Genomic DNA, 72089 nt, shown 5'->3' on the forward strand with positions numbered 1-72089 from the left:
TTTCCCAATCCACAGTTTTTACATCAAGAGAATGTTTATATATTGACTTAGATGTGACAGTTCTCTCAGGTGAATCCAAATTTTTAGAATCATCTGGTAATTTCTGAACTGATACGTTATCAGAGATAGACTCGTCCATAATCAGATCGTTACAAACAAAGACTTTTGAGGTCTTAAACGTGTTTTCCTGCTCTCTGATACCAATTGAAAAAGCGGGGGTCTAACAACACCACCCAATATTTCGCTTAGCAATCTGTATGGACAAACTCGAATATACTTTTAAGAGAATCAACAAGACTCAATCAATTAAAAGTATATCAACGAGTTTATATCTCTCTTCTTGATTTGATTTACTCAAGCAAGAACTGCGAGTTCTAATCAAATACAAGGAATAACTTGGATGGTACCAAAGACCAATATCCAAGGATCAATCAATGACAATCAACAACCAAAGGTTGGATTACTCTAATTGATGATCTAAAGCACAACCTGTATTATTTCAATCATAAAGATAAACAATAAAATGCGGAAATAGAAATAACACATACACCAGAAATTTTGTTAACGAGGAAACCACAAATGCATAAAAACCCCGGGACCTGGTCCAGATTGAACACACATTGTATTAAGCCGCTACAGACACTAGCCTACTCCAAGCTAACTTCGAACTGGATTGTAGTTGAACCCCAATCAGTCTCCCACTGATCCAAGGTACAGTTATACTCCCTACGCCTATGATCCCAGAAGGATACTGCGCACTTGATTCCCTTAGATGATCATCTCACCCACAACTAAGAGTTGTTACGACCCAAAGTCGAAGACTTGACAATAAAAAAATATGTCTTACATAGACAAGTCTATCAAAGGATTAATTTGTCTCCCACAGATAAACCCTAAAAGGTTTTGTTTCGTCTTTTGATAATAATCACGGTGAACAGGAACCAATTGATAATTCAGTCTTATATTCCCAAAGTACAGCCTAAAGTTATCAATCACCTCACAACGATCTTAATTGTATGGTAGCGAAACAAGATGTTGCAGAATCATAAACAATGAGACGAAGATGTTTGTGATTAGTTTTTATATCTTACCTATCGGAGATATCAATCTCAAGCCAATCAATCTGATTGTACTCGTACAATAGAAGATGCGAGATCAGATCACACAACTACGATAAAAGTAGTATCGCTCTGGCTTCACAATCCCAATGAAGTCTTTAAGTCGTTAACCTAGTTTTAGAAGAAGAAAACCAAAGGTTAAAGGAGAACCGACTCTAGTATGAAAACTAGCATCACACGTAAGGTGTGGGGATTAATTTTGCATAGATACTAGAGTTCCCCTTATATAGTCTTTCAATCGGGGTTTGCAATTAAGTTATCTTGGTAACAAAGCAATCAATATCCACCATTAGATAAAAACCTGATTTAGATTCAAGCTAATATTTCTCAACCATTAGATCGAAAACTTAGCTTGTTACACACACTTGACAATGCACGCTTATAAGTTTGTTAACCGTACCCAAACGTATGCACTTGTTGGTTCAACAATAGTTAACAAAATGGTTAGCCATATGAGCATTCCATATCAACCACGTTCTTCTTCACCATAACTAGTTCAAATGATTTCAAATGAACTAGTTAGAGGGTTGTTCAGTTGCAAGGAAATCTCATGTACTACACAAGACACAATTGAAGCAAAGATGATTTGATTCACTTGAATCGGTTCATGAGCTTTTATAGCCATGGTTTGCAAACTGCATTCCTAAGTCTTTTTAAGTTTAAGTTCAGAAATCATCTTCAGATATATAACCTTCTCAAGTTCGCAGACTAGGTTCGCGGACTTAAGTTACTGGGTAGAGTTTACAAACTCCAGCAGAAATTCTCGGGTATGAGAACTACGCCTGTTCGCGGACTTAGTTTCACGCAAGTAGTTTGTCAACTCCAGCAGAAATTCTGGGGCTTGAGAACTTCGACAGTTGTCGGACTGAGTTCTCGGACTTGGCTGACGCCATTCTTCCGGTTCTCTTGATCAACAAAGTTCACAAATTTTGGTTCAAGGAATAGGACTTATACATAAATGTGTTTCCACAACAATGCTTATGTCCACAATTGGTTATGTAATCTAAACTCTCATTTCAATCATTGAAACATTCTTAGAGGACGTTATATAGTTGTTACACCATTTATCGTCAAAGCAATTTTCAAGATGATTGAAACATATCATGACTTTCGTTACATGGTAAAGATAAACTTGGTTAAAGCGGAAAGCTTACCAACTCATATTTCGAGATATAGATAGGAAAGGTATACTCGGCTCGAAATACCAAATGTGTATAATCAAAGTCTATATATAGCATACGACTTCTTGTCTCAAAGAGTATGAGATTGAGTAGATAGACTTTTGAGTGATAGATAAGTTCAAGTCTTCACATTCCTTTTTGTCGAGAAGTTCCACCGGTTCCTTGAGTAGTTCTTCTACTTGTATGATGAATCGCCATGAAGTCCTTGAGCTCAACTACACTTTTTATCCTAGTCCGAGACTTATCTATAATAGACTAGAAATCAAGACTTATAGTTTTGATCACTAACATTGACAAACATGCTTAAGATAGCAACGCATGCGAGTTCGACCGAGCAATGCTTTAACATCAGACTCTTGTGATTTCGTATTAACCTTTTTCGTAACTCAGTTGGGTTATTGTGAGGTGATTGATATTTCTAAAATGCTCTTTGGGAGTCACCTTGATTTATCAAAAGACAAAACAATAACCGAATAAAGAATAAACATATATGTGGGAGACAAAATTGTTTATAAGTCTTCGAATTTGGGTCGTAGCAACTCTTAGTTGCGGGTGAGATCAGCTAAGGGAATCAAGTGCGCAGAATCTGTCATTGTTCTAGAGGCGTAAGGAACGCGATTGTACCTTAATCGGCTTGAGACTTGGTTATGGATCAACTAAATTTCAGTCCGAAGTTAACTTGTAGTAGGCTAGTGTCTTTAGTGGCTTAATACAGTGTGGTGTTCAAAGATGGACAAGGTCCCGGATTTTTTCTGCATTTGCGATTTCCTCGTTAAAAAAATTTTCGGTGTCTGTGTTATTTTGTTTTCCGCATTATATTTGTTTATATAATTGAAATATCACAGGTTGTGCGTAGTTCAATCAGTTGTTAAATCCTACCTTGTTTGTTGGATATAACTTGATGGACACTTGGGCATTGGTCTTTGGCACCGTCCAAGTTATTTCTTATATCAATCAGGGTCACGGATTTCTATCTGTTCGGTTTGATGATTGTGTTGAGAAATAGAGATAAAGCTCTTTGATATATTTCTTGATTGAGTCTCACTTTTAAGTTGATGCTATTGAAATTATATTGGAGTTTAGTCCATACAGTTTGCGGACGGATTATTGGGTGTGGTTGTTATACCCCCGCTTTTTCAGACATACCAACGCTTGGTGGGTTTAACCGAGCAGTGCTCTAACATTTACCATATCTCAATGGTTCAATTCGATTAAAGCTACAAACAGTGTGGTGCAGTGCGGTCCAATTTCACCAGACTTTTGGTACAACCCCAATTAAAAATACTAGTATTTCATAGCCCTTGTTCTAAAGTTTTATTCATAGAATATATAATTTGATAACTCATTTGTTGTTGTTTTTAAAAATAAAAAACAATCATGTTCTTGTTTCTCTTGAATAAACTAGAAAAATATTATGTCTTACATAAATTTTGGTACCTAAAAAGCTGGTACATGTTAGGCGGTTCCTATGTATATGGCATATCGAGAGGTTTGATACTTTTGCACCCACTACGGGTATGGCAAAGTGGAAAATATACACTTATGCACACGTGATGGAGACTTCATCGCTCGATGGTCAGTATATCACCAACGATAGCCTTTATGTTGCTCAAGGCTTTGATCATGGCTCAGTGGTACATCATCTAACAGTGAGGAATCCACTTCATATAAATACTCAACCCTATAATCCAAACTCATTTCAACTCACACCTCTTCCATACTTTACATAAATTTTCTAATTTTTAAAAAAAAAAAAAAAAACTCTTCTAATTTTTCAGAATATGAACATGGATGAGTTCATAAAAATACCAACGTGCCAACTAAAATCAAAGAGGTGTTTACTGAGCCAATGTGCAAAAATACAAATAAGAAGGAATGAATACAAATTTTACTATTGTGGAAGATGAATGTATTTGCAGGAATTATTTTTTTTTTTACCCAACAACCTATAATTTATCCATTCTGAAAAAGACAGAGTACCAAGTACACCACCAACTTTTTTGTTTCGCAACTTGTATGGAAAAAAACTTAATACAACTTCAAGTAGACTAACTTAATGATCCTTGAACAATATGTATATATTGAGTTTATATCTCTACCTCTTCACAATCAGAAATTCAAGACAACAAAATTAGTGAACCTGATTGTATAGATGAGTACTTTGACGCTCTCAAAAATAAATATCCCAAGATCAATCTAGTCGTATCCAAATAATTGAATCTGAATTATGCCAAGTATGAAACTTGTTATTTATCTTTCAAGATACAAGATCTAAAAGAATGATCCTCATAATCGATCACAATTAGACAGGCTTACATACTAGAATTGATAACATACTACTTGTGATATTCCTATTATAAAGTTAAAACAATATAATTGATGACATACTATTTGTCAACGAGGAAAAATGCACTTGCAGAAAAACCTCGGGACCTCGTATATATTTGAATATCAAATTGTATGAAGCCACTACAAACACTAGCATACTATCAGACTTCAGACAGGAATTTAATTATGAACGAATTCACCCTCTAAGCTATTCAGTTGCATTCGTTCTTCGTACGTCTCTTGAACCTCGCAAGGCTCTACGCAATTGATTCCATTAATTGACGTCCTTTACAACTTAAGGGTTGCTTCAACCTCAGTGAATATCTACCTCCAACACATAAGCCTATTTTACTTTCCTTTAAATCGATCAAATTAAGGCTTGGAAATCTGTTTGCAATAGACAAAGCTAGCAAACCTCACAAATCCGGAGCACTTACATTCAGTTAGATGAGAAGCCTAGATTATTAACCACCTCTCAATAACAAACTCAAACCGATCAACAAATAAGAGTTTTAGATATGTATCTTGAGGAATTACAAAGTCTGAGATGAAGAGAACTTTGTGATTTATTTTTATCTCGTTCTTGAATGAGATTATTAAAACCTCTATAATAGAATGAACAAGATTAGGATACACGAACTATCAAGGAAAAGATAATCGTACCTGGCTTTACGATTCCTTAAGTGAAGTCTTTAAGTCGTAAACCTAATTATGTTTCTCAGAGGAAACCTAGTTCATAGAGGATGACTCTAGCAAACAGCTAGGACATGGAAGTGTCAGGGATTAAATTTCCCAGTTGATTTAGTTTCTCTATTTATAGATTTTCAAGACTAAGATTACTTAGAATTCAAGATAAGATAACTTGAGATTCAAGTAAACACCCTCTGTGTTTAGATGAAACTCTTGTAAGGAGTCCATGTAAGCATGTGAGAAATATGTCTTGAAATTACATAAAAGAATATACACTATGGTCCAGGTACAAGAACCGTGTATAATGATAGTTCTCTGCAAATATGCCTTTGAACTTATAACGAATATCGTGTTCATTTAAACACTTAAGATATGAGCCATGATGCACAACACAAAGCGATGTAGTTATCAACGATGTCTTAGAGGTGTTTATGATATTTTTAGCAATGCTAAACATATTTAGAAAAATAGTGTATGTATGAGCATCAACATAATTCGTACTGGGTAAGTATGCGAAACGGTACGCATACCTATGACTAGTGTGTGAATTCACGGACCAACAATATACATATTAGGTATGTATATAGCTTGGTTGCTCTCGAACTCGGATCAATACAACACACTTACTAGGTACGTGTATTATCTTCGTGAATTCATAACCCTTAAGGTACGCGTACTAGGTATGTGTACCTACCTATTCTGGAACTTCAGCTATGGTATGCATACTAAGTACATGTACCTTCATGGGTCCAAATTTCAGTAACTTTTTGAACTCTCTTTTGATGTTCTGAAATATTCCCAAAGGCCAAGGATATAAAATATCATTATTTGGACAATATTTAAATGATCCACATGACACAAACATAGTTCTTAAATAATAAACTATTTCGAACTAATTAATCGTATTTCGAGATGTTTAACAAGACAAGCTTGACTTGAAATTTCTTATTTACAACATTAAATCTACTAAAAGTCATACAACATAGTCTCATGTGGATAGAATGGTAAAACTTGTGAGTAAATAGAATGGTTCAGTCTTCACATACCTCTTTGTTGATGAAGTTCTCCAAATGTCTTCGTTTGATCTCCAGTCTTCAATCTACGAGGGTTATTCAGTGATGCCTAATACTCAACTACCATACTCTAACCTAGTCCGAGACTTGACTTTAGTATACTAGAAATCAAGCTATAGTTTGTGCTACTAACATTGAAAACAAGCTTGAGATATCAAAACTTGTGAGTTCGAAAGAGCAGTGTTTTAACACACCAAGTCAGGTCATTTTGGAAAAACATATTTGTGAAATTTTAAGAAGAAACAATGATCTCAACAATTGTGATGCGAATTCGTTGAGTAGCCGCTTCAATGTAATCATCAATAAGTTAATTTTTATGTTGCTTTGGTAATGCAAGAGGGTCGAAACATAAGGAATAATGCACCATGATGGACCTTAGAAAAAGGTTCGGGCGGAGTGGCTACACATTAACGGAAATGACTTCCAATATGAAAGTTGTTATGAGATCCTAAGAGTGATTCCCAAATATAATCCAATTTTTCTGTTTTAATTTTTTTAGTTATTAACTTAAGCCTAAATGTAAGCTTTAACATTTTTCTTAATTTATTAGTTTAATTAAAATTAAAATGTAAGTCTGAATTAAGAATATAAGCTTAATTTTCAACAATACCTCTTGATTAATTTATAAGTCAGATTTTTGAATTCATTAACAGATGTCGTTTGAAAGATTTTGATGATTGATAAAAAGAGAAATAAAGAAAAAAATTTGAGTAAAAATTTAGTTTGACTCACCTATTAATAGCCGACAAAAACATATCCGATGACGTTAGACTTTTCACCGATTGATATTAACTATAACACCAGGTATAAAGTGTTTAGCATCTGGGAAGGTGAAGTACTGAGAAGGAGGCAATGGTGAATCACTGGATGAAGTTTGAGAATCAGGGCGCGGTAAATAAGATATCTAACACATCCGATCAAGTGGAGGGCACGTGGAGAGTGATAAAACAATTAACGACTCAATTCAAAATTAGGCGACAAGGCATTAATTGTTTCTGACGAAGCATGCACGATAGCAGAAGGGTCAGATCAGGTGGGCCCGATGTTAGAAGACCAACATGGTATACATATTGGATCAGTACCTCTATCATCAACAGGCGAAAAATCATTGGAACACATATATCTCGAGTGGGCGCAACAACAAGCATCTGGAGGACCCAGTTGTGACCGCTCGACAGGAACAACAAAATGGATATGATAGTCTAACATTTTAGTTTTGATGTATCGTAACTGGTAGATTATTTTTTCCCAGGGACTTCAAAAGTTGTGGGTAGTAGTCTTCGGTCTGGTATTCTAAAGTCTCAAAAGTTTGTCAAAGAGAACACAATTTTGACTCTCAAGAACGGAAAGAGTATTGATTTCTGGACTGATAAATGGATTGGCCATGATACATTAAAGAACAAATTTCCTAGAATCTATAAAATTTCCAAAATGAAGAAATCTAAAGTAAGGGATATGATGAATGAAGATGGTGCATGGAACTTCAACTTTAGGAGGTGTTACATGAGCAGTAAATGAGAGATATTGCTGAGTTGTTACAAGTGTTAGGTATAGTTACAACTCTCTCTGAAGAGATTATTGAAGATTGCAGGAAATGGCAGTTTGGTCCGGAGTTTTCAGTGAAAAACTGTTATGCTTTTCTAGACGTAGATGGCTTGCTGGTCTTCCCACATAAACAGGTATCGAACCCAAGTGTACCTTTAAAATAGTTTTTTTAGTCTGGACAATGTGTTACGATGATATATCTATTCTTGAAGTCTTGCATAAAGCTGGCACAGTTCAATCTAGTTTATGTCTTTTGTGTGGTGTTGAACAAGAATCACAAAATCATCATTTTCTTCGTTGCTCTGAAACAAGCAAACTCTGGCACTATTTCCCGGTCAGCTTTAACATGTTATAAGTACTCTGTGACACGGTTAAGAATAATGTTTGTGAATTGAGAAGAAGAAAAAAGATTAAAAGATTCATGTATCAATTGTGGAGTTTTACCCTTGTCATCTGGTAGGTTATTTGGAAGGGAAAGAACCGCGGGTTTTACAAAGATTTCAGAAAAACTTTGATCAATTAATAATCTCTATCAAGTGTATTTTATATAGCTAATCTGTTAGCATCAGTTTATTTCATAATTTTTCTTTTAATACACCGATATATAACTGTGATGCCCTAGCTACCAACGAGTAACTTAGCTCTCTTCATATTCCACTATCTTTCATCATTTTGACGAAATTTAGTTCTTTATAAATTTAGCTATTCATATTCCACTATCTTTGCTCTCAAAAGATAGTGGAATATCAAGAATGGGCCCTAGCTCAGCTGGTCATCCCCATTTTCCAAAAATTTAATGCGTTTTAGGAAGTCCCAGGTTCGAGTCCTCGATGACATAAAATTACAGAATTTAACATGGAAGATAGAGTTAGCTTGCCCCTCACGGTATAATCGAAATGTTCATTAGCTATGAAAAGAAATAATTTAAAAGTTAACGCTCAATATCAGGATTATGCTTTTAATTTATTTATTTATTGACTTTTCCCGTTAAATAGGGACGACCATAAGCATAGTACCAAGAATTGCAGTACCTCGTGGTTCACTCAATTTGTCATCGACACGTATAGCTCAGCACAGTTGCTAGTACCAGTAATATAGTACTAAACCATAATTGTGGCTCTTCAAAACTTTCAACGTGAGTTGGTAGCGGCATTTACGTGGCAAAATCTTTGAACGTAGGCGTATCCCGTAGAAGGAAAATCTAATAATTTGACTCATTATCATTGTCGTACCCCAATCAACCTTTACTTTAACAGCCGTTTGATTCATTTTTCTTGAATTTAACTACCCTTCTTATAAACAAACACTACTTTGACATTTCGAAGTAGAAGCAGAAAGCAGGAGAACTCAGTCTCAGCAACTCACAAGAGAAATAACGAAAGAGAGATGGAGTCTTTAGATTGGTGTTTGAATCTACCAAAGATTGAACTACATGCTCATCTTAATGGATCAGTTAGAGATTCTACATTGCTGTAAGTTCTTTCTCTTGTTGCTTTGGTATCTCAAACAATTGCTAAAACCCACATAAGAACTCAACTCTGATTTTTATGCAACAGAGAACTTGCTAGAGTTCTTGGAGAAAGGGGTGTCATAGATTTTAATGATGTGGAGAGTGTAATTTCAAAAGGTAAGTTTTGTTTTCTACACCTTAGTTTTTGATTTCTGTAAAACCCTAGCCTAGGGAAGAAATGGTTAGTGTTCTAATTTTCCGAGAATTTCAATTTGACAATTCTGTTTATGCAAGGTAGATGATCGTTCTCTAGTCGAGTGCTTCAGATTGTTCGATTTGATTCATGCACTCACTACTGATCATGCGACCGTAACCAGAATAACAAAAGAAGTAATTTCCTCAGACTGATTTTTGAGATTTGCAGTTCATATGTTATGCAATTTGGCTTATTAGTGTACATTTTGAAACAGGTTATTGAAGATTTCGCTTTAGAAAATATTGTCTATGTAGAGTTACGAACTACACCAAAGGTAATTCATATTCATGAGAATTTGGGGCTAATTTTTCAGTATCCTTCTTTTGGTTATATTGATGGTAAGAATTAGAATTAAAAAGGGTATTTGGGTTTTCAATTTTACAGAAGAATGCAGGTATTGGAATGACAAAACGGTCTTACATGGAGGCGGTGATAAACGGTTTAAAATCCATTGACTCAGTTGATGTTGATTATATTCCCTCTGGAATGGCCCAACAGAATTGTAATACAACTCTGACTGGTGATGGTATGAGCAATGGCACTGTGAGAAAAAAGATTTATGTTCGTCTTCTTCTTAGTATTGATCGTCGTGAAACAACGGAAGCAGCAATGGAAACTGTACGTGAGGGGAAAATGGCAGTCTGTAAGGCTGTTTCCTGTTCAAGTTTATAATCAACATTTCCATTCTCTGCATTAGTGATTCAATTTCATGTGTGTGAGAGTGTTTGTATGTTCTGTTTCTGTTTTTTTGGTTAGGTTCAACTGGCATTGGAAATGAGAGACGTGGGAGTAGTTGGTATTGACCTTTCTGGCAATCCTGTTATTGGAGAATGGTATACTTCTTCATCCCTAAGTTCATGGTCTACAATATGAAGTTAGTTCTTTGGACTAGCTTGACTGTTTATTTCAACAGTTAATGAATTGAAACATTGAAATTGTTTTAATTTGTCTTGGTTTATATTACTGTATGGTTTAGTACTGTTCATTTGCAGTTTCTGAATGTCTTAAAGTTTCGCTGTTTGCACACTTCATCCATGCCGTATTACAATGCTTTAGTTTCCTCTCTACCATGATGGTGTATGGTTAAAAAAATAAATTCTATCCTGTTGGCAGGGCTACGTTCTTGCCTGCTTTGAAATTCGCTAAGGAGCAAGGTCTTGCTGTTACTCTGCACTGTGGAGAGGTACATATACATGTGCTGTTCCAAGTTCCAAGTGATTGCTGCCTCATGTAACTATGTACTGACTTAAACTATGGTGATTGTAGGTGCCTGATCGAAAGGAAGAAGTCAGTGCAATGCTAGACTTTCTGCCCCAGAGGATTGGCCATGCTTGTTTTATTAAAGGCGAAGAAAGGATAAAACTGAAGTCCTCTAAGATACCGGTTTGTTGTTGATAACAATCTTTTATCCAACTGGACAACTTTAGTTTTAGATAGGATTATTATTAGAAGCTGTCTTCACATAGGAAATCTAAGTCCAAAATTGTCTCAATGATATGATTCGTGGCATCTGATCTGTGATATGTTGCATATCCAGTCACTGGTTTGACATAGAACTTTCCAATCTTATGGCACTGTTTTCCCGTTTAAGAATCATCTACAGAGAACCTGTCTCGATTATCTGTCATTCTTAAGTAGAAGCTATTAGGAGATTTTCCATCTACATTTTAGCTTAAAGAGCAAACAAATGAATATGTAGCTCAATCATCAGGTATCATATATAATATGCTGATTCATGACTATTGCTTTGCAGGTTGAGATTTGTTTGACGTCCAACATCCGAACCGAACGCTTCCCTTCCTTAGAGTACCATCATTTCAGTTAGATTTTTAACCTTTAAGCTAAATCTGAATATTCTTTACCTAATTACAGTCGCAAGAGGAAATCAAAGCGAATAAGTCGGTTCATTACTGTCGTGTGCAAGTTTTTTAGTATGTTTTGTTTTTACACCATGCGGTGCTATTTTCTTTTGCACAACTCTTCTAATGATATTTTATTCTATTCAAGCAACATTAACAAGTATACTCACTAATGCAGTTGATCTTTACAAATCAAAGCATCCCATGGTTTTGTGTACTGACGATACAGGGGTTTTCTCTACTACTCTTTCTCGCGAATACAGCCTTGCTGCCTCTGCGTTTGGTATGTTCTATTTCTGTTGCATTAAAAACCCGTACATATATCAGTTCAACTCATTTTGCCGAGAATTTATCTTTGAACCTTAAATTTCAAGATCTTGGAAGAAAGGAAATGTTCGAGCTGACCAGGAGTGCGACTGAGTTTGTTTTTGCTGACGATGGAGTGAAGATTAGCCTAAGAGAGATATTTGATGCTGCTGCGAAGAATTTCATGTTATGAGAATATCTGTAGTGTCATATAGTTGCAGATAATCATTCATCCAATTTATCAATATATATGTACTAGACTAGTATAGTCTATTTTCAAGGGAGTCCATTTTCTAGTACAGGTGCTTAAAGCTCATGTTCTTATATATTTTAAGCCTGAATTCTTACACTATTTTATGGTAATTTGGGCTGTTTGTCATACTCTTCTTGTTGTGGGTGAAGTTACTTTCAGAAAAATGGCATTATTCTCAACCCTTTGACCTAGCTATCATATCCACTTTAGCAACAGTTTTTCCAGGCAATCTGGTTATTACTGTGGCTGAAAGAAAAATGTAAATCCAGAAACATGTGGAAAATTACTTTGGAGAGCTAAACATTTGAATAATGATCACATTGTGTTGAGAAAGAGTGCCTCTACAGATGTAAACGGGATACATAAGAAACAACAAAATTTATATAGAGAGGCTGTCTAGTGCGCCTGGCCTTCATTTAACTTGGGAACCTTCTTGTACTCATAGTTGTTTATGTCAACTTTCTCTTGCATAGCCTGACACACAAACAGAAACAATCAATCAGTAAAACTTGAATGTCTGGAAAAAGAAGAAGAACAGTTCAGTTTACTGTCTGTTGACCAAGTTAGTTTGAAATATGTTGAAAATAAATCACCACCTTGAGCTCCTCCTCCAGTGAAATTTTCTTCGGCTTGTATGCATCAACGGGTCCAGTTCTAGATAGAGCTTTCTTAGCCTCGATTATCTCCCACTCATGCTCGTCTTTCACTTTTGCCACGTCTTTACTGTAAAAACAAGTCCAGTGACCATTTAGAAAAATAATCTAGAGGTTGGTGTGGATTTCCAAAAATATATTCAGCCCGAGTCCAACACAAACACATACATCAGTCATACATTATTTAAGGACGGAACTTCAAAAACCAAACATGTCAGACTTCCCCTGAACAAACATGCATTAACATATCAAAACGATGATGCACATAATGTGACAGGGAAGCCAGTTGAGACAGATGTAGACAAAACCCATAATGACAGGACCACAGGTAAGAAGGAACAATTTTCCGAGAATCAAGTTTTGTAAAGCACTTCCAAGACCCATAGTGCAAAACCAGCATAATCGATTGCAACAATAAGTAGTGCATGAATATACTAGAAAGAAAACTTCCAGAAAAATCAAGTTTTGTAAAGCACTTCCAAGGCTCAATACTGCGAAACCAGCAAACTTGTTCTAGCGAGAACACAACACACTGTCCAATAATATACCAAAAATATAGTTCTGAACCAACTGTATGCAAATCAACGATTCAATCATTTCTGCATCTGACATAATACAGTGCATAGAAAATCTAAGGTTACCAATTTCTCAGAGAGAAAAACAAACTTATAAAGTTCTTGTACTCCGTTTAACAAACATGTTATGTGCATGTCATCATTGTTTCCAGTTATTCTGTAGGATCATGGATTCCTAAATTTTTCTTCTTCAGTTTATCTAAACAAATAACAAGCAGTAGAAATTAGAAAAGCATTTGAGTACCACACGTACCTGCCTTGTAAGAGATTACCCAGTCCAAGAGCTCCAAAAACAGTAAGTGAAATGAGAGGAAGTCCATATCTGAGAAATGGAGATTTTCTTCCCCACCTTTTAAACTCATTAGCCGATCGCCCTATCTTCCTGGTAGTAGTTTCCTTTATAATCACCTTCGTATTGAGTTGACTCATTGTGGCTTCAGTCATCATTACCAAAAAAAAAAAAAAACTAAAACCCCAAAAGATGAGTCAGGAATCAGGAAATTATAGTCTCAAAGTGCCATTTTTATGTCGCCCTAATTTTCAGAAATCCCCTTAAAGAAAAGTACAGAGAGAAAAAGAGAAAAATACCTTTTCAATATCAAAATTTCTGAAGCATGTATTCCAATGAGATGCGTCGATGTTAGGTTATTGGAAAATTCTAAAAATATATTAGAGGGGATTGGAAGAAAAAACAAGAATGAGAAAAAAGAAATAGTAAAGAATCGGACGAGCTGGTAGGAGGAGATAGACCAGGAGGAGCAGCGGAAGAAATAAGGGAAAAATACGGTATAGTCCAAAATTCCATCCAAATGTACCGGTTAGTTAGCGTCCATTCAACTAGGTATAATTTAGTCCAAAAATTATTTAAAATATAGATAATACACAAATAATCTTCATGATTTACAATTTAGTCCAAAGTGACTCATGACGATCAACAACTTTAAATAATATAAAATTAATTAAAAAACTATTTTATCTTTTGAACCGCTCGTCCAAAATTTATGAACTTTATATATTCGGAAAGCTCTTTCCGAAAGCTACAAAAAGAGTACCCTTATGACTATGTAATTTTCAGTTTTTAATTTTTTAAATTTACACTGGTGTACATCTATGTACACATCTGCAAAAATCCAGAAAATCCAACATCCTTGGTAGCCAACAGACACTCTAGTCTACACAGATTGACAAAACTATCAACCACGCCAAGCTCTAGTTCATTAATAGCCGGATTTGCAGTGGTTGGTTTAGCAGTTAACCTGCATCAAGGACAAAACGATAAAATATAAGTTAATAGCCGGATTTGTCAAGGACAAAACGATAAAATATAAGTTAACCTGCATCAAGGACAAAACGATAAAACATAAGAATTCGCATCTTGAAAAAAGTGATTAAACTTTCACCAACAATCACATAAGAAACAAAGAAAGAAAATGATTAAAGTAAAAAGTTGTTGACGTAAAGAGACACAATCCCTGTGAGCCTAACTGCATAAACTTAATATGGCTTCAAAACATCCTAGTGCAGTGATTTATTAAAGAATTATAATTCCAATACTTAAACAAAATAAGCAATATATACATGAGACGGGACAATAATGTACAACTATGTATACATTTATAAAACCCTAAAACATCCAACATCCATACTATAGAACATGCCATATATTAGTGAAACAAGACAATGGTATATAACTATGTACACATCTACAAAAACCTAGAAATTCCAATATCCATACCCATATGTCGTATATCAGTGAGACATGATAATGGTGTACAAATATGTACATCTTTACAAAAAGCTAGAAAATCCAATATTCATTCCCATAAAACATGTCATATATCAAAGAGACATGAAAATGGTGTATAACTAGTACACATCTACCAAAACCTAGCAAATCTAACATTTTTACTTACAAAACATTTAATATATCCGGGAGACGGACAATGGTGTACACATCTACAAAATTATGAAAATACAACATATATACCCAGAAAACAGGCCATTCATGAGAAAAGACAAGGTCACCAGTTTGTACACACATATAACTTGAATGGTCTATAAAAACTCCAATAAAGCTACCCATATTGAATAAACAAAACATAGAAACTCAAATGTATTTGAATCATCAACCTCTTCAAACCTTGTGATTCTACCTTTTTGAGCTTATGGGTCCCTAAATTTAATACATATAAAACCAAACTATTGACATATCATCAACCCGAATATCATCCACATCACTACCAAGGTCAACTATACTCCAAATAAAGTTTAGAGTTCAATTACAAAGGTTTTTCTTGTAAAGCTCACTTGAATGCCAAATAATTTGTCTCAACTGAATTCCCTAATAAAAATCAAATAATAAAGATACTAAACTTAAAGATAAAGAAACTTACGCTAGTGATATCCATAAATAGATTAATCAAAAGGTAATCATCTTTATGTCATATCCATGTTGAACAGTCTTCATTAACTGCGACCAAGTGATTCATGCATATGTTACCAAGAAAAGGATTGATGTTAAAGGTGTATCAAGGATTAATACGGTTTGTACCGTTAAAAATCAATAGGTGTACAACTATGTACACATTAATAATCAGTATGTGCACTTTAACAATTAACATGTGTACAACTTTGTACACCCAATACATGTGTACAAACATGATCACACCTATAAGTTTGAACATGTGTACCATTATATGCACATTACTAATCATGTGTGCCACTGTGTGCACGTTAACAATTCAAAATCAAAATCTGCATAAACTGGCAAGGCAAGTGTTTAGAGTATCACATCGTATTCCAGAATCATAAATTCTAAAAGAAATTTTGAATATAAATTAGGTTGTCCATGTCAAATTATTGTGGTAAAACCATTTAAAGGTTCACCATCCAAGTAAAAAGAATAAGAAATGAAATGAAAATACTAAGGTTAATACATGCTTTAATTGTCTTATCAAATGCTCATACCTTTACCCATGATATAGACTCATCGAGACTAGCTCCAGAATCACTCCTGTCAAACTCTTAAACCGTATTTATGTATACCGCATAATCATCACATATTTTCATTTCAAGTGTGATGTAATTGAATTAATTTTCATTGAAGTTTGTCCAAATAATGAATCTGGAATATAATAATGCAACAACATATAATATTCATGAACAAGAAAACCTTTATCCAAGTTACCCTGCCCTTAGACCAATAAGGAGATTGAGTAATATCTTTCAAACATGGAAGTTTCAAAAATTCAGCATATGGTTCAACTATATACACATTAAAATCAATAAGTGTACATTTATGTGCACATTAACAATATCAGGTGTGCATTTATGTACACGCAAACAATAACAGGTGTACAAATGGACTGTAAACCAACAAATTAATATTATCTTATCGAACTAAGATGCAAAAATGTAAATCTGGATTACTTACAGGTGCACCAACATGTACACTTGCATTACGTACATGTACACCAATATGCACAACCACTAACATCTCTAGTTCATTGTTACCAAGCAGAGCAACCACAATCATATATAGAATAATAAAACAATTGTAACAAAATTATCATGTACTCAAGTATATATGAAATGGAAACTAAACTCATGAAATGAACCCAGCAGACTCACCTCAAGTACATCAATTCTTGAAATGCCCATTTGAACAAATCTCTTCATGATATCATCTGCAAATATAAGCTATATAGTCTGATCATTATTAGATTAAGGTAAAAAGGATATCTGACAAAGACTACCAACCTTCATATTAAGGTAATCACTGGTTGCATCCGGTATAAATTGAATTCCATATTTGTGTAGTTCAGGAAGCATTGTTACTTCGGTGTATAAATAATCTGCACAAAGGTTGGATACAAAGAATCTATATAAGTCGAAACAAATGGACACCAAGGAAGTAGGAAATCAATCATTAACAGGATGTGGATAAGTACTCTTTCGCAGCAGACATACTTTTTTTTTCCTACTATTATTATTACGTAATAACAACATAAAAGCTCACATCAAGGTTTACAGGTTATGTCAATTGACTAGCATTAAGTAATTCTCAAAATCTACAAGGGAACGAAAATCAACCATGCGCTACTAAGGCTATCGCCTAATTGATTTGTATATCCAAGAGAACCAGGATCCCCCTTGGCGCGTAAGAATATCATTTTAAATTGTATTACTATAAACAATATTTAAACATTTGCAATAAAAAAAATCTAATTGATATATCAATTTTCCTACTAAAATGACAGTGGAATAGTGTTTTAAATGGCTTACCTAGGCTGTTACCAACAGTATATGTATTCCCACTAACCCATGAATCGTAATTAACATTCATTGTCCAACCTTCAGCGTCACCAAAAATATACTCCTTGGCCAAATTTGGCACTGATGCAATACAAAACACCATCAAAAATGCAAATAAAACTTGCCCAATAATTCCACTTGCAGATTTCAGCAAAACAAAAAATCAAAAAAATAGACAATAGATTTGCAGAGAGAAAGAGATAGATCATAGGAAGAAAGAATGTGATATTTTTAACAATGTCAATAAAATGCTTATACAGTACTCCCATGATTCGTAAGGACTAGATTAAAGGGAATCTGTTTTGCTGAAGTGAGTAATAGTTAGTGCACATAATTTAATTCACTTAATCCTACATGCTACAATAACAAAAAAGAAAAGATTGATAACATTTTAAGGTAAAGTAAAGGAACATATGGAATGATAGGACTGGTTTGTTTAATTTATAAAGTAAAGAAGTGAGTGCTCTACTTTTTGTTCTTCAATTTTATTCATTTTACGAGGGTGGTTATCTCTTACTAGTTCTTTATATCTCCTACTCATTTGTTAGTTTCCTTTGAAATCAACTATGCGCTACTAAGGCTATCGCCTAATTGATTTGTATATCCAATAAAAATAGGATCCTTCTCGGCGCGCAAGAATATTATAAACATTATATTAATTGTGCTTAGTACAATACCTAGACAATACAAGAGCAAAATCTGTTTGAACTTTCAATGGCTAGTGAAAATTACTTAATGAAAAATTTAGAGATCCATAAATCATACTGCATTAAAACATAGACAACCATGTAGAAGAAAGCGGTAGGTATCAAAATTAGCTAGGTCTGCCACCCGTACATGTATAAAAAAACAGTAGTAATACTAGATTTAAGGTCTTGTGATTTTTTTTATAAGATTCTTGCATCAGAAACGATAAGATGATCTAGTAATTACGATTCCCATCTATGATTTCAAATCGGACCTTTAGAGTTAAGGTTTTTGAAACCCTAAAAGGCTTTCTCTAAAGTTCAATTTCGAAATTAATCAACTAATAGCACTTAATCGAATTAAAATGATGCATGAGAAGAGATAACCTTATCTTTTAAATCGATTTTGATGATGAAATCTCCAGATTAATTGGAAGAAATTGAATCTCATCAAGTTTTCTTCTCAATTGAGAATTAATCTTCAAGAATATGTATCGATGATAACCATTTGTTTGATTCTCAGATTAAGGTTTGTAGCTTGAAATTGCAGACTAGAGAAATTAAATTCTCCCTCTTAGGATTTTTTCGTTCTGGAAGTTCTCGATATTGGAAATGAAGAAATGAAAACGAAGTCGGGAAAAAATCATATATGAGGGGCATTATTGTCAACCAAAAACAATAGTTTGGACTGAATCGTTTATAAAAGGTCCGACTCGTAAGAAATTGGATAAATTTGAATCGCTCGGTACTAGACTTGAGGGAGCAGGACTATATAGTCTAAAGCCCAGTAACTATGGGACTAAACGGCAATTTCTACAAGAAATAAATCCCCAAGTGGGTTTGGGCCGGCCACCTAAGGTCTATGTCCGGCTCAATCAGATAATTAGGGTTTTAACCTGTATGGGGTATTTAAGATTAAATTTTACAGCTTGTACTACATTTTCACTTCCGTCCAAAGCAACACGCTAAGATTAGGTGATGGTAACATTTTCCTCTGCGAAAAAAGGTAGAATTTTCGATACAATTTTTTTTTTTTTTTTTGGCAGCTGATTGCATATCCGAATCATGTTTACAAAACAAGTTTTCAATATGTTTTAATGCTATGATCGATGCTTGTTTGTTTAGATGCTTGATTCATCATGCTGTACATGTGAATGGATTTTCATATGTTTATCATTTATCTCAAAACCCCATATCCTTTTCCTACCGACGCAAAATCAATTTTTCGCAAGATTTTAAAACATATTTGCATAACCTTATATGTGCTGCAGGGTTTAAAAAGTTAGTATGTTCGTAATAATCCATTTGAGCAAACTATAGAGAGGAAAACGACACGTCTTGACTTCTGTGTAAAGAAGCTCAGAGATTATTACATGATCCAGTCTACATTATCGAGCTACTAGCGGACCAATATTAGTTGGAGTATGGCAACAAAAGAATCATTACGATCAGTAAGTACTGCAAGTGGCTGAGAGGGATGATGAGATTCTTATGAATATGATTAGATTACTGAATGTTGTGATTCTTTTGTTGTCAACCTCCAACAGATACTGACCGATTTGCTAAATGGCGATAAATGTTTTATGGATCATGTTATCATCTGTGAGTTTTTTTCCGCAGAAGTCGAGATGCGCCTAAGTTGCGGGGTATATCTTTTCGGAATTCATTCACCTTTGTGTAATCGAAGAAGCGGATGTCATTGCAGTGGACTGTCAATTTTGGGAGCAAGGAATAATGAATGTTGCCGGAAAAGCTACCAGGCGTGGCTCTTTTGGTGTCTTCGTATGATGATATCCCCAATATAGGGTTGATATGCCGCTTGAGAAAAATTAGAGCATGAGCTTTGTCTTTTTAGTTGGTGGAATAACATTTGTAGTGGTAAAAGGTTTGATGATGTTAGTGATCTTTCGGCACGAAAGTAGTTTCCACATAAGATGCCTAACATAGTATTCAAGTCCTAGAGTTCGGCATTCAGGTCGAACTGGTATCATCGATAGAAAAAAAAATGACCTCAGAGTGCCGAAGAAGAAAATAAATGAGAAGAGAGTCTCAAGCTAAAAAATAGACAGAATTATAAGAGTTGTTAGAATAGACAGAATTAAAAGTATTATCACATAGCATAATTTTGGGGATTTTGTTGATTATTTCATGAACTTAAAGTTCTTTTTGTGGTCGCCTTGTTTTTTGCTATAAATATTTTATACCAAGTTGCAGATAGCTTTGGAGTTCTCTTCAGGGTTGTAAAATCCACATAAAAAATGCCAAATCGTCGAGTATATCCATATACCCACTCGAAGTTGTCAAGCAAAGACCATAAGAAGTATCCTCTTACATCGGCTCCTTTCCTGTGCACACAACAAGTTATCAACCAGAGGTCAGACCGCAATTCCACTTTTCTTTCCCTCAACAGTTGTTACAAGACACCAAGGTTTTACAAGATAGTCCATTTTTATCAGCGTGTGGGAAGTAATTTAAGCATGTTTTGTGATTTACAAAGAGCTCAGAGATGATTTTTACCTGATTGCGTTTGCTAATGAATCCAAATAGCTACTCATGAAGTTCACTCTCTTGGTATCGTTCAAGGAATCTTCAATTTGGGCATTACCATTGTTGAGCTCGCCGTAACCTATAAAGACTCGCTGTATGTTATAAAAATCATGAAAACAAATAAGAGTTCCATACTAGTTTTACTTTCTGATTTTTCTTACCGTTTTCTGCAATATACATGGGCGTATTGTTGTATCTCTCCTTTAGATATGTGACCGTTTTTTCCATTCCTTGTGGATGAACATAGTATAAGTTCATTGAAGTCTACATGATGAAAAGAATTTTTTTCATTATTCTATTGAAATTGAAGAACGCTTATGGTAGGAGGAAGGTAATAGGTGCGTACCGGATCTCCAATGGGAATGCCGTCCTTTTCGCCAGTTAGATAGGCGAAACCTTCTGTCCTGGAAGCTCCCTTTGCACCCGGGCAAGAAGAGAACATACAGTCTTTGACATAGAGGCTGGTGTAGTGATTAATACCAATGAAGTCTGAACCACTTTGTAGTTTCTTCTTGTCATTTTCTGAAAACAAAGGCAACCTGGATCCTAGTATATCTTGCATTGCTGCAGGATATCTTCCATGCATAATTGGATCCAAGAACCTGCAACATTCACAATTTCTTTTTTGATCTCTTGAATGGATTCTTGCATATGATAGAGGATGTTATCGGCATAGGGTGGAAGTTACATACCAATTCGAAAAGAAAGATTGGGCTCTTTCGGTAGCTAGCTTGTCTGCCAAAGAATCACTAAGGGGTTCAAACCATATACAGTTCATTACAATCCCAATGCTACCTTTTTGTTCTTCCTAAAATATTTGGCATGTAAGAAACTCAGAAACTTAAAATACCCAATACAAAAAATGCAGTTTTAAGACGTATGTATTGGATTGCCTGAAAGAACAAAGTCATGTTTCTAAATGTCTCGCCACCAAGGTGCAGTCAGAACATGTTTCTTTAATGAATAAATATTTACGACGGTCATTATTTATTTTTCTTATTAGGCTTACTAAATATCTTAGAATCGAATATTTGTACCTGGTATTTGTTTCTGTATAGTTGAACAGCAGAAGCATGAGAGAGGATCATGTTGTGAGCGGCAATGAGAGGTTCAGTCTTGGAGTCACCAAATGCACATCTGCCAAATACTCCGGAGCAGCGACCTGGTGGGTAAATCCCGTTCTGGTAACTTTGGAGTGCAACGACGTTTGGCTCGTTTAATGTGCCCCAATACTTGACGCGATCTCCAAATGCTTCAAAACAAATGTCCACGTAATAACGAAAATCTTCCCTGAAATATGCAAGTATGGGTTTTCTTACAATTTCAGGTATGTGATCAAATCGGTTCATCAACTCAATTTCAGTAAGTCCCAGCATCACTCATATCACTTTACCAAATTCTTACAATATGGTTATTACTTACTGTATCTGAGGACTCAACCAACTTCTATATCTGTCTTCAAGTTCTTGAGGAATGTCGTAGTGACACAATGTAACAAATGGTTCTATTCCTGTTAATTTAAGCCACAAGAGAACCGTATTTATGTTTTAGAAACATGTACGAAATCGATTTTTGAACACTCCTCAACCAAGTTACTTTTAGCCGGGAAAGATAACACACCTTTCCGCAGGAGAGCATCAATTAAGTTGTTATAGAATTGGATGCCACCAGGATTTATAGATCCGAATCGCCCTCCTGTTATTGCATTGATCAAAATGTAAGTTCTAAACAGACGATTCCAAGAACTTTACTCCACTACTGAATGAAATTCTTGATTAGAAGTGGTAGTATTATTAGTACTTAACTAGGTAGAATTCGCGCCCATGAAATAGAGAATCGGTAACTGTTGACACCAACAGAATCCATCAGCTCTATATCTTCCTGTCGTTTTTTGTTTCAAAGCCAAACAAACACTAGAAATTCAATATTTCTCCATGGATTAGTATGAGTATTTCTACTGTCTAAGGCCTAATCCTTCTTCATAAATAGGGTTTTGATCCTTCTCATTGGTGTAAATGGCTTGCACATTTCCATTTCAAATTGATAACATAATTTATAATTTAATGGAGAAAATCATATAAAATGATGGAGAATTGAACTCAACTACTGACATTATTACCAGATAAAGGTTGTAATGATCGACGCTGATATCTCCATTACTTTCATCTATGATTTTATCTGCAGCAACAAAATCAGCTCTTTTTAAACTAGTTAACGATTGCTAAGGTGAAGTGTTAAACATCACAATTTACAAATTCGAAGTAAATTGTTCTACTAATGAAATCATAGAACCTGATTTATGAGTAAAAACATCCCAATTGTTTAAACCTTTTCCATCACTCCTAAAAGCACCTTCAAACTGCAACAGACAATTTTTTATCAACTCAACTAAATGCCTTAGGAATTGCGGAGAAAGAGAGGAAACTGAACCTGATAAGCAGAGGAGACAGTGCCGAAGAGAAAATTGGCTGAGAAATTAGATTTTTTTTGATCATCTGTAACTGTAACCAGTCTGTTTGCATGCTCACTTAACACGAACAATGGTGAAGAGGAGAAACACAGAGTAATAACTAGAACTAAGAAACCATTAAAACGAAGTTCTGAAAAATCTTCCATGATAATAAACAAGTTTTTCCGTTTTTAGACCTATTTCTTTTGATTCATTCGATTACTAAGAATTCTTGGGTTTTGATTGACGAAGAAGATGAAGATTACCCCCGGAAGATGGTGTAACAGTAGGGTTTCACTGGAGACAGGGAAATGGGCATGTCATTAGTTATAATTTAAAGCAGTTGGTGATTCCTATGAGGGGGTAGTTGAGCTTTCATTTTCAATAGATTTCAATAGAAAATGAACAGAAAAATCTCTCTTTCAAAAGGGTCCAACTATTGGCAGCAAACTTTCCTTTCATTACATTATTATACGATGATCACTGAAAAGATTCATAAGACTAGTCGTTTGTCATGTATATATATTGTTCTAAGTGATAGTCTTTTTCCCTCGTGCATCTCGTGATTTGCCCATGCTATACAATGGACATGAGTAAAATTTCTACTCATGTCTTTTTGTTGGCTTGAATGTTACATTTTTGTTCCATTGGCAAACTATGATTTGTCATTACAATTAACAGCAGTTGGTAGTACTCTAGTCTCCGGATCATCTTTACACAACCTCAACGTCACAGTAAGGCTTTTCAATTTAAAGTCAGGCGAACTTGGTTGGGTGGGTTTAAGACTTTAGTTTCTTATAGTCAAACGAAAGTCATTATCAATCAATTAGACATCAATTCCTCACAAAGTTTTTTCTTTTGCAACACTTCTTCGGTTCTTCCCATGATACATGTAGCAACCCAAGGGTCTATTTTGAATCTCAATTCTTCTTTCACATACAAACTAAGAAATGACACACTCATCTAAATCCCCTCTCTGGAAAGGACTAATGTTTTTACCGCCACTGAACAACGTTCTTACCGCTCTGAGTTATTACTATTAGAGCTGTGCCAACACCAGGCCGGCCCTTCTCCCCGTGAACAACTGCAGAGCAAGCATGCAGTGGAGCAATATGTTCAACCTTTCGTCCAACCATACCATCGAGCTTTACACCTAGAAAATGCGAAAAACTTATGAAAAATATCCATTTGAGACATTGATATGGACTATGAACCAAAAGAAAATAATAATCATACACGTATGGTATGGATATTGAAACATACAAGGAGAATCCATGTAAATAGGGATGATTGGTATTTTATGGGGATTTATGTAGCGTCCCCTAAGCTAGCAGCTGACTAATCTAAGAGATTAGCTAAATAAAGAGGCACTACGAATTTAACTCATTTACTTAAACAATCAATTAAGAAATCTGCTACAAAACTTATCCCGAAACTAACCCCGCTCAGAATATATATACATGAACTTCTCTCAAATGATACATATACAATAGTCATTTGTTTTACAGATACAATAAACAACATAATAAACACAGCAGAAGTTAACTAATTAACGGAGTCAACACTTGTGGCTTTCGCTGCGCAACTCTGATCTGTCTCTGAAAACTGAAAGTGGGAACAATTAACATTTAACTTCTAAGTAATCATAAACAAGATTAAGAAAAACAATAATGTTTTTCCCAGACATTAAATAGTGACCAAGTCAGATACACAAACACGAATATGGACAAGCTCTTTCTTCAAACAATGTATACTATGGTTGTGCAATTCCGAACTCGCAAATCCATACCTAATCGTAAATGTGGATGTCGACAATTCCGAACTCGCAAACTGTCGACCGATATAAGCATAAAAGCTGAATTCATGTAGATATAAATGTGAAAGAGCATATCCTCACAGAAGTAAACAAACATGTATATGTACAAACTCCTTCTTCAAACAATGTATACTATGGTTGTGCAATTCCGAACTCGCAAATCCACACCTAATCGTAAATATGGATGTCGACAATTCCGAACTCGCAAACTGTCGACCAATATAAGCATAAAAGCTCTAGGTATAAATGTGAAGGAGCGTATCCTATATACCACACGTGGAAATTCTTATTTCCCATAACAATTCATATTGACCACAACACATTAAAGGTCCTTTCCAAACCATGGAAAGATTAACAGAATCAACAGAATTATCGTAAAACAAGTTAAACAATGCATAGAACGCACAAACAGAAATACATGAGTTTGTTAAACATAAACTTTTGTAAAGGAAAACAATAATGGTTACCAAAGAGTCAAATGTATTCCCACCTATTTTGATGACAAGCCACGCCTACCTCGAGATCCACGATCCACTGGTTCGTCCTTTGAATCGATCGTTGTTAATATAGACTAACTGTTAATCATACAAAAATTCTAAGAGTTTAGCCAAAAAGGCTCACACAAGAATCATACAATTCTATTTAATGGTTCTAAGCCCATTAAGGTATCTTATTCTCTATCTTTAACATAACTAAAAGTTTACTGTTCTAATTAGATTGATTCTAGAGTCCATAGCTAAGTATTATGAATATCTACAACTTTGTAGAAGAAACCCAAGACTAATTCAGACCCTAAGTGGTCCAAACACTAATTAAGATTGCTGCCCCTAAGCCCAAGCCCATGGGCCTGATCCGGTACGGCCCACTAGTCCGACACACTACACAAGACCTGATCCAACTGGGTTAATCTAACAGTCACTGACGGTCAAAGGGTCAACTAACAGTCCACGTCAAGTCAAAGTCCAGGGTCAAAATCGGGTAGTGGGCCGGATTTACTCCGCTATGGAGATCTAAATAAGTATCCACTAAATAGGACCCACATATTTTTTTTCTTGTTTTTAAAAAATTCTAAAAAAATTGATATCCGGTTAATCGATGATAATCGGATAAGGAAACAAAATATATACATCCGAGGAAAAAAAAGGGTATATATTTAGTGTCCGGATGGATATTTGGTCATCCTATATAGAGTTGCGCATGGTTCAGTTTGGTATGGTTATTGGGGATAAAAAACGAAACTGCGGTACTCGGTTTTTCAGTTCTGAAGACCGATGAAACCATTAAGCCTATTCGGTTTTATTCGATTCGGTTCTGACGCGGTTCGGTATATAACCAATCGGTTTTGGTTAACCGGCTAAGTCACATATATTTTTTTTTTTTATGTATTGTCTGCTTGAGTAGTGGTAATTTTAGGCTTGAGTAGTGGTGGTGCTTGTCTGCTTTCAAGGAAGAACTGAAGAAGAAGATGGTTTCTCTCAGTTTTGAGAAATTTTGATCTACTCTAGTCTCGACTCGAGTGAAGTAAGTTATTAGGGTAAAATATCTATCAAGATCCACGGTTAATATTATTTCAATCCTACGACCAAGAATAGTCGGTTAATCAATAGGTTTTCAGTTGGGTTTTGGGGTGAAACCTAAACTGAAACCGAGTGTGTCGGGTATCTGAAACTAACAATCGTAAATGAACCATTGAGATTAATTTGGTTTCGGTTCGGTTTTGTGCATCCCTAATCCTATGACCGGATGGATATTCCAGAACTATTTCACATATTTGAGGGGTCCCCTCCGGACTTCACAAACATATGGATGTTAAAATCCTTCATAGTAGCACTTTTTTGTCCATAAAATATGGATCATCACAAAGATATGAATGATTTTTGGCAGGAGAGCATCTCCAATGCAAGAGATAAAAAGTCTTAAAATAGTATGACACCTAGCAGACTATATCCCCTGCAGACTATATACCTTTAGGCATATGTGTAACACACCCTATAAGGTTATAGCTAAAATCATGGCGAATAGATTTAAAAAATCATTAGACAAAATCATTTCCCCTCTGCAATCTGCATTTTTATCTTCGAGACAGATTTCAGGCAACATAATTGTTTCTCACGACATAGTTCATTCAATGTAAAAAAGTAAAAAGAAAACAGGTAATGTAGGAGTTGAAATTGATATGTCAAAGGCATTTGATAGGGTATAAACTGGAATATCCTGATCAAACCCTTGGAACCCTTTGGATTTTCTAAACATCGGTGTGATTTGATCTTTCAGTGCATCTTTACATATTTTATTGTTGTATTACTTAATGGAAACCCATGCAAAGAATTCAAACCCTTTAGGGGGGTCAGACAAGGGGATCCATTGTCCCCTTATTTGTTTATTCTTTGTATGGAGGTGTTTTGTAGGTTACTTTGCAATCTGGAATCAGAAAAGAAAGTTTCAGGAATTAAATTAACTCCTCAATCAACGCCAATTTCACACCTCTTTTTCACAGATGACCTTTTATTGTTTACTAAGGCTGATCTAGGAAGTTGTAAGAACTTACTGGATGAAATAAACAAATTTAGCATCTCTTCAGGTCAAGTTATAAATTTCACTAAATCTGGTTTGTTCTTTAGTAAAAAACTGCACAATAAACATCAAGGCATAATTTCTAGACTTATGAAGATCAAAAAAATAAATATAAAAGATACTCATCTGGATGTCCCCTCTTTATCAATCGATCTAAGTTAAAAACTTTTGATAACATCATAGAGAAGATGGAACAGAGAGTTAAAAACTGGTTGGCGAAAATTTTATCTCAACTAAGTAAAATCATTCTAAATAAATCAGTTCTCTCAAGTATGCCAATTTTTTAACATGGGTTGTTTTGTGCTACCTAAAAAAATCACCAAAAGAATCAATGATATCCAGAGGGATTTTTGGTGGAGAAAGAACACCTATTCAAAAAAAAAATATACATTAAATACTTTGGTTTTCTTTGTAAACCCATAGACCATGGTGGTTTAGGTTTTAAAGAAGCCAATACTGTAAAACAAGTCATGATTAGCAGAATAGCTTGGAGGTTGGTAAGTAGTCCAGATGATCCCTGGGCTCAAATTTTGAAAGAAAAATATTTTAAAAAAACTGGATCATTACATGCCAAGAAGAAATCAAAAGCTTCTTGTATATGGAAATGCATCCTACGGGGAATTCAACATATTAAAAAATACAGCTTCTGGGAAGTGGGTAATGGATCTTCCATTAACCTAAGGGATGATAAATAGTTACCAAATACAGAACAGACTTTGGGTACGTCTATCCCTAAACTCACAAATATAACACTTGTGTCTGATCAAGAAGTGGAATTAAACCCTGTTACACTATGACTTTGAGTCTTTGACAGTTCTTTAGTTACTAAAATTATGAGTATCAAATTATATACATCAAAGGATGGCAATTTGGAGAGAAAAAAGTTAAATGGCTGCTTACTAGGAATGGAGAATTTGCTGTAAAATCCTTATATGCTAAACTATAAAATCCAGCTGGTTTTTTCCCTTCTGAAACTAAACTCTTCTGGAAGAGGTCATGGATTATGGATACCTCACAAAGAATAAAGCGTTTCATATGGAAGTACCTTCAAGATACATAACCAACAAGACAAGAGTTGGGTTTAGTGGAAAATAAATGCATTTTTTATCAAACGTCTGAGGAATCTACTTATCATCTATTTTTTGATTGTGATTATGCAAAGGCTGTGTGGAATCTGAACAGTTAGCCTTGGATATTACAAGACATTACTCCTATTGGCATCCTTAAAATTTGAGTAGATTGATCTAATAATCCTAGCACACAGCATATTTTAGACATATATTGGAACTTACCAAAATTAAATACATACAAGTTAAATTGTGATGCTTCTTGGGTATCCAAAAATACTAATGCATGGTTTGGTTTCATCCTTCGAAATTGGACATGTACATTCAAAAACTATATAACATACAACATCTAGTCATAGAAGGAGATAATCGGGCAACAATTAGGTATTTACAGGAAAGGAATCAATTATCCAATGTGCAAAGCATTGCAATTCTCGATGAAGTTAATAAGTTAGTAAAACAAATGGCCTCTTTTTTGGGTTGCCAGTATGTAGACAGAAGACCAAACAAAGTGGCAGATTAGTTGGCTAAGAAAGGAAGGAAATGTACTACTGTAAATTCTTGGTTAGACCAAGCTCCCTTATTTTTAATTCCAACAATAGCTTTTGACACTGTCAAATATTATGAATCTTGTAATCTAGGTACAAAATCTGTATCAGTTCAAGAGGAGGCTAATCTTACAGATCCAGTCATCAGAAGGACAACTCTATCTTAGCTTGACCCTAATGAGACTAAATCAATTGCTTACCCGATTTTGTTTCCGCTAATATATTTCTATTTTCAAAAAAAAAAAGTATGACATCTAGCATTTAAGATATTTTTCACTAAATTTTCATCTCCAATACAAGGATCAATGTCATAAAGGAGAAAATCTTTCTACATGACCTTGAATCTCAAGTCCATATCATCATTTCGTTTCTAAATTTATATAAAAATTGTTAGATGACTATAGATAAAAAAAATGAATTTTTACTGTTTAGTAATGACCCACAAAAAAATGTTAACAAAACCTCCATTGAAAATGAACTTAGCCCCCTTGCATTGGAGATCCTCTAATATCTCACGGTGTTATCTTTGGAATAAGAACCATAGAAAAGTGTGTTAAAATGCACTAATTTTTTCAAGTGGAATAGAGAGGAAGAAAAGGAGTGCAATACTTACTACTGAAAGTAGAGAACGAATATGTATTTGAGATTTTCATGATAAAATATTATGATAAATTATGAGCTAGTTGGAAAGGAAGCGACATGAACAGTGCGGGAAAAACAATGGTGATAAAAAATATAACTGAAAAAGCGAAGGTCTAACAACCACACCCAATATTTCGACTAGAAATCTGTATGGACTAACTCCAATATTCTTTTAAGAGAATCAACTAGACAGTCATACTCAATCTTAATAAAAGTATATCAAAGAGTTATATATCTCTTTCTCGATTCAATACTTACTCAAGCAAATAGAAATCTGCGAGTCTAATTGGATACAAGAGGAATCACTTGAACGGTACCTGTTTGAGGGTGAAAACAGTTTCTGCTGATTTTGGTAATTTCGAGTGTGTGGGTGAGAAACGAGTCTAAACCCTAAACAATGTACTGCAAGGGAGTACTGTACAAATCTGTCCTAAACCAAGAAATGGTTGTTCCATACTTGCTTCGGTCACAAAGTGAAGGAGAAGGATTTGTCTAGGGAGGGAAGCGAAGAGAGTGTTGAGACCAGAATAGTTGATTCGGGAAGAGTAGTTGTTTGACGCGACTTGTATCAGAAAGTGGAAAACTAACAGATGGGAAAGCTAACAAGTGATTTCTGAGTGTTGTATTATCCTGACCAAAACTTGTTCTTTGGTGGAAATAGTTGAGACCTATTTATACAAGTCGCAACGAAACGTACCCTGGTCTCGTAAGAAGTGGAAACAGTTGAGTAAATGGAAGAAAGCGGTAATGGGTAACACCTGGAATTGATGTTTCCATAAGGAAGGAAACGTTTCACCATTACTTCTAGTATTTACTAACCGCCTCACTCTTATGACACTTTCTTGTAACGGGCGTAGTGTACGCCGCACGCTGTAAACCGCCAGACCAATACCCTGATGAGCATCCCCCAGTTTGTGACATGTTTTGATGTCTCGAGTGTTTTGTGTAGCATGTTGCTATTGTTTGGCAAGTTGATCTTGGGAGGCTTGCCGTCTCGGTAGTGACATTCGACGGTCGAGACTTTGCATCTTGAGAGGAAGGTTAGCCATTGATTGTGGTTACCTTCCATTGGTAGCCAGTGGCGTGGCCACAGTGCTGGCATGGCTTGAGCATGCTCTTGGCATGGATAATTAGGGCTTTGGAACCGTGGCCAAGAGTTGGCACCGTAGCCAATATATTTCCACAAGTCGTTTGGTAGCAAGTTTGTACGGCTGAGATCTAGATCTCAGGAGGAAGGATAGCCGTTGATTGTTACAACCTTCCGTTTGGAAGCCAGCGGCATAAAGGGATGGCCGTTAGGGCTTTGGCACCGTGGCCAAGAGTTGGCACCGTAGCCAAGAAATTGCCACAAGTCGTTTGGTGACAAGTTTGTACGGCTGAGATTTGTTTCTCATAAGGAAGGACGGCCGTTGATTGTTGCAATCTTCCGTTTGGCAGCCAGCGACATGAAGGCATGGCCGGCATGGCTTTGGCGTGGCCAAATTAGGGCTTTGGCATCGTGGCCAAGATTTGGCACCGTAGCCAAGAGATTTCCACAAGTCGTTTGGTGGCAAATGTGTATGGCTGAGATCTGCATCTCAGGAGGAAGGACAGCCGTTGATTGTTGCAACCTTCCGTTTGACAGCTAGCGGGCATGGCTTTGGCGTGGACAAATTAGGGCTTTGGCACCATGGCCAAGAGTTGGCACCGTAGCCAAGAGATTGCCACAAGTCGTTTGGTGGCAAGTTTGTACGGCTGAAATCTGCATCTCAGGAGGAAGGATAGCCGTTGATTGTTTCAACTCTTCGTTTGGCATCCAGCGACATGGCTTTGGCATGGTTTAGGCGCAGCCAAGCTAGGATTTTGGCATGGTTTTAGGCGCGGCCAAAATTAGGGTTTTGGCATAGTTTAGGCGCGGACAAAATTAGGGCTTGGCATTGGGCCAAAAGTTGCCACACGTTTGGTGGCGAACTTGGACGGCTGAGATTTGCATCTCATAAGGAAGGGTGGTCGTTGATTGTCGCAACCCTTCGTTTGGCAGCAAGCGACATGGATGCATGGTCGTCATGGCTTTGGCATGGTTTAGGCGCAGCCAAGCTAGGATTTTGGCATGGTTTTAGGCGCGGCCAAAATTAGGGTTTTGGCATGCCGAAACCCTAATTAGCGCCTCTTACTAAAATCGTTGTGCAATTCTCGTACGAACTCGAAATTTGACGGTCCACCCATCCATTTCGATTGAAAAAGAATTTTTTTTCTCCCACCGAGGGAATATTTAGGTTTTGAGGTCGTTTAAGAGGTGAAAACAGCCCGACAGTAAAACTCAGGAAGAATTCAGGAGGGATGTTACGGGCCCGAGGTGGAATAGTCGCGCCCAGTTATCTATTCCCGTCCATGGAGCAAGAAGGAATCTTTATTATATTCAAACTCTAGAAACTCGGTCCGCATGAAAAGAGATATCGAACCTCTTCTGCTTTTTGTTGCTCGTCCGGATCCGTGCTTTCGTCTGTAGTGTCTCTCCAGTGGATTCCAAAATTTACCAAACTCCATCGCATTCTTGGGACGAATGGATGATTCTCAGCAACGATCATGTCAGGGGTAATCTTGGAGATTGTGGTTGCGTTGTTGGTCGAAATCTTCCGGAGCCACTGGATGAAATAGATGGGTTGGGAGACATTCTGTTGCCGATGTGCTGCTATCAAGTCTTCAAGGTCTTTGTTCCAAGAGACATCCTTCGAACCATCTTATGAATCTTGGACTATCGTATGGAATGCGATGCGGTGAGCAGTCCCCAATTATATTTCTGTTAGATCCGATGGCATGACCGAACATGTGAATGTATCTCTGTGGCGTGCTTTTGGAGTCTTCGATGCACATGTACGGCTTCATGTTGAAAAATTCCTGCGGCTCGTAAAACTTCGACAGTGATGATGTTGAAATCAGAAATAACCTGGTTGAGGGGAGTGAAAGCGTCCCATGCTGGTAGTCCCCATGTGTAGCCTACTTTCATTGCATCGCCTTGAATCCATGTCCACGATATTTGATACAAGTTTATTGTACTCTTATAGATGTGATGCTGGGAACCTCAGGATATCACGTGGTCGAAATATTCTGGATAGCGAAGAGGTAGATATGAGAGAGTTATGTTGTTTATCGTGGCTCACTCTGTTTCTTCAAGAAAATGTTTCAGCCGCGTCTCTGGAGTTATCTCATGAGTCTTTAATGATCGTCGGGATGGACTGCGATGAGCAGTCCCCAGTCGCATTTTTCTTTAGTTTCTGAAGCTGTTTTCCTCTAAGCAGGCTTGGGATCCACCGCGGCCTCGTAAAGTGTTGAAGGCATCTTCTAGACAGAGAGGTGATTATATTCTTGCGCTACACCCTTGAAGGGTAGATGACCTTGTTATACCTATGGCCTTTTGGTTGACTGTGTCTTTTGAGCTTTGACAGTGAAGGGATTCCGTGTAGATCTTTGTAGTGGTTGCTGCTGCGGTGGAGCTCTGGCTGGTGTCGGAAAATGAGCAGCAACAGTTCTTGGTAGCATATGTAATCATAAGAGACTACATTGTCGTGGGAAAAAAGTAGGTTGGCTGGAATTGTATGGTAATTCATGGAAGTGAAAGGATTGGCAGGATGTGTAAGCGAGCAAACTTTCCATGATCACGAGTTTTTTGCGGGATGGATCAAAAGGTGACCATGACTACGAAGATTGGCTGGCTGCGATCATGATCATTGACATGGGTAATGTGTTGGCACGACCCTTTGCATGAAGGAGTGGCGGTCACGGTAAAATCTTTGGCAGGAGGGAGCGGCGTTGAAGCGGCTTCGGCTCTTGGATAGGACGTTGAAACTTAAGGATCCAAAGGCTTCGGATCCTGGAGCAGCTTATGGAGAGAACGCTGAAGCGGAGCGGCTGTTGGAGCGAATGTTGAAGCGGAGTGGCTGCCGGAGTGAACGTTGAAGCGGGGCCGCTGCCGGAGGACGTTGAAGTGGAGCCGTTGCTGGAGGACGTTGAAGCAGAGCGGCTGCTGGAGCGAACGTTGAAGCGGAGCCGCTGATGAAGGACGTTGAAGCGGAGCGACTGCATCAATCAGCATGCTGTCAAACTGGATACCCTTCAAGCGAACATTGGTTAGGAGTCCCCAGTTTCATCTATCAATCGTGCTTTACAGGAGAGGTTGGAGTTTGGGAATGGCTTCCCTGGCTGGAAACAACTACTTTCCTGATACAGTGCGGTTGAGGGATGCAAATATGTCTTGACGCTACACCTTGGAGAAACATAGAATGTCACATAAATGTTTCATCATAGACTGCACGATTTTGTGGGAGAAGTCCCCAGAAATCATGCAGCTCCTGACGGGAAGAGGGTCTCTGTGAACTCAGGAGGGTTGCTGATTTCCTTTGCCTCGATTTTGGAGAAGTCGTTCCCGATCTTTACGTGTGATGAAATTGGATTGTTGATTCTCTTCTACTGGGCATTCAAGAGCAAAGCAAGCCTCTTCATCTATAAACGCACATCCTGCTGAAGTGCCTACGCCGGATGTTAAAAGTATTCCTTGTCATCTCCCTCTTGGGTTGACGTGACTCTTATGGTGGACGCTTCGTCAGTGTCTTGAGGAAATAGGTATCTCTTTCTGAGTTATAGACACGTCTGTCTGAGCCTTACGAGAACCTTTTGTCTTTCCATCAAATCGTTAGTGGTAAAAGGAGGTCGGCTTCTTCCGGCTCCTCCAGTCTCTTGCCCTGATGGTGGAGTAGCAGCGACTCTGGTGACGTTTGGAGCTGTCATACTTTAAGAAACGTTAGGGTGGCGGAAGCGGCTCTGGTTCTGGTGATCATAGGTGTATCGTGCAGGGATGGCGCGGTTTTGATCACGAAGTGATGGAGCCATGACGATGTTTCGAAGAGTGGGGATGACGCTGCTTTGACTGGTTGTGGAGCGGAGAAGATGGCGCTGGACTTTGGCTGGCTGTGGACCGGAAAGACGGCGCTGGCTATATCATGGAATGGCAGGGACGGCTGCTAGATATGACGTGGATTGTTTGCGTTGGGAGTGGCATGTTGGCGTCGGTCATGGTGCTAGATGGGATGCAAGTTGATGGCGCTAGCTTGGCCGCGGCCTGTTGGCGCCGTGGAGCTTTGCCAGCGCGGGTCCGGCTGCCTCTTTCCGTGTATAACCCAAAACAAGAAACCTTCCTCTATTCGAACTCCAAAAAGTTTTATGCCATGAAAGGTGTCACCTATCCTCTTTACCTCGTATTAGTGGCATTGTTTCCATGTCCTGGTGTTAACGGCGGAGTGGTAGCAATAAAGCAGGCGAACATATTCCAAGTATGTATCTCCGTGTTTCTTCTTTATGTTTTCTCTTCTATTGTTGGTGCAAACCCTGGCCATAGGCATGTACGCCATAGTTTTATGGGTGACGCCGCGATAAGTCCCCAGTCACTCTTCGTCGTATGATAACTGATAACTGAGCCATTGATTCCCGAGCGGATTGTTTGCTTCTACCATCTTGATATCAGCGTTTGAAAAATGAAATTGAAATTTGGAAATTGATATTGTAACCGAGAGATTGATCTCCCACTGTGGTCGCCAATTGTTTAAGGGTGAAAACAGTTTCTGCTGATTTTGGTAATTTCGAGTGTGTGGGTGAGAAACGAGTCTAAACCCTAAAAAATGTACTGCAAGGGAGTACTTTGATTCGAGAGATCAATCTGTAAAAATCCGTCCTAAACGAAGAAATGGCCGTTTTGCTTCGGTCACAAAGTGAAGGAGAAGGGTTTGTTTAGGGAGGGAAGCGAAGAGAGTGTTGAGGCCAGAATAGTTGATTCGGGAAGAGTAGTTGTTTGACGCGACTTGTATCAGAAAGTGGAAAACTAACAGATGGGAAAGCTAACAAATGATTTCTTAGTGTTGTATTCTCCTGACCAAAATTTGGTCTTTGGTGGAAATAGGTGGGACCTATTTATACAAGTCGCAACGAAACGTACTCTGGTCTCGTAAGAAGTGGAAAAGGTTGAGTAAATGGAAGAAAGCGGTAATGGATAACGCCTGGAGTTGATATTTCCATAATGAAGGAAAAGTTTCACCATTACTTCTTGTATTTACTAACCGCCTCACTCTTATGACACTTTCTTGTAACGGGCGTAGTGTACGCGGCATACTATAAACCGCCAGACCAATACCCTGATGAGCATCCCCCAGTTTGTGACATGTTTTGATGTATCGAGTTTTTTGTGTAGCATGTTGCTATTGTTTGGCAAGTTGAGCTTGGGAGGCTTGCCGGCTCGGTGGTGACCTTCGACGGTCGAGATTTTGCATCTTGAGAGGAAGGTTAGCTGTTGATTGTGGTTACCTTCCGTTGGTAGCCAGTGGTGTTGCCACGGTGCTGGCATGGCTTGCGCATGCTCTTGGCGTGGATAATTAGGACTTTGTCACCGTGGCCAAGAGTTGGCACCGTAGCCAAGAGATTTCCACAAGTCGTTTGGTAGCAAGTTTGTACGGCTGAGATCTTCATCTCAGGAGGAAGGATATCCGTTGATTGTTGCAACCTTCCGTTTGGCAGCCAGCGACATGGAGGCATGGCCGGCATGGCTTTGGCGTAGCCAAATTAGGGATTTGGCACCATGGCAAAGAGTTGGCACTGTAACCAAGACAAGTCATTTGGTGGCAAGTTTGTACGGCTGAGAGCTGCATCTCAGGAGGAAGGACAGCCGTTGATTGTTGCAACCTTCCGTATGGCAGCTAGCGGCATGGAGGCATGGCCGACATGGCTTTGGCATGGCCAAATTAGGGCTTTGGCACCGTAGCAAAAAGATTGCCACAAGTCGTTTGGTGGCAAGTTTGTACGGCTGAGATCTGCATCTCAGGAGGAAGGACAACCGTTGATTGTAGCAACCTTCCGTTTGGCAGCCAGCGGCATGGAGGCATGGCCGGAACGGCTTTGGCGTGGCCAAATTAGGGCTTTGGCACCGTGGCCAAGAGTTGGTGATAAGTTTGTACGACTAAAATCTGCATCTCATGAGCAAGGATAGCCGTTGATTGTTGCAACCCTTCGTTTGGCGGCCAACGACATGGAGGCGTGGCCGGCATTGCTTTGGCAGGGTTTAGGCGTGGCCAAAATTAGGGCTTGGCATTGGGCCAAAAGTTTTCGGGAATTTGGTGGCGAACTTGGACGGCTGAGATTTGCATCTCAGAAGGAAGGGTGGTCGTTGATTATCGCAACCCTTCGTTTGGCAGCCAACGACATGGATGCTTGGCCGGCATGTCTTTGGCATGGTTTAGGCGCGTCTAAGCTAGGATTTTGGCATGGTTTTAGGCGCGACCAAAATTAGGGTTTTTGCATAGTTTAGGCGCGGCAAAAATTAGTTCTTGGCATTGGGCCAAAAGTTGCCACGCGTTTGGTGGAGAACTTGGACGGCTGAGATTTGCATCTCAGAAGGAAGGGTGGTCGATGATTGTTGCAACCCTTCGTTTGGCATCCAGCGGCATGGTCGGCATGGCTTTGGCATGGTTTAGGCGTGGCCAAGCTAGGATTTTGGCATGGTTTTAGGCGCGGCCAAAATTAGGGTTTTGGCATAGTTTAGGCGCGAGCGAAATTAGGTCTTGGCATTGGGCCAAAAGTTGCCACGCGTTTGGTGGCGAACTTGGACGGCTGAGATTTGCATCTCAGAAGGAAGGATGATCGTTGATTGTTGCAACCCTTCGTTTGGCAGCCAGTGGCATGGAGGCATGGCCGGCAGAGGTGTGGTTGGCATGTCATGCTATTGGCACGGTGGTGAGGCTGGCATGGTTGGAATGCCTTTGGCGCGGAGATGTGGCTGGCATGGCATGCCATTGGCACGGTGGTGCGGCTGGAATGGTCGGCATGCCTTTGGCGCAGAGATGTGGTTGGCATGGCATTTCATTGGCACGGTGGTGCGGCTGGCATGGTCGGCATGCCTTTGGCGCGGAGATGTGGCTGGCATGGCATGCCATTGGTACGGTGGTGCGGCTGGCATGACTTTGGCGCAGAGATGTGGTTGGCATGGCATGCCATTGGCACGGTGGTGCGACTGGCATGGTCGGCATGCCTTTGGCGCGGAGATGTGGCTGGAACGGCATGGTTGGCATGCCTTTGGCGCAGAGATTTGGCTAGCATGGCATGACATTGGCACGGTTGGCTAGCATGCGCGGCTGGCATGTGTAGAGATGATGCCAGTCAGTACCGAGGGTTCTGCCGTGGAGCGTGGCATATACATAAAAAAGGTACCCCGGTAATTTTACGCAGACATGTTGAATGGTTCAATAAATGTGCTAGTGGCGACATTATTACTCAAGTGCGACGTCACTGTTCGACTAAGGTTTTACGATTTTAACCCTAAGCTAAAAAACACCATCAACAGTACCAAAGACCAATGTTCAAGTATCAATCAATTTCAATCAACAACCAAAGGTTGGATTTCCCAATTGATTGATTCAACGCACAACTTGTGATATTTCAATTATATAACGAAATATAATGCGAAAAAGAAATAACACAGACACCAGAAGTTTTGTTAACGAGGAAATCGCAAATGCAGAAAAACCCCGGGACCTAGTACAGATTGAACACACAATGTATTAAGCCACTACATACACTAGCCTACTACAAACTAACTTCGGTCTGGATTGTAGTTGAACCCCAATCAATCTCACACTGATCCAAGGTACAGTTGCGCTCCTACGTCTCTGATCCCAGCAGGATACTACGCACTTGATTCCCTTAGATGATCTCACCCACAACTAAGAGTTGCTACGACCCAAAGTCGAAGACTTTAATAAAAAAATATGTATCACACAGAAAAGTCTATGGTAATAGATAAATCCGTCTCCCACATAAATACCTACGAGTTTTTGTTCCGTCTTTTGATAAATCAAGGTGAATAAGAACCAATTGATAAACCAGACTTATATTCTTGAAGAACAGCTTAGTATTATCAATCACCTCACAATAATCTTAATCGACTAGCAAAAGAAGATACTGCGGAATCGCAAACGATGAGACGAAGATGTTTGTGACTACTTTTATATCTTGCCTGTCGGAGAAATCAATCTCAAGCCAATCTTACGATTATACTTAGTGGGATAGAAATAGCAAGATCAGATCACACAACTACAAGAAAGTAATATCGGTCTGGCTTTACAATCCCAATGAAGTCTTCAAGTCGTTAACCTACAGGGTATCGGTAGATCCTAAGGTTAAAGGAGAATCGACTCTAGCTAATACAACTTGTATCTCACAGGAGGTATAGGGATTAGGTTTCCCAGTTGCTAGACTTCTCCCTTATATAGTCTTTCAAATTAGGGTTTGCAATCAATGTTAACTTAGTAACAAAGTATTCAATATTCACCGTCAGATGAAAACCTGATTAGATTCAAGCTAATATCTTTCAACCGTTAGATCGAAAATTAGCTTGTTACACACAAATTAAATGCACGTTTATCTAGGTTTGTGTAACTATACCCAAACATGTGCATCTAGTTGGTTCAACATTATTTAACCAAATGGTTAGCCATATGAGCACTTTCATATCAACCATATTCTTTTTTACCACAACTAGTTCAAATGAACTAGTTAGAGAGTTGTTCAATTGCTTAGATCTTTATAATAGACACAATTGAAACAAAAACGATTTGATTTACTCGAATCAATTCATGAACTTTATAGCCACGGTTTGCAAACTTGCACTCCTTAGTTTATATAAGTTCAAGTTCACGAATAATCGTTTTTAGAAAATAACCAACTTAAGTACGCGGACTGAAGTACCCGGAATAAGTTTCTAAATAGTTCACAAACTCCAGCAAATTTTCTCGGGAAGAGAACCTCCGAAAGTACGCGGACTGGGTTCGCGGACTCTAGGGCTGTTCATGGTCGGTTTTGGTTCGGTTTCTAGCCAAACCAAAACCGAAACCAATACTATCGGTTTCTAAAAATCTAAACCAAACCAATCCATTAACCATTGGTTCGGTTTCCAAATGGTTCCAGCCGTGGTTTTTGGTTAACCAATAATTATGTCAAACCAAAGAAAAAAATTACACAAATTTACAGAAAAAAATCGTAGTTGTAGATAGTATTGGTTTACAGAAATTTACAGATAAAAAATAAATAAAAAGAATATCAAGAATAGTTAAATCTTACTCTAAATCTAGAGATCAAAAGAATATATATAATATATCTTAATTTAGTTAATGACAAACAAAAAAGAAGGAAGACGGAAAGAAGAAAGTCCAGTAGCAGCAATGGCTGCTGTAGTTGGGGGTGGAGAAGGGAGGCGACTGAGAGAAGGAGAAAGAGAAAGAGGGAGAGTATCATAATGAAATATTAGATTTAGGGTTTCTATTTATCCTCTAAATCAATGGGTAGAATCTAATACTTGTAAATCAACTGTAGAAACTAAGTTTAAAAATTAATCGGTTTTCCAATGGTTTTTGGTTCGGTTTTAGAGGTCAAACCAAATCAAAACCAACACTATCGGTTTTCCACTTTCTACACCATAACCAATCCATTAGTAAATGTTTCGATTTGGTTTCTTCCTAATTGGTCTGGTTCGGTCCGGTTCCAGCGAAAAAGCGAAACCATGTTCAGCCCTAGCGGACTCTGTTCTGGTTTTCCTGAGCAGCAAAGTACGCATACTTTGGTTCAAGGAATAAGAACTTATACATGTATGAGTTACCTCACAATGCTTATATCCCACCATGGTTATATAATATAAACTCTCATTTCAATCATTGAAACATTCTTAGAGGACGTTATATAGTAGTTGTTCACAAACCATTTTTCGTCAAATCCATTTTTAAATGATTGAAACTTAACATGACTTCCGTCACTAATAAAGATGAACTTGGCCAAAGCGAAAGCTTATCAACACATATTTCGAGAAATAGATAAGCGAGGAACTAGGCTCGAAATAGCAAATGTGTATAATCAAAGTCTATATAGCAAAATGACTTTTGTCTCAAGATAGGAGATAGAGTAGATAGACTTTTAAGTGATAGATAAGTTCAAGTCTCCACATATCTTTTAGTCGATGAAGTTCCACCAGTTCCTTGAGTAGTTCTTCGTCTTTGTATGATAATCGCCATGGAGTCTTGAGCACAACTACACTTTCTATCCTAGTACGAGACTTAGCTAATAGTAGACTAGAAATCAAGACTTATAGTTTTGATCACTAACATTGACAAACATGCTTGAGATAGCAACGCATGCGAGTTCGACCGAGCAGTGCTCTAACAATCTCCCCCTTTGTCAATTTTACTAGCAAAACTATCAATACATATGGAATACAAAAATAGATAAATAAACTTTTGTAGATTCTATTCCACATGCCTGATCTTCTTGGTTCTTCAACATTACTCGAAATCTTCGTCACTTCCAAGTACTCCAATGATCCCAAAGGTTGTAAGTTTAGTATCACCGTTGTTGAAAATTCGTAGTCATAACAATGAGAAAACAAGAATTCCCAATCATTGTTATACAGTGTCATAGTATTATTATACAACATCAAAGTCCAATTGTATCATAACTTCGACAACAATAATATGGTGATATGTATCACTCCCCCTTAGTCAATACTCCATCTCACGTGGAAACCACTCCCCCTTACATAATGATCCGAAAACCATACGTATTTGTAGTGTGAACTACACATTAATTCCCCCCCTTTTAGTCAATAAAATTGGCAAAGGTACGAAAACTAGTGGGATCCTAATGAAATTTCCATAGAGACATTTCATGACCAAAAGCAAGCACATATCAACTTTTTCGATGTCATCATATAGCCGAAGCTAAATGCATTCATCAAGGAGTTTATAAAGATACAAGATAACCCCTATAATATTCCACATCCGAACTCCCCACAAATATTTGGCAATTAAGCACAAGTTCAATTAAGAACTCTCCCCCATAATATGTCATTCCCGAAAGAACAACAAGAGCGACCTTCCTTTCACAAGAAAAGAAGGATTTCTTTGGACATAAAAAACCGTATACAAATATGAATTTGAATCAAAAAATACTCAATTAAATTAACCACAAGAAAACCCATAATTAATCTAATCGGAAATGCTCAACATAAGAGAACTTACGGAGCCGCAAAATATATACATAAAAAATGGATCAGAGAAGATCAATACTGCAGAATAGACAAGGATTCATTCTATTCTCCATCACTATTTGCACAATGACATACAATAGAGATAATCCTCGTAAAACAAAAGTTCATCCTATCTTCATCAATACTTGCATAATGACATAATAGGCTTAAAACTTTTGTAATGTCAAAAGTTCATTCATTCTTTTATCAATACATGCATATCGACATATGAAGGACTTAACTTTTAACAAAGTTCGGGACAATCATAGTTCACGGACGCAAACACACATATCCCATAAAAAGTTTGCAATATATAAAACCATAAGATTAATACTGCAAAAATCATCTTCCAAACAACTTTTTAGAATTTAAGCAAATAAACATAAAAACAATGAAGATGAAAACGTTGGAGATAGCTATGTGTAATCATAATAATGGCTATTCCAAACTCTGGTTATTCTTCTAAACAAAACAAGAAAATAAAATTCTCATCGGAAGACTTACTAGAAGTTACAGAGCTTTATCAGAGCATCTACTGAGAATTCCTTCTCATTATTGAAAAACCCATTGATTATGGGATCGTTCAATTCCTCTAAATCTTCAGAAACATTCGTCAACTCACTAAGTTCTCTTTTTAGTTTACACAAGGTGTTCTTTGTTATAGACAACATTTGTTCATAGTGAGTTATCTTTTCTAAAGAAGAAACAATTTGAGATTTTAAATCATTTCTCTTGTTGATGAAATATTTCACCAAACCTCTGAAGTTATTGTCAAGATGATAAACAGACAAGAGGCAGTTAGAGGAAGAATCTTCTCCATTATTTTTAGCTTTCACTTTCTTCACCCTTGAGGAAGGGATATCTTTATACAGATACACATTAACTGCTTCGACTGCATACCTACTTGTTGTGCCTCTAGTTACAGGAGCCACGAAACTGTATCTTTTAGGGAAAAAGAAGACTACAAATGATTATAAATAGACTTATGAATACCCAAACCCTAGAAGAATGTAGAACAAGTCTTCTGAGGTTTTAATGATCCATTATCTATAACATTAGGAGAATATTTTTCTTAACAAAAAAAAACAACGTATAAAAACATCACTTGAGCCACATAGACGCAACCCTCATTTTCTCAAGTTAAAGATGAGGATGCCAACGTCACTGATATTAGACCGTAACGACGTGAGACAAAAGCTCCCCTCTTTTACCACACAGTGGTTTACCAAGGTTTGTTGTATAAACAGATTTCTTACCTCTTATGACCCTGGAAGCACTGGTTTTAGGAAAACCACGTTGATTATCCAGATTCATCTCTCACATGTTCTCTTGCAGTTTTGCAATTCTTTTGTTGTTCCTTTTGAATCTCCAGCGTGTGCTTTGAACATGGTTTGCATTTCCACAAAATGAACAAATCAATAAGGATTCTTTATTTTGTTGAATTTCCTTCTGTTTATCACAACCATCAACCTTTATTTTTCTATGATCAATAGGAACAAAGGGGTTGATTATGCCTGCAGTTTTGTCTTTAAATCCTAAACCATTTGTATTTCCAAAGGATTTTTGACCGAATAGCATTGCTGAAATTTTGTCAGAACTTCCAGATAATCTTTGTAGATCATCCTTAAAAGTATTAATCTCTTTTTCCATTAGAGATATGGTTCTGGTGAGTTTATAATTAACACAGTCTATCTCAAGATTTTTCACCTGGATTGATGATTCAAGTTTCCTCAATGAAGCTTTTAATTGAAGATTTTCTTGAAGAATCTCTCTGTTCAAGAATTCAAAAATCTCTGTGTCAGACTCAAGTTCTAAATCAGAAATTGAGTACGTGGATGTTTTTGCTGCAAGAGTTGAGGATTCATTACATCCATCAGACGTATCCAAGACGTTGACATTTAAAGATTTTTCTTCTATTGAATCATCTGAAGCAAATGATGGTGAGAGAATCTTTTTACATCTATTGCTTCTTTTTACAAAATCTTTGATCCTTTCTGTTATCAGTGATTTATCGAAACCAACATCATTGGAACAACATTCATCGGCCCAAGACAAGTTAGAGGCTCCACTTGAGTTGGAAACAACATTGAATGCAGATGTTCAAACATAATTTTGAACAAGAGTTTTTATCTTTCCAACAAGAGTATTTCTGGAAAGACTGTCAAGGTTATTTCCCTCAACGATGGCATGCTTCTTAGAATCGTATCTAGATGGCAATGATCTGAGAATTTTCATCACAATGTACTTTTCAGGAATAGTCTTAACAATTTCAGACACTTTGTGATCAAACCATCAAATGTTTCTTCATCTGCCATACGAAGGTTTTCCCAATCAGAATTTAGGTTATTAAGCCTAGCTTCTTTCTCACTGGTATTTCCTTCAAACATGGTTTCTAAGATATCCCAGGATTCTTTAGACTTAGTGCACATAGTCACATGGTGCTGAAGATCCGGGGTAATGGCATGTATGATAGCATTTAAGCCGTCAGAATTTTTTTTTGCAGCAAGGATTTCTTCTAGACTATATCTACCAATATCCTTAGGTATAGATACATCGCCTTTTGTATTAGCCGTAGGATCATAGCCATTAACAACACGTACCCATGTTTGAAAATCACGAGCTTGAACAAAAGCACGCATAGTAATTTTCCACCGTAGGTAGTTTGAGCCATCGAAGACTGGTGGTATGTTTATGGAGATAGAATTCTTGTCCATAGAGTCAGATCGCTACAAACATAGACTTATAAAGTCTTGAAACGTGTTTGCCTGCTATGATACCAATTGAAAAAGCGGGGGTCTAACAACCACACCCAATATTTGATTATCAATATGTATGGACTAACTCCAATATACTTTAAAGAGAATCAACTAGACAGTCAGACTCGATCTTAATAAAAGTATATCAAAGAATTATATCTCTCTTTCTCGATTCGATACTTACTCAAGCATATAGAAATCTGCGAGTCTAATTGAATACAAGAGAAATCACTTGAACGGTACCAAAGACCAATATTCAAGTATCAATCAATTTCAATCAACAACCAAAGGTTGGATTTCCCAATTTATTGATTCAAAACAACCTGTGATATTTCAATTATATAACAAAATATAATGCGGAAACGAAATAACACAGACACCAGAAGTTTTGTTAACGAGGAAACCGCAAACGCAGAAAACCCCCGGGACCTATTCCAGATTGAACACACACTGCATTAAGCCGCTACAGACACTAGCCTACTACAAACTAACTTCGGTCTGGACTGTATTTGAACCCCAATCAATCTCACACTGATCCAAGGTACATTTGCGCTCCTACGTCTCCGATCCCAGCAGGATACTACGCACTTGATTCCCTTAGCTGATCTCACCCACAACTAAGAGTTGCTATGACCCAAAGTCGAAGACTTTAATAAACAAATCTGTATCACACAGAAAAATCTATGGTAATAGATAAATCCGTCTCCCACAGAAATACCTACGAGTTTTTGTTCCGTCTTTTGATAAATCAAGGTGAACAGGAACCAATTGATAAACCAGACTTATATTCCCGAAGAACAGCTTAGTATTATCAATCACCTCACAATAATCTTAATCGACTAGCAAAAGAAGATATTGCGGAATCACAAACGATGAGACGAAGATGTTTGTGACTACTTTTATATCTTTCCTGTCGAATAAATCAATCTCAAACCAATCTTATGATTGTACTTAGTGGGATAGAAATAGCAAGATCAGATCACACAACTACAAAAAAGTAGTATCGGTTGGCTTTACAATCCCAATGAAGTCTTCAAGTCGTTAACCTACAGGGTCTTGGTAGAAACCTAAGGTTAAAGGAGAATCGACTCTAGATAATACAACTAGTATCTCACAGGAGGTGTGGGGATTAGGTTTCCCAGTTGCTAGACTTCTCCCTTATATAGTCTTCCAAATTAGGGTTTCCAATCAATGTTAGCTTAGTAACAAAGCATTCAATATTCACCGTCAGATGAAAACCTGATTAGATTCAAGCTAATATCTTTCAACCGTTAGATCGAAACTTAGATTTTTACACACAAATTAAATACACGTTTATCTAGGTTTGTGTAACTGTACCCAAACATGTACATCTAGTTGGTTCAACATTATTTAACCAAATGGTTAGCTATATGAGCACTTTCATATCAACCATATTCGTTTTTACTACAACTAGTTCAAATGAACTAGTTAGAGAGTTGTTCAATTGCTTAGATCTTTATAATAGACACAATTGAAACAAAAACAATTTGATTCACTCGAATCAATTCATGAACTTTATAGCCACGGCTTGCAAACTTGCATTCCTTAGTTTATAAAAGTTTAAGTTCATGAATAATCGTTTTTAGAAAATAGCCAACTTAAGTACGCAGACTGGTACGCGGACTTAGGTACCCGGAATAAGTTTGTAAACAGTTCACAAACTCCAGAATATTTTCTCAGGAAGAGAACCTCCGACAGTATTCAGACTGGGTTCGCGGACTCTGTTCCGGTTTTCCTAAGTAGCAAAGTACGCATACTTTGGTTCAAGGAATAAGGACCTATACATGTATGAGTTACCTCACAATGCTTATATCCCACCATGGTTATATAATCTAAACTCTCATTTCAATCATTGAAACATTCTTAGAGGACGTTATATAGTTGTTCTTCACAAACCATTTTTCGTCAAAGCCATTTTGAAGTAATTGAAACTTAACATGACTTCCGTCACTAGTAAAGATGAACTTGGCCAAAGCGAAAGCTTACCAACACACATTTCTAGAAATAGATAAGCGAGATAAACTCGGCTCGAAATAGCAAATGTTAATAATCAAAGTCTATATAGCAAAACGACTTTTGTCTCAAGATAGGAGATAGAGTAGATAGACTTTTGAGTGATAGATAAGTTCAAGTATTTACATACCTTTTAGTCGATGAAGTTCCACCAGTTCCTTGATTAGTTATTCGTCTTTGTATGATGATCTCCATGGAGTCTTGAGCACAACTACACTTTCTATCCTAGTCCGAGACTTAGCTAATAGTAGACTAGAAATCAAGACTTATAGTTTTGATCACTAACATTGACAAACATGCTTGAGATAGCAACGCATGCGAGTTCGACCGAGCAGTGCTCTAATAGTAACCGCTTCTTTGTATGTGTATCAAATGAATTGTTTTAAGATCCAAATAAATATATGTAATAAACTAAATAAACTGCACAGTAGACTATTGGCGGAGAAAAGACGAAAAAGGTCTTAATAAGAATGGTAAGAAACGAGTTTGTTTGAAAAATTGGACCTCAATAACAAACCAAATAGGAATGATATTTGGATGTCGAAGGTATTCTAACTGACATAAATCAGATAAAACATTGTTGTTTTGGGGAAGTTATGAATGGAACAAACATTGACATTTAGGAAGATTTCTGGATCCCAAATTGAATGCCACCAATTCACATACCAGGTGCAAATTAACATACAAGAGTTCTCTAAGGTAAGTCAATTGATCACGGTTGAAAATACGTGGGATCTTGGAAACATGGCCAAATGTTTTGATAACCAAACTATAAAAAAAATAAAGCAAACAAGGATATTTGCCACTGATAAGACACACCACATTAGACTTTTATAGAAAAGGTATGTTCCCAGTAAACTCTCTGCACAACCATATAAACTCAACCGTAAACACTAATCAATACCGTGGAAATATCCGGAGAATGAATACCTCTCCGTACGTCAAGAATTTTGTTTGGAAGGCCACGCATGCTATATTACCAAATAGTGTGAGGATGGCAAAGATTATTCCAAAAATAGATACTAAATGCAACTTGTGTGACAATTGTCAGGAAATTCTAACCAATTTCTTTTTACAATGTTAACAAGTCTCGATGCATTTTAACCTTGGAATGAATCATGTTATGAATGGTACACAATCGTTCCATGATTGTTAACCAAATATTTTAAAAATTCGGAAAAGGGGAGTTATGATATTGATTGGAAAGTATTGTGTAGCATAGTACTTTGGAATATTTGGAAAGCGAGGTACAACATCACATTCAAAGATGAACCAAAACAATATGGAAACAACAAACACTATTATTAAGTATATCAATAGCTATCACTCTGTAAACAAACCACGCTACAATTTTATGCAATATTTGTATTATAACCCAAACAATGATGAGGTGATGAAAATATCTACTCAACAGGATGATTAGAAAATGGGAAAAATGAACCTGAAAATTAATATTGCATTTACAACGATGAACTCTGCAGTTATGACTGGAATCAGACTAACTTTGTTTGATTATACCGGGAGACTCGGGGAAGCTAGAGGGTTGCATGTTGAGTGCACAAACTAGAGAAGAATTAGAGAAAGCAAGAACGAATGCATATTTCGAATGGCCAACAAAATGGAATGGACACATTATCTTTTTCCGAAGTGACTCCCAACCAACTCTCATGCTGCTGATAAGAAAGTACGCCGAAGTAAGAAAACAAAGATACAAGGTTAGTGAGGAATTTAGAAACAGCTCAAAATTTGATATTAACTTCTTAGGTAAGGATTTTCATCTTGTTAGAAGCGGTTTTTTATGACAAATATGCAGTTAAGTATAACTGGGTAGACCAAAGCGTTTGGGTAATGTTAACTTATTTAAACATTCAATCATGAAATAAGGATGTAATCAAATATTAGAATTCTCCTTTTGGAGACTACGATTAAAAAAATATATTTTAAAAAAGAAAAGTGGGCACGGGGCATGTCTTCTGCTGCTTAACCGAAAATTTTCGCTTGGCCCCTCGAATATATTTTTTAATACCCCAACCAGTAAAACAACCACTGACACGAGGTTTGGGATGAAAGAGGCTTTGTCTACTACCATGGTCGGAGCCAATTTGATGTTTATTTGCTCCGTTTTTCTTTCTTGGGCAAAGATCAAATTCCAAAATAAGATTTCATTTGGATATAATAATTAAATATCCTTAATTTTGATATCCAATAAATGTACACTTGTACAACAATAAATGTACTCATATCATTCAAAAATTTTATCCATATAAAAATAGATTACCTTTATACCCTCATTTATGTAATATTTTTTTTTATTTCAAAATACAATTTTTTTTTCTATCAACTTCACCGCAGTTATTCCACCGCCACCATTCCACTACCACCATTCCACCACCAACAACACCGCCACCACAACTTACTAACCACCACCACTCCGCTACCGCCAATCCGTCGCCCCCGCCACCGCTCCGCCGCCGCCGCCGCCACCACCACTTCGCCGCCGCCACCACCGCCAAATTTTGGTGTCAACAACTAAAGTTGATCCAAAATTAAAAGTTCAAAAATAACTTTGCTATTACATATTCAAGTTTTTGTGTATCAACAAAAGAAGTAGATCCCAAAATATGGTGTCAACAACCAAAGTTGATCAATTTCCTTCGTTGACACAATAAGTGAAAAAATACTCCAATTTGTGGGTCAACAATGAAAGTTGATCCCTGCGAATGGGATCAAAATATGGTGTGAACAACCAAAGTTGATCAATTTCCTTTGTTGACACAATAAGTGAAAAATATTCCAATTCTTTTGTCTCAACAATGGAAGTTGATCCGAGTGAATGGGGTCAACAACTAAAGTTGATCCCAAAAAATCATGTCAACAACCAAAGTTGATCACATAATTGATTAGTGAACCCAGCGTGAATCGAACACGCATTTTCAGACTGGAGTCGGTAGTAATACCATTACACCACGAGTTCGTCTAACATTTAAAAACAAAAAAAAAAACCACCATTTCTTTCCTTGCAAAATTTAATACCTATGCCAGGCTGAACATCCATGCATGCTACCATGAAGATAATACTGGCACCAAGTTTCATGTCTGACCACTATATAACTTCCGACGAAGGGAAACCATCTCGTCCATACTTAAATAAAAGTATGCATAACCTATTAAACTACAATTTCTTAAAAAGAATAATAAGCAAAAAGAACTCGTGATGATATGGTACTGTTCAAATCATCTCTAACATTTCAAGATAGTAGCTGCACTTCCTTGGCAGCTTTCAAAGCATGTGCCATTAGACATAGTAACGAACATCATACCACAACAACAATAACAACATCCTACGAACAAAAACAAAGTGCATATAATTATCTCATGACTAAAACAAGCTAGATTACTATTGTAGCAATGTTGCTATCACCATCTACGTTATCCCTCTACAAATGCTTCTACACCAACATCACCAAATTTTGTTCCCACCGCCACCACTCTCACCACTACAACAAAATCCACAACCGTCACCTCCCGTGCAACAACAACCACCACCACCACAACAAAAACAAACACCATGACACTAGTGCTCAACATCCACCACCACTGCTAAATAGAAATATGTGTAACCTATATACAATTATAGTTTCTCAGACAGAAATAAAGAATCATAAGCACAAAAACTAGTGATAGTGTTTAAATTTAATGGTACACCATTCAGATTATGCATATCGGTCATTATCTTCAACAGTTGACGGAGTAGTATACACCAATTTATAGTTCCATACCCACCAACAATCACAATGAACCTCCACCACCATCACCACCACGACATCCAGAACCACCAATATCTTCATCACTAATTTTAAAATTTTAATAAACCTCACCACAAACAACATTCCAACCACTTCATCAATTATATCATTCCAACCAGAACCACCATAAATTTCATCGTTCTTACATTTTTCCATCTGCAATATCGCTAATCAATTTTGTTGGTTTCCGACAGTTGAAATCTCAGATCTAATAATTGATGAAAATTTTCATCCTCTCTTCCTAAACCGATGGTGACAAATCTTTAAAACCTGTATGTTATTGTTGATTTAAGGCTCCAAGCGAATTCCAGTTGATAACAAAATGAATCTGAATTTTCTGATTTGGTACAAAAATTCAATCGTTGATTCGTCGATCTACATGGATTGTTTACGATGTGGTGGTGGTGGACTTGGTGAAAGTATGAGGAGGTGATGATAGAATTCATGGCGAGATTAGTGGCGGCGACGACGATGAAGATGGTGGTGACGGGGTTTGGTTAATTTTTCGTTTTTATTGAGAATAGAGATGAAGCAACAGAAGTTGAAGATACGAATAAGACTATAAGGTCAAATAAGGATTTATTAAAAGTAAAGTTTTCTTTTAAAACCGGGAGGGTATAAATATTGATGGGTAAAGGTATTTTTGAAGCCCACGAAGAAAAGGAATATTTATATAATTCTCACATTTTATTACTTAAAAACTCAATCCATTTACCCGACTACTCTTCCTTTCAAATTTGGCCAACGTGATTTAATAACCAAGTATCCGTGACCCAAAAATCTACTTAAAAAACTGCAAAATTTCAAGATCGATGACAACAGAGATAATGGAGATCAGAGGTATAAGTGGTGTAAAAGAGAAGTAGAGGTTATTGTTTGACGATTATCGACCCCAAGCCCGAGGTATGTTTCTTTGAACTTTCCATTCAGTGACAGTATTATTATTTTTTTTACAACTTATCGGAGCATTGCTCGGTAAAACTCACTAATATTGCTATCTCAAACTTGTTTTCAAATTTAGTTGATCAAATTTAGTATTTATAAATCATTCATAACTATGTAATAGCAAAATCAATTGTCCTTTTGTTATGCAGTGCAAGAAATCATCACCCTGAAACTCTCATAACCATGGATCTCTAACTCTTGATAACGTCTTTTTGTTCTCCAATGCTACATTTGATTCCCGACCAAAAGGTTAATTAGCCAGAACATAATTGATTTTTTACATACTTATTATTGTTTGAAAAGATAATAGTGATTTTTATTCATGTCATAAGCCTTGGATATTAAAGTAAAAATTATATAGCAGGCAAGCGAGCAACAAGCTACGCCGCAAGCCCTTTTTGAATTGCAAAACCTATTCTTTTAAAAACAAACTCTCTCGAGTCGGGGTTCATGACATTACTGTGCATGACTTTATGAACCCTCGTAAGAAGTCCAACCGCCTCTGGAGCCAAATACCCAAAAGTATCAAAAGCAAAAGGAATAAAAGCATGTCCATTATCGCCACATGTTTTCTCATGTTTTGTTATCTTACCTGAGGCTGCCCCCAAAGCTGCTTGTCCCACCGTGAAAGAACCCTGTCCAATACCTACTAACGGTGAAACCTCAGTAAGGTCAACACATGCGTGTTTCCCATTAGCCCACCCAAAAATAAGAACATCCGCTGGCCTGAGTATCGATCTCCCCTCAAGTGGGTCCATCAAAAAAAACGACTTCTTTCTTTGCTGACATACCAGCCCTCCATAAAACATCATATAAGGTATCTCGCACATGATCATGTCTATATTTGAACCCAGGATCTATCTTGCAATGGACTGCATGTTCCCCGTATGCGTCTAAGCAACCTGTAATGCAGGCAGGGCAACGCGAATCAGAAGGGTATAGAGGAATCATTAACCAGTACTTAAGAAAAGACCTATAATCTACATGTGACATCTTCTGCCCAAGACCCTCAATCAGAATAGCAAGAAGAAAATCTTGAGCGTGCGCTGCTTGCAAGCAACCCAAAACTGCCTTCTGCCTGACTGATAACTCATAAACCCTATCCATATATTTAACCACTTTACCAAAAAGAGCACTCGCCAGGTTTCGTTGTGCTTTAGGAGGGGGGGGTGTCTTTATTGGTAAAGCTGCTAAGGTCTTGATCGGTAAGAGTTGCTTGTAATGTCTTCAAGGCCGTATAAAAAAAATCATCCATACTTTCCACTCCACTATCCCTGAGTATGTGATCCTGCAAGCCCCAAGTTTGCACACGTGATGCCAGAAAGGCATATTGAGATGCCTCCTTAGCCGTATATAGACCAAGTCCTCCATATCGAATAGGCAGGGTAGATAGCCTCCACTGTCACTCCCCAAAGAATGGACCTCCACAAACCACAATGCCCTCTACCGCTTCTCTCAGGCCTCTATCAAATGTATCAACCTCCTCCAAAGTGTACCCTGGACAACAAATACGAAGTCCAAAGAGAAGATTGGAGATACCCATACATGCACGTAAGAGTAACAATTCACTCTGAGGATCACGAAGCTTGGATAGGACCTGCATCAACTCCACAACTTTCTCTGCTCTCCTAATGGCGAGTCCCTTCACAAACCGGCTATCAAGACTGACGACACCACCTAATAATTTGACTTCATTGTCTGGTCTCGAAATCTCGGAAGGAAACATCCCATCCTTTATTCTTCGTCCATCACAAGAGGGCCAAAAAATTTCTGTTTTCTTGATATTCAATATAAGCCCTAGCCCAGGCCCAGGCCCCTCCGTCCGAACAACAACAAGTGCTTTTGCTACTTCTGCAGTATCACCAATAACAATGTTGTCATCTAGATACCAAGCATGTATGGATAATGTGCACTGTTCATTTATCTTTGTTATAAGTCGATGAAGAGCCAAAACAAACAGTAAAGGCCCCAAAGGATCACCTTGTTGCACCCCTGTATAGGAATAGATATGATAATCCCCAACATAAAACCTTGTGGGCTGGCCATATAGATAATCCACCCACAACGATATAGATGGACATAACCTACGTACCCACAAATATAATTAACTATTTATTGTATTTTTTGAGGGGATAGTCTTACTTAAAATACAGAACATTTTAATGTGTTCTTAATATATACCTCCTCGATATACAACTCATTATAGTAACCCACTTTATTAATTCTTCAGCTAAATGACTTGTCACCACCCACAAAAATTAGTCTTACTTTTTGGGACATTTTGATACGAACTAAATCATTGGGAAGGTTTTGATAATTCTTTAATGGAATAGGGACTTGAACTTTAAAAATCCTAATTAATTTTTTTTACTACTACGGATGATTCTTGAACATTTGGGGTTCACAACCACCACACATATTTAACACATTATTCAGCTAAAAAACTGTATTTGTATTGTGTCACTTAACGTTATATATATGTTTAACCCATATTTGATTGTTTTGATGATGAAGATGCCCTCATGACACCATTGATGTTGCGGGTAGAGGGCGACGAAAGAGATCTACAGACTGCAAATGCTAAGAAAAGAACTCTTCCAGTTTAGGCATTCTGATCCTTTGGGGCGTAAATAACAAAGTGCCAAGTTCCCCACTATTCCATTGCCTAGATATGGACTGCAAATTAATTAAGATTCCTTTTCTATATCACAAAGCATTCCATCCAAAACCCAATTTTTCTCATTTGAAATTGTTTATATTCTCTGCGTTTTCATCATAAAGTCTTTGTATGAAGACCAAAACTTTATTTATCTTTATGCCTCCTATCAAAGAAGTGTTTTAGTTTGTTACTGTCGATGTTTTGGAGGGCCAAGTCGGCAAGTGTTTTGTAGGGTTATAACGGAACGGAAAGTCCGCAAGTGCATCACACGTGCGTCTTTGCTAGTAACTATGATAATATCAGTATAAATATAGAGATGGAAAGCATTTGATAATTTTAAAATTCTAAAAAAACATAAAGGAAAACTTATACCAGATTGTTGTTCGGTAGAAATCAAAGGAATCTCGGCAAAAATTTAATCATTATCCTCAGAAACAGGCAGCAAAAACCTTTCTCCAACTTCAGAAATTTAAAACAGCAGATACAAAATATATCATTAGTTAACAGGAAATTAACAGATCCAGCAGAATATAGTGAAAGAAACTCTCCTAAAGAAAATTACAAAAATACTTAAAATAAAACTTACCAGATTGTTTTTCAGTTGAGGTTGGAGGATCTCAACACACACTTTACCATGCTCCATGAAAGATTGTTCACCAGAAATTTTAACTCCAGTACTTTCCTCGATTCCTATTATCATCATTACAATAATATTAGCATAAATATAAAGATACAAAGCTTTAGATATCAAAAAAAAAAAAAAAAAAAAACATAAATGAAAACTTCTACCAGATGGTTTTTTAGTAGAGGCTAAAAAAATCTCGGCATACATTTTATCATTCTCCTTGGAGACAGGTAACAAAGAACTTTGTCCAGCTTCAAACATCTAAAACAGCAGATACAAAATAAAAATGTCATTAGAGAACTGTAGATGCAAAAAAAAAAAAATGGTGTAAAAGAAACTCTAAAGGACCTAAAGAAAATTATAGAACTGAAAACTTAACAGTGTGAGAAATACCATTAATAACAGGCGACTGTGAATTTCCTACAACTTCAGATATAACATGCGACAGTGAATTTGCTACAGCTTCAGAGATTTACAAAAGCAGATGCAAAATATATCATTAGAGAAATATATCAATATGAAGCGCTTCCGATCTGCATTAGTTGAACCTGACTCTGATACCAACTGATGCAGACCTTTAAAAAGAAACATTGTAAATGTGAAGAGATATCACTTTAATAACGAAGATAAAAAAACACTATAATAATGAATAATTATTGAAAAACAACGAAAATGACTCCTAAATCCTAACAACTATATATAATATTGCTAAAAGACGAGAAATATTTGCTCAAATCTAGCCCCTAAAGGACAATTAAAAGCTGTTTGAGAGCATTTTATGAAACATTATTAATAAAAATAATAATTATTTAAAAAAAAAAGAAGTCTAACAATGTATTCACGAAACACACGAGAAGGTTCTCTTTCTTTTCAGATCTTCGGTCTTACTATCATGTACTCGAGGACAAAACAACATAGTAAACATGTATTTTAAGCAATCATATTTAGTATTTTTATACATTATGTGAAAAGATAATTAACTATTTATTGTATTTTTTTGAGGGGCCGGTCTTACTTAAATACAAAACATTTTAGTGTGTCCTTAATGTATACCTCCTCGAGTACAACTCATTATAGTACCGCACTTTATTAATTCTTCGGTTAAATGATTTGTCACCACCCACAAAAATTAGTTTTACTTTTGCGGAACATTTTCATGTGAACTAAATATATTGTAACTTGCAATATTTTCTTCGAAACCGTTAATTATCTGGTTAAGTCACATGTGTAGCCACACATAGTCTAAAATGATCATTGGTGGATGTTATCATGCTTTTGGTCACGTTATGTTACTAGGTTAGAAGTGTAAAAAAATTATTTTACCATTCACCAACATAAAAAGAAATTCACATTGTAAGATGGTGAATCCAACTGTTGATGGTGGTTTTTAGCTTAGTGTTAAAATCGTAAAACCGTACATCTGACATGACGTCACTACGACCACTAGCGCATTTATTGAATCAATCAGCATGCCTACGTAAGAATTACCAGGGTACCTTTTTTTTTATACATGTGTCATGTTACACGGCAGAACCCTTAGTATTGACCGACATCATCTTCGTATATACCAAACCCTAATTCTCATACTACCGTGCCAATGGCAAACCATGCCAGCCACGTCTCCGTGCCAAGGCACTCCAACCATGCCAGCCGCGCCACCGTGCCAATGCCAAACCATGCCAGCCACGTCTCCGCGCCAAGGCATGCCAACCATGCCAGCCGCGCCACCGTGCCAATGGAAAACCATGTCAGCCACGTCTCCGCGCCAAGGCATGTCAACCATGCCAACCGCGCCACCGTGCCAATGGCAAACCATGCCAGCCACGTCTCCACGCCAAGGCGTGCCTAAACCATGTCGGCCTTTCCTTCACGGCTGCCAAAACGAAGGGTTGCAACAATCAACAGCCACCATTCCATCTGAGATGCAAATCTTAGTCGTCCAAGGTCGCCAGCTAGCGCGTGGTATCCTTTGGCCCAAATTTTGGCCGCGCCCAAACTATGCCAAAACCCTAGTTTTTGGCCGCGCCTAAACTATGCCAAAATCCTAGCTTGGCGACGCCTAAACCATGCCAGCCGCACCACATGTGCCAATGGCATGTCGTGCCAGCCACATCTCCGCGCCAAGGCATGCCAACCATGCCAGGCGCACCGCTGTGCCAAAACCATACCGGCCTTTCCTTCACGGCTGCCAAAACGAAGGGTTGCAACAATCAACGGCCACCCTTCCATCTGAGATGCAAATCTTAACCGTCCAAGGTCCCTATCTAACGCGTGGTAGCCTTTGGCCCAAATTTTGGCCGCGCCCCAACTATGCCAAAATCCTAGTTTTTGGACGCGCCTAAACTTTTCCAAAATCCTAGCTTGGCCACGCCTAAACCATGCCAGCCGCACCACATGTGCCAATGACATACCGTGCAACCTTTCCGCGCCAAGGCATGCCAACCGTGCCACATGTGCCAATGGCATGCCGTGCCAGTCGCATCTCCACGCCAAGGCATGCCAACCATGCCACATGTGCCAATGGCATGCCGTGCAACCTTTCCGCGCCAAGGCATGCCAACCATGCCGCATGTGCCAATGGCATGCCGCGCCACATCTCCGCGCCCAAAGCATACCAACCGTGCCAACGCTCCACATGTGCCAATGGCATACCGTTCCAGCCACATCTCCGCGCCAAAGCATGCCAGCCGCACCGCTGTGCCAAAACCATGCCAGCCTTTCCTCCATGCCGTTGGCTGCCAAAACGAATGGTTGCGACAATCAACGGCCAGCCTTACATTTAATATGCAGATCTTAGCCGTCCAAGGTCACCAGCTAACGCGTGGCAACCTTTGGCCCAACGCCAAGACCTAATTTTGGCCGTGCCCAAACTATGCCAAAACCCTAGTTCTTGGCCGCGCCTAAACTATGCCAAAATCCAAGCTTGGCCACGCCTAACCATGTCAAAGCCATGCCGGCCATGCTTTCATGTCACTGGATTCCAAACGAAGGGTTGCAATAATCAACGGCTACCCTTCCTCTCAAGATGGAAATCTCGACCGTCGAGAGTCACCACCGAGCCGGCAAGTCTCCCAAGCTCAACTTGCCAAATACCAGCAACCTGCTACATGTTTTCCACGAAAACACTCGAGACATCAACACATGTCACAAACTGGGGGATGGTCATTAGGGTAATGGTTTGGCGGTTTACAGCGTGCGGCGTACACTACTCCCGTTACAAGACAGTGTCATAAGAATGAGGCGGTTAGTAAATACCGGGAGTTATGGTGAAACGCTTTCCTTCATTATGGAACATCAATTCCAGGCGTTACCGGTTACCACCTCCTCCGATTTACTCATACGTTTCCATTTCTTACGAGATCAGAGTACGTTTTACTTCGACTTGTATAAATAGGTCTTACCTATTACCACCGAACAACAAGTTTTGGTCAGGAGCATACAACACTCAGAAATCACATGTTAGCTTTCCCATCTGTTAGATTACGCTTTCTGATACAAGTCAAAACAACTACTCTTCCAGAATCAACTATTCTGGTCTCAACACTCTCTTCGCTTCCCTCCCCAAAACCAACCCTTCTCCTTCACTTTGTGACCGAAGCAAGTATGAAACGACCATTTCTTAGTTTAGGCCGGATTTGTACAGATTGTTCACTCGAATATAAAGTACTCCCTTGCAGTACATTGTTTAGGGTTTAGACTCGTTTCTCACCCACAACACACGAAATTACAGAAACCAGCAGAAACTGTTTTCATCCTCAAACAATTGGCGATCACAATGGGAGATTAATCTCTCGGTTACAATATCGATTTCCAACTCCCAATCTCATACTTCAACCCAGACATCATGGTGGTAGAAGAAAACGATCCGCTCAGGGATCGGCGACTCAGTTACCAGGCAACTCAGTTACCAGTCATAACACGACAAGAGGTGTCCTGGGACTTTCATGGTGGTAGAAGCAAACGATCCGCTCAGGGATCAGCGACTCAGTTACCAGGCGACTCAGTTACCAGTCATAACACGACAAGAGGTGACTGGGGACTTCCAAGATGGTAGAAGCAAACGATCCGCCCAGGGATCGACGACTCAGTTATCAGTCATAACACGACAAGAGGTGACTGGGGACTTCCAAGGTGGTAGGAGCAAACGATCCGCCCAGGAATCGACAACACGGTTATCAGGTGGCTCAGGGACGACTGGGGACTTTCCACAATCGCGGCGGTGCTTCCCACAAAACTCGGACTTACACCCGGAAGATTCATTTTTCGTCAAGGGATCCGAAAAAACCGAGTAAGTCTTCCCTAGACAAAATACATGGTTTACTACTTCAAGATTTCACGGGAATGATAAAATCGATAGCCATGTTACGTTTCATCCCATGCTCTCTACCGACACGCAACACTCACGGTTCCTTGGTTTTCCTGGGATGTTTGCCTCACTTGCAATCGTAATCAAGACAACATTATTCTAAACAATTCATTCCAAAAGAATAATCCAAAACTCTTGTAGATAACAATTATCTATCAATTCAAATAAAACCATAAACCAGGCGCTTTGTTTGCCTTTCAAAAAAAAAAAAGAGGAGAGACAACACCTTTTATAGGCATAACACTTTTGGAATTTGAATAAGGAAAGGATTTCATGTTTGAGCTACGTATGGAAAGAGACAACTGGGCCCGCAAGAACAAGCCTCACGGTGCCCAACAGTCTGCGCCACGCCAATCCAGCGTCGTGCCAAGCCAACAATCCGCGCCAATCCAAGCCAGCGTCGTGCCAAACCAACAGTCCGCACCATGCCCAGCCAACAGTTCGCGCCATACCAAATCCAAGCCAGCGCCCACGCCAAGCCAACGCCCACGGCAAGCCAGCGCCCATTCCAATCTGATCCATCGCTAACAGCTTGCATCCTTCCAGCGCTAGCAGCTTGCATCCTTCCAGCGATAACAACTTGCATCCTTCCAGCACTAACAACTTGCATCTTTCCAGCGCCAGCAACTTGCATCCTTCCAGCGCCAACAGCTTCCATCCTTTCCAGCGCTAACCACTTGCACCCTTCCAGCGCCATCTTCTCCGCTCCACAACCAGCCAAAGCAGCGCCATCCTCACCCTTCGAAACAGCGCCATGGCTCCAACACTCTGTGATCAAAATCGCGCCATCTATGCACGATACAACTACGATCACCAGAACCAGAGCCGCTCCCGCCACCCCAACGTTTCTTCAAGTATGACAGCTCCAACCGTCACCAGAGACACTGCTACTTCACCATCATGGAAAGATACTGAAAGAGACGGAAGAAGCCGACCTCCTTTTACCACTGTTGATTTGATGGAAAGACAAAAGGTTCTCATAAGGCTCAGACAGACGTGTTTATAACTCGGAAAGAGATACCTATTTTCTCAAGACACTGATGGAGCGGCCACCATAAGAGTCACGTCAACCCAAGAGGGAACTGACAAGGAATACTTTTAACATCCGGTGCAGTCACTTCAGCAGGACGTGCGCTTATAGATGAAGGGGCTCGCGTTGCTCTTGAACTCCCAGTAGAAGGGAATCAACAATCCAATTTCATCACACGTAAAGATCAGGAACAACTTATCCAAAATCGAGGTAAAGGAAATCAGCAACCCTCCTGAATTCACAGAGACCCTCTTCCCGTCAGGAGACACATGATTTCTGGGGACCTCGTCAACAAAATCGTGCAGTCTATAATGAAACAGTTATGTGATATTCTATATTTCTCCATGGCGTAGCGTCAAGACATATTTGCATTCCTCAACCGCACTGCATCAGGAAAGCAGTTGTTTCCAGCCAGGGAAGCCGTTCCCAAACCCCAACCTCTCCTGGAAAGCACGATCGATAGATGGAACTGTGGACTCCTAACCACTGTTCACTTGAGGGATGTCTAGTTTGACAGAACGCTGAGTGACGCAGTCTCCGGCTTCAACATGGTAACCGTCAAGGCTCTGAGAGTTTCGAGGTGCCGTTTCGACGTTCTCTCCATAAGTGGCTCCGCTTCAACGTTCTCCAGCAGCGGCTCCGCTTCAACGTTCGCTTCAGCAGCCGCTCCGCATGTTCGCTCTAGCAGCCGCTCCACTTCAGCGATATCTCCACAAGCTGCTCCAGGATCCGTAACAACATTTGGCTCCTTAATTTTCAACGTCCTCTCCAAGAGCCGAAGACGCTTCAACACCACTCCTTCCTGCAAAGGGTTGTGTAACCACACTCCCCATGTCAAGGATCATGATCGCAGCCAACCAATATTCGTAGTCATGGACAACTTTTGATCCATCCCGCCAAAACTCGTGACCATGGACAGTTTACTCGCTTACGCATCCAACCAATCCTTTTACTTCCATGGATTCCCATACAATTATAACCAACCTACTTTGTTCCCACGACAACGTAGTCTCTTCTGATTACATCTGCTACCAAGAACTGTTGTCGTTCATTTTTTGATACCATCCAGAGCTTCACCACAACAAAAATCACTACAACGGTAACCTGTACTCCTCCATATTTTAGTTTCACGTGGAAGAAGTAACAAAATCACCACTACGGAAGCAAGATGGTGATGTCTTTATCATGGTTAACCCACTGACCATACAAAATGGAAACATGTAAATCATACTTGGGGACTGAGGATCTACACGAAATCCTTTCACTGTCAAAGCTCAGAAGACACAGTCAACCAAAAGTCCATAACCACAACAAGGTTATCTACTCTTCAAGGGTGTAGCGCAAGAATATCATCACCTCTCTGTCTAGAAGACACTTTCAACACTTTACGAGGCCGCGGAGGATCCCAAGCCTTCTCATAGGAAAACAACTTCAGAAACTAAAGAAAAATGGGACTGGGGACTGCTTTTCGCAATCCATCTTGATGACCATCAAAGATTCATGAGATAACTCCAGAGACGCGGTGAAACATTTCCTTGAATAAACAGAGGGAGCCACGATAAACAACATAACTCTCTCATTCCTGCCTCTTCGCTATCCAGAATATTTCGTCCATGTGCATCCCAGCGTCACATCCAGAAGAGTACAATAAGCTTGTATCAAATCCGTGGACATGGATTCAAGGCGATGCGATGAAAGTAGGCTACATGTGGGGACTACCAGCATGAGACGCTTTCAGTACCCTCAACCTAGTTATTTCTGATTTCAACATCATCACTGCTGAAGTTTTACGAGCCGCGGGAATTTCTCAACATGAAGCCGTACATGTGCATCGAAAACTCCATAAGCACTCCACAAAGATACATTCACATATTCGGCCATGCCATCGGATCTAACAAAAATATAACTGGGGACTGCTCGCCGCATCCCATTCCATACGATAGTCCAAGATTCAGAAGCTGGTTCAAAGGATGTCTCTTTGAACAAAGTCCTCGAGGACTTGATAGCAACACATCGGCAACAAAATGTCTCCCAACTCATCTATTTCATCTTGTGTCTTCGGAAGATTTCTACCATACAGTCATCCACAACATATCAATCATCGCGATCAGAAGGTCTAGACACTGAACAACCTAAAGTCAAGGATGGACCGACAATGCAACAACAATCTCCAAGATTATCCCTGACATGATCGTTGCCGGGCATATATTTCATCTATCCATCTCAAGAATGCAGTGGAGTTTTGGTAAATTTTGGAATCCACTGGAGAGACACTGCAGACGAAAGCACAGATCCAAACGAGCAACAGAAGAGGGTCGATACCTCTTTTCATGCGGACAGAGTTTCTAGAGTTTGAACCAGATGAAGATTCCTTCTTGATGCATGAGCGGGAGTAGGTAACTGGGCGCGACTATGCCACCTCGGGCCCGCAACGTTCCTCCTGAATTTTACTGTCGAGCTGTTTTCACCTCCCGAACGAGCTCAAAACCTAAATATTCATGCGTAGGGAGATAGGAAATTCTTTTATGTTCAGAATAGAGGGGTGTATCGTCAAAATCCGAGTCCGTACGCTAATTCTACAGCGATGGTAGTAAAAGGCGCTAATTAGGGTTTCGGCATGCCAAACCCTAATTTAGACAAAGTTGTCATCATTCCACGGAACTGAAGCAGGTCGTCATCCTTCCACGGAACTGAAGCCAGTCGTCATCCTTCCGAGGAACGCAAGATAGCTCCACTCCAAGCCGCGCAACGCAAGCAGCCCATTCCAAGCCGACCAATGCTGACGGCTCCATTCCAAGCCGTCCAATGCTGACGGCTCAATTCCAAACCGATGCCAAAAGTTTGCATCCCGGCCAGCAATCGTCTCTACCATTCCGCGGCCTAACCTGCAGTGCCACGAGCAGAATTCATGCAAGGCCGCCAACACGAGAATCACGAATTCCCCTCACCTCTCGAAAAAGCTTAGTCGGGTCTTCTTGACCATATTTTCACGATTTGTCATTTCGATTTTGTCATTGCCTGTCATCATCTTATGCTTACCTCGCAACAATGCTCCTGATCCGAGCTAAGCAGGGGACTTAATGTTGATGGTGGTTTTTAGCTTAGGGTTAAAATCGTAAAACCGTACATCTGACATGACGTCACTACGACCACTGGCGCATTTATTGAATCAATCAGAATGCCTACGTAAGAATTACCAGGGTACCTTTTTTATATACATGTGTCATGTTTCACGGCAGAACCCTTAGTATTGACCGGCATCATCTTCGTATATACCAAACCCTAATTCTCATACTATTGTGCCAATGGAAAATCCTTCCAGCCACGTCTCCGCGCCAAGGCGTGCCATCCACGTATTCGCGCCAAGTCATGCTAACCATGCCAGCCGTGCCACCGTGCCAATGTCAAACCATGCAAGCCACGTCTCCGCGCCAAGGCATGCCAACCATGCCAACCGCGCCGCTGTGCCAATGGAAAACCATGCCATCCAAGGCGTGCCTAAACCATGCCGGCCTTTCCTTCACGGCTGCCAAAACGAATGGTTGCAACAATCAACGGCCACCCTTCCATCTGAGATGCAAATCTTAGCCGTCCAAGGTTGCCAGCTAAAGCGTGGTAGCCTTTGGCCCAAATTTTGGCCGCGCCCAAACTATGCCAAAACCCTAGTTTTTGGCCGCGCCTAAACTATACCAAAATCCTAGCTTGGCGACGCCTAAACCATGTTAGACGCACCACATGTGCCAATAGCATGCCGTGTAACCTTTCCGCACCAAGGCATGCCAACCGTGCCACATGTGCCAATGGCATGCCGTTCCAGCTACATCTTCGCGCCAAGGCATGCCAACCATGCCAGCCACACCGTTGTGCCAAAACCATACCGGCCTTTCCTTCACGGCTGCCAAAACGAAGGGTTGAAACAATCAACGGCCACCCTTCCATCCGAGATGCAAATCTTAGCCGTCCAAGGTTGCCAGCTAATGTGTGGTAGCCTTTGGATCAAATGTTGTCCGGGCCCAAACTACACCAAAACCCTAGTTTTTGGTCGCGCCTAAACTATGCCAAAATCCTATCTTGGCCACGCCTAAACCATGTCAGCTGAACCACATGTGCCAATGGCATGCCGTGCAACCTTTCTGCACCAAGGCATGCCAACCGTGCCACATGTGTCAATGGCATGCCGTGCCAGCCGCATCTCCATGCCAAGGCATGCCAACCATGCCACATGTGCCAATGGCATGCCATGCAACCTTTCCGTGCCAAGGCATGCCAACCATGCCGCATGTGCTAATGACAAGCCATGCCAGCCATGTCTCCGCGCCAAGGCATGCTAACCATGCCAGCCGCGCCACCGTGCCAATGGCAAACCATGCCAGCCACGTCTCCGTGACAAGGCATGCCAACCATGTCTCCGTGACAAGGCATGCCAACCATGCCAACCGCGCCATTGTGCCAATGGCAAACCATGCCAGCCACGTCTCCACGCCAAGGCGTGCCTAAACCATGCCGGCCTTTCCTTCAGGGCTGCCAAAACGAAGGGTTTCAACAATCAACGACCACCCTTCCATCTGAGATGCAAATCTTAGCCGTCCAAGGTTGCAAGCTAACGCGTGGTAGCCTTTGGCCCAAATTTTGGCCGCGACCAAACTATGCCAAAACCCTAGTTTTTGGACGCGCTTAAACTATGCCAAAATCCGAGCTTGGCCACGCCTAAACCATGTCAGTTGCACCACATGTGCCAATGGCATGCCGTGTAACCTTTCCGCACCAAGGCATGCCAACCGTGCCACATGTGCCAATGGCATGCCGTGCCAGCCACATTTCCGCGCCAAGGCATGCCAACCATGACAGCCACACCGCTGTGCCAAAACCATACCGGCCTTTCCTTCACGGCTGCCAAAACGAAGGGTTGCAACAATCAACGGCCACCCTTCCATCCGAGATGCAAATCTTAGCCGTCCAAGGTTGCTAGCTAACGCGTGGTAGCCTTTGGCCCAAATTTTGGCCGCGCCCAAACTATGCCAAAATCCTAGCTTGGCCACGCCTAAACCATGTCAGACGCACCACATGTGCCAATGACATGCCACATTTGCCAATGGCATGCCGTGCCAGCCGCATCTCCACGCCAAGGCATGCCAACCATGCCACATGTGCCAATGGCATGTCGTGCAACCTTTCCGCGCCACGGCATGCCAACCATGCCTCATGTGCCAATGGCATGCCGCGCCACATCTCCGCGCCCAAAGCATACCAACCATGCCAGCGCTCCACATGTGCTAATGGCATGCCGTGCCAGCCACATCTCCGTGCCAAGGCATGCCAGCCGCACCGTTGTGCCAAAACCATGCCAGCCTTTCCTCCACGCCGTTGGCTGCCAAAACGAAGGGTTGCGACAATCAACGACCACCATTCCATTTAGGATGCAGATCTTAGCCGTCCAAGGTCACCATCTAACGCGTGGCAACCTTTGGCCCAATGCCAAGCCCTAATTTTGGCCGCGCCCAAACTATGCCAAAACCCTAGTTCTTGGCCGCGCCTAAACTATGCCAAAATCCAAGCTTGGCCACACCTAACCATGTCAAATCCATGTCGGCCATGCTTTCATGCCGCTGGCTACCAAACGAAGGGTTGCAATAATCAACGGCTACCCTTCCTCTCAAGATGCAAATCTCGACCGTCGAGAGTCACCACCGAGCCGGCAAGTCTCCCAAGCTCAACTTTCCAAACAGCAGCAACCTGCTACATGTTTTTCACGAAAACACTCGATACATAAACACATGTCACAAACTAGGGGATGCGCATTAGGGTATTGGTTTGGCGGTTTACAACATGCGGCGTACACTATTCCCGTTACAAGACAGTGTCATAAGAATGAGGGGGTTAGTAAATACCGGGAGTAATGGTGAAACGCTTTCCTTCATTATGGAACATCAATTCCAGGCGTTACCGGTTACCACCTCCTCTCATTTACTCATCCATTTCCATTTCTTACGAGATCAAAGTACGTTTCACTTCGACTTGTATAAATAGGTCTTACCTATTACCACTAAACAACAAGTTTTGGTCAGGAGCATACAACACTCAGAAATCACATGTTAGCTTTCCCATCTGTTAGCTTACGCTTTCTGATACAAGTCAAAACAACTACTCTTCCAGAATCAACTATTCTGGTCTCAACACTCTCTTCGCTTCCCTCCCCAAAATCAATCCTCATTCACTTTGTGACCGAAGCAAGTCTGGAAAGACCATTTCTTGGTTTAGGCCGGATTTGTACAGATTGATCTCTCGAATCTAAAGTACTCCCTTGAAGTACATTGTTTAGGGTTTAGACTCGTTTCTTACCCACAACACACGAAATTATCGAAACCAACAGAAACTGTTTTCACCCTCAAACACCAACTTAAAAACTACAAATAGAAACCAAAATTTGAAAGAATACCAGTCGTAAAATTCCAATCTAATGTTTGTCGTAAGCTTTTCTAAAAAATACCACCATCAAACTTATTATATAAAAAATTAGTGGTTACAAAAATCATACTAATGCACTAAAAAATATTCTTTTCTGTAAAGAAAATACTTTGTTGACATGAGATTATTTGAAAGGCTATATAACTTAACATAGATGCCCAAATTTACCAAGAATCTTCAAATTAAATATATCTAGGGGAAGTATGCGGTACGTCTCAATTACATCAATCAGCTGCCAAGATCCTTGGTGTGATGAATAATATGATAGGGGTTAAGCGTTAACATTATGAACTAACCATCCATGCTCGAACAAGAATCGTACTGATTTAAAAACATTTTCACCTATATTGTCTCAAAGTCTCATAAACTTGTAAAGAAACAATATATTGAAATCACCGTTCAGAGCATCATCTGCATGCTTGTTGTAGTCACTTCTGAGCTCATACGAATATACCAGATGAAATTATGTGTATAATTAATTAAGTAACAGGGGGTTAGTGAACTTAGATTTATAAGAAGTTCTAGAGATATCGAAAAACTCTTCTTAGCCGATCGGGATATTTTTAAAATCTTAGAGAAAAATTGTTATTGGACACAGACTTTCTGAAAGTCTTTGTTCTCTGTTATACAGTTTGGAAGGTGAAATCAATGATTAATGGGTATGATGGATGTTCATATACTTTTGTATTAAAATATACCAAAATAGGCTTGAAAAAAGTCTCTCCTGAATAGGTAATATTTTGAGCAACTTTTTGATTTTATTCTTTATTAGATTAAATATCAAAAAATAATAAAAATACAACGAAATAAGAGATAATAATGCCCGTACAAATATAAAAAAAACTAAATGTTATCTTCCATCCCCATAAGATTGGGAGACTATAATCCTCAATGTTCATGTTAAGTTTGTTTTAATTTTAGTTGACAAGATAACTATAGTTTCTATTAAGTACACACGGATTTATATACTTTTTTATATTTATTTATTTTGCAAAATGATTTATGTTTTAATTTTCTTATACTAGTGAAATCTTTATATATTTTTTTGTCTCTATCAATCACCGAGTCTTCATAAATATCATTCGCAGAGTCTCCGGAAGGCTACGAATTCACATCAAAAGGTTTTTGATCTCTATTGATAGTTATCGACTAACATCAGTTGTTAACTTTGTGTGTGTATGAATTAATGTGAAAAGAATGTGTTTATAAATCCGTGTAATCTGAATATTATGGTCATTGAAGACATTCCTAATGCAATTGATCTGTTTATTCTGCCTAATCTGTTTGTCAATATCACTTTAATGGAGTAATTACTCTATTCTAATGATAAGTGCCTTCTTTGGATGTTCAATTTAAATTGGTGGAGCCGGTACCACTACAGTACAATAATAAAGTCATTGGGTGATGACATCAGTGACCTGAGTTCGAAACTCACTAACACAGAATTCTTTACTGATCAGGAGAAAAAAATTGCTGGATTCAAATTCGAATCTTGCTAGCACAAGATTCTTTACGGATCAATAAAAAATAAAAAAACTTGAAGTGGTGGATAAAAGCAACCTTTTTTTTAATAGATGAAGGCCTTCAGAAAGGCTAATGATCCTCCTCAACTGTTAGTAATAACCAAACATGAGGTACAAACCAGTACATGGAGGCATTGTTTGTTTTTGCTAATTGAGCTAACTCATGAGCAACATAATTACAGACACGAGGTTGAAAATTAAAAATACAGGCTACTGGTTTAGAAGAAAATAACTTAATTTCTTTAAAGATATCATCCGTACGAACATCTCCATCGAACAAGGCAGCTGAAAACTGATCAATGAGGTTCTTCGCATCACTTTCAATAATGATATGAGTTAACTGCTATTCCAAGGATTTCTTCAGGACTGTCCAAATAGCTCTGGCTTCAGCTTCTTCTGCAGACATAACTTCAAAAACCAGGGAAGCACAAAAGGAGGATTTTCTTGAGAAATCCCTCATCACATATCCTGCACCATTAGCTCCAGTAATGTCATCATAGGCACCATCAGTGTTACACTTTATCCATCCAAAAGAGGGGGCATCCATTTATCACATAGATTTACAAGGGTTGTTGGAGAAACGGTAAAACAGGGTTTCCTAGTTAGAAGCATAGCTCTAGCTCTTTCTAAAACGGCAACATGAGTTTCTTTTAAATTTTGGAAAATGAAATTATTCCTACTAGTCTAGAGAGACCACATGATAGTAACAAAAAGACATCGAGCCTCATCAGGAAGTCTAGATCCATGGTCAGTTATCCAAAACATTAACCATTCAGTGAAAGACTTGTATAGAAAGAAATGAGTGTTGATGCAGAAATCATAGAGAATCCAAACTCTACTAGAAAAAGGACAGAGGACCAAAGCATGCATTATAGATTCATGAGGATCATTACACCTAGCACAATCAACACTATGCATAGGCATTCTAGAATGCAAAACATTTCTAGCATGAAGGGCATTTCTAGCTGCTTTCTATGTAAAGACTTGGATTCTGTAGGGAACCCTAACTTTCCAAATACGCCTCCAAAGATTTTTACAAAGGGAGGGCCTAAGACCTCGGAGCCCCATGTAGGCAGATTTTGAAGAAAATTTGTGATTCTTTGAAAGTTCCCAAGCCCTCCTGTCAGGAGTACATAGCTGGCTTAAGGGAATGGTGACAATCTTCTTGACAGAAGCATTATAAAAATGAGTGTTAAGTCTAGACAAATTCCAAGTTCTGGTATGAGGATCAATAAAATAAGAGACTTTAATACTAGGATCAGGTGGGACTAAAGGGTTAGGTTTGGTTGTACCCAAGGTTGGGATCCATTTGTTACACCAGGGATCAATGAAATGACCATCCCCAACAATGCAGGAGATGAATGACTGAATAAGTTCTTTTATAGCATGCAAACACTTCCAAGTACAAGAACACTTACTGGTGCACTTGGCATTCAAGAAATCAGATCTAGGAAAGTATTTGTCTTTAAGAACAGTGGCTAGCATACAAGTAGGATTTTCTAGAATTCTCTAGGCATTCCTAGCCAGCATATCCATGTTATTTAACTCAGCCTTTCTAAAGCCTAGACCACCTTCAGCCTTAAGGGAACATAAAATATCCCACCCTAAAAGATGCAATTTCCTGTCTTTGGGATCTAAAGTCTCTATGATGCGTGTCATAACCATAACAAATTAGTGAATATTTTCCACTCAATTAGCAAGTAATATGGTGGTAGTTAAATTCATTACCACGAGGAGCAAGAGGTTTTAGTTGTCTTATAATGTCACAAAAGGGGGGTTTTGGTTTTAGATTTTGTAAAGCAAAATAAACAAAGCAATTAAAAAGATAAAGTTGAAATCAATAAAAGAAATAAGATCAAGGAATCCTTCTTCGTTGCAAAACAGTGATTCAAATTATGTGTTTTCATACAATTTTTAAGTCACAAATTATCATCAATCGTAGGTTAACAGGTTCGCTTAGCTAACCCCTAAATTCCTTGTATCACTGAGTAACAGGTCCGCTTAGCTATCAGAACGCATTAAGATTTATGAATTTAGGTTTGATACTAGTAGTTAGAGTTAGAGCATTGCTTGGTTTAAATCACATGCGTTGCTATCTCAAGCATGTTTGTCAATGTTAGTGATCAAAACTATAAGTCTTGATTTCTAGTCTATTATAGCTAAGTCTCGGACTAGGATAGAAAGTGTAATTGAGCTCAAGGACTTCATGGAGATTCATCATACAAGAAGAAGAACTACTCAAGGAACCGGTGGAACTTCTCAACAAAAAGGTATGTGAAGACTTGAACTTATCTGTCACTCAAAAGTTTATCTACTATATCTCCTACTCTTTAGGACAAAAAGTCGTGTGCTATATATATAGACTTGGATTATACACATTTGGTATTTCGAGCCGAGTATACCTCGCCTATTTATATCTCGAAATATGTGTTGGTAAGCTTTTCGCTTTAACAAAGTTTATATTTACCATGTGACGAAAGTCATGATATGTTTGAATCATCTTGAAAATTTCTTTGACGAGAAATGGTGTAGCAATTATATAACGTCCTATAAGAATGTTTCAATGATTGAAATGAGAGTTTAGATTACATAACCAATGGTGGACATAAGCATTGTTGTGGAAACACATTTATGTATAAGTCATATTCCTTGAACCAAAGTTTGCGAACTTTTTTGATCAAGAGAACCGGAAGAATGGCGTGAGCCAAGTTCGCGAATTCAGTCCGCGAACTGCCGAAGTTCTCAAACCCGAGAATTTTTGCTGGAGTTAACAAACTACTTGCGTGAAGCTAAGTTCGCGAACTCAATCCACGAACCCAGTCCGCGAACCAGCGAAGTTCTCAAACCCGAGAATTTCTGCTGGAGTTTGTAAACTCTGCCCGGTATCTTAAGTCCGCGAACCTAGTCTGCGAACTTGAGAAGGTTATATATCTGAAGGTGATTTCTGAACTTAAACTTAAAAAGACTAAGGAATGCAGTTTGCAAACCGTGGCTATAAAAGTTCATGAATCGATTCAAGTGAATCAAATCATCCTTGCTTCAATTGTGTCTTGTGTAGTACATGAGATTTACTTGCAATTGAACAACTCTCTAACTAGTTCATTTGAAGTCATCTGAACGAGTTATGGTGAAGAATAACATGGTTGATATAAAATGCTCATATGGCTAACCATTTGGTTAACTGTTGTTGAACCAACAAGTGCATACGTTTGTGTACGGTTAACAAACCTAGAAGCGTGCATTGTCAAGTGTGTGTAACAAGCTAAGTTTTCGATCTAACGGTTGAGAAATATTAGCTTGAATCTAAATCAGGTTTTCATCTAACGTTGAATATTGAATGTTTTGTTACTAAACTAACATTGATTGCAAATCCTGATTTGAAAGACTATATAAAGGAGACATCTAGTATTGTGCAAAACTAATCCCCACACCTTACGTGTGATACTAGTTTGCGTGCTAGAGTCGGTTCTCCTTTAACCTTTGGTTTTCTCCTTCTAAAACCAGGTTAACGACTTAAAGACTTCATTGGGATTGTCAATCCAGACCGATACTACTTTTATCGTAGTTGTGTGATTTGATCTTGCATCTTGTATCGTACGAGTACAATCAGATTAATTGGATTGAGATTGATATCTCTGATATGTAAGATATAAAAAGTAATCACAAACATCTTCGTCTCATTGGTTGTGAGTCCGCAACATCTTGTTTCGCTACCATACGATTAAGATTGTTGTGAGGTGATTGATAACTCTAGGCTGTGCTTCGGGAATATAAGACCGGATTATCAATTGGTTCCTGTTCACCTTGATTATTATCAAAAGACGGAACAAAACCTTTAAGGTTCATCTGTGGGAGACAGATT

At 38.6% G+C, this 72089-nt stretch overlaps 3 protein-coding genes across 3 annotated transcripts; 1 reads left to right on the forward strand and 2 right to left on the reverse strand.

The window, feature by feature from the left end:
- The first annotated feature begins 9216 nt into the window (after window positions 1–9216).
- Window positions 9217–12187, forward strand: LOC113348702 (adenosine deaminase-like protein). Its single transcript, XM_026592544.1, has 11 exons — window positions 9217–9407; window positions 9492–9562; window positions 9684–9775; window positions 9856–9915; window positions 10026–10259; window positions 10398–10474; window positions 10755–10824; window positions 10908–11024; window positions 11395–11461; window positions 11679–11783; window positions 11875–12187. The coding sequence occupies exons 1-11, from the start codon at window positions 9322–9324 to the stop codon at window positions 11997–11999; spliced, it is 1104 nt and encodes a 367-aa protein (XP_026448329.1). The 5' UTR covers window positions 9217–9321; the 3' UTR covers window positions 12000–12187.
- Window positions 12188–12319: 132 nt separating this feature from the next.
- Window positions 12320–14031, reverse strand: LOC113348703. Its single transcript, XM_026592545.1, has 4 exons — window positions 13876–14031; window positions 13541–13753; window positions 12656–12782; window positions 12320–12533 (listed from the first exon to the last, which is right to left on the reverse strand). The coding sequence occupies exons 2-4, from the start codon at window positions 13732–13734 to the stop codon at window positions 12456–12458; spliced, it is 399 nt and encodes a 132-aa protein (XP_026448330.1). The 5' UTR covers window positions 13735–13753; window positions 13876–14031; the 3' UTR covers window positions 12320–12455.
- A 6292-nt stretch (window positions 14032–20323) lies between these two features.
- On the reverse strand, window positions 20324–23757 carry LOC113348704 (beta-glucosidase 46-like). Its single transcript, XM_026592546.1, has 12 exons — window positions 23265–23757; window positions 23127–23193; window positions 22954–23012; window positions 22640–22715; window positions 22455–22529; window positions 22257–22344; window positions 21872–22124; window positions 21527–21642; window positions 21181–21436; window positions 20996–21098; window positions 20805–20913; window positions 20324–20632 (listed from the first exon to the last, which is right to left on the reverse strand). Exons 1-12 carry the CDS (start codon window positions 23448–23450, stop codon window positions 20434–20436), a joined length of 1587 nt encoding a protein of 528 aa, XP_026448331.1. The 5' UTR covers window positions 23451–23757; the 3' UTR covers window positions 20324–20433.
- Between the last annotated feature and the right edge of the window lie 48332 nt (window positions 23758–72089).

The sequence above is a fragment of the Papaver somniferum genome, chromosome 2 (assembly GCF_003573695.1).
Source record: "Papaver somniferum cultivar HN1 chromosome 2, ASM357369v1, whole genome shotgun sequence".
Classification (NCBI taxonomy): Eukaryota; Viridiplantae; Streptophyta; class Magnoliopsida; order Ranunculales; family Papaveraceae; genus Papaver; species Papaver somniferum.

What these genes read in the sequence shown, in the direction of transcription:
- LOC113348702 (XM_026592544.1), top strand. Translation starts at nt 9,322, where the DNA reads ATGGAGTCTTTAGATTGGTGTTTGAATCTACCAAAGATTGAACTACAT. An exon ending in GTTAGAGATTCTACATTGCT is followed by an intron (nt 9,408 to 9,491) that starts GTAAGTTCTTTC and finishes TTTATGCAACAG; the next exon opens with AGAACTTGCTAGAGTTCTTG. An exon ending in TAACCAGAATAACAAAAGAA is followed by an intron (nt 9,776 to 9,855) that starts GTAATTTCCTCA and finishes ATTTTGAAACAG; the next exon opens with GTTATTGAAGATTTCGCTTT.
- LOC113348703 (XM_026592545.1), bottom strand. Translation starts at nt 13,734, where the DNA reads ATGATGACTGAAGCCACAATGAGTCAACTCAATACGAAGGTGATTATA. An exon ending in GGTAATCTCTTACAAGGCAG is followed by an intron (nt 12,783 to 13,540) that starts GTACGTGTGGTA and finishes TTGTTTTTACAG; the next exon opens with TAAAGACGTGGCAAAAGTGA. An exon ending in CACTGGAGGAGGAGCTCAAG is followed by an intron (nt 12,534 to 12,655) that starts GTGGTGATTTAT and finishes TTTGTGTGTCAG; the next exon opens with GCTATGCAAGAGAAAGTTGA.
- LOC113348704 (XM_026592546.1), bottom strand. Translation starts at nt 23,450, where the DNA reads ATGGAAGATTTTTCAGAACTTCGTTTTAATGGTTTCTTAGTTCTAGTT. An exon ending in TGATGCTCTCCTGCGGAAAG is followed by an intron (nt 22,345 to 22,454) that starts GTGTGTTATCTT and finishes TTAAATTAACAG; the next exon opens with GAATAGAACCATTTGTTACA. An exon ending in TCATTAGCAAACGCAATCAG is followed by an intron (nt 20,633 to 20,804) that starts GTAAAAATCATC and finishes TTGTGTGCACAG; the next exon opens with GAAAGGAGCCGATGTAAGAG.